General features: G+C 44.9%; 1 protein-coding gene across 2 annotated transcripts; it reads left to right on the forward strand.

Moving 5' to 3' along the window:
- Positions 1 to 16946: 16946 nt before the first annotated feature.
- On the forward strand, positions 16947 to 34828 carry LOC125512520 (protein BONZAI 1-like). Of its 2 annotated transcripts, none has more exons than XM_048677617.1 (16): positions 16947 to 17301; positions 18030 to 18077; positions 29786 to 29931; positions 30055 to 30103; positions 30629 to 30685; positions 31068 to 31250; positions 31397 to 31519; positions 32211 to 32272; positions 32421 to 32526; positions 32601 to 32715; positions 32821 to 32897; positions 32991 to 33128; positions 33368 to 33532; positions 33608 to 33721; positions 33906 to 34002; positions 34179 to 34828. In XM_048677617.1, the coding sequence occupies exons 1-16, from the start codon at positions 17164 to 17166 to the stop codon at positions 34271 to 34273; spliced, it is 1713 nt and encodes a 570-aa protein (XP_048533574.1). In that variant the 5' UTR covers positions 16947 to 17163; the 3' UTR covers positions 34274 to 34828. The 2 variants fall into 2 exon arrangements, with proteins under 2 accessions (XP_048533574.1, XP_048533573.1); XM_048677616.1 differs by having other exon boundaries at positions 16948 to 17301; positions 31397 to 31531.
- The last annotated feature ends 37261 nt before the right edge of the window (positions 34829 to 72089 follow it).

Consider the following 72089-nt stretch of genomic DNA (forward strand, 5'->3'; position numbering starts at 1 on the left):
AAGATAGAGAACAACTAAGAACAGCAAATAAAAATTACTTAGTGATAAAGCAAACAAGCACACACGAGAATATTCACCCCACGCTATTGCTCCCCGGCAACGGCGCCAGAAAAAGGTCTTGATAACCCACAAGTATAGGGGATCGCAACAGTTTTCGATAAGTAAGAGTGTCGAACCCAACGAGGAGCTAAAGGTCGAAAAAATATTCCCTCAAGTTCTATCGACCACCGATACAACTCTACGCACGCTTGACATTCGCTTTACCTAGAACAAGTATGAAATTAGAAGTACTTTGTAGGTGTTTTCGGAAAGGCTTGCAAGAAAGTAAAGAGCGTGAAAAAAACTATGGGCTGTTTAGATAAAGAAACAATAAAGTAAATATAGCGAGTGTGTAAAAGTGGTGGTAGGAGTTGCGAAATTGCCCCTTAAGCAATTGACTACTTTACTAGACCGATAGCAAGTATCATGTGGGAGAGGCCACAACTAGCATGTCATCCCTGACTTGGAATTCTATGCACTTATGATTGGAACTATTAGCAAGCATCCACAACTACTAATGTTCATTAAGGTAAAACCCAACCATAGCATTAAGATATATTGGTCGCCCTTCAATCCCGTATGCATCAATTTCTATGCTAGGTTGAAGCTTCTGTCACTCTTGCCCTCCAATACATAGTCCTATCAACATACAACTAACCCTATGGTGTGATCCACGCGCGCGCTCATATGATGGGCACCAAAGGACAGCAACATAACCACAAGCAAATTAAATCAATCATAGCAATTCATCAACCACCGATAGGACAACGAAGATCTACTCAGACATCATAGGATGGCAACACATCATTGGATAATAATATGAAGCATAAAGCACCATGTTCAAGTAGAGGGTACAGCGGGTTGCGGGAGAGTGGACCGCTGTAGATAGAGGGGGGAAGGTGTAACGCCCCGAGACCGATGTGCCAGGTGTCGTCCAGTTATTCGCTGTCGTTGCCTTGTCATGGCTTGCGTGTTGCATTTCATCATGCCATCATGTGCATTGCATCATCATGTTTTCAAAACTTGCATCCGTCCGGGTCTCCCCGTCCCTTCCGTTGTCCGTTTTGAGTCCAACCACACTTGCACGCGCCCACGGCACGTCCGAAATATTATTTTATAAGTGGCCAAAAAATGTTCTCGGAATGGGTTGAAAGTTGGCGTGCGGTGTTGTTATGTTGTTAGTAGGTCGCCCGCCAAGTTTCATCGCGTTCGGAGTTCGTTTGATAGCCTAACCGTTAAACTATAGCGGCATTATAGCCGGTATTTACGTCGGACGTTTTCGGTCTCCGGAAACAGATGTCGGGCCCTCTCTCTCTCTTCTCCCCCTCGCAGTCTCGCCACAGCCCACCTAGTCCATCCTCCTTCCCCTCTTCGCTTCTGGAGTTGTCCGATGCGACCGCACGGTCCGAAACCCTCTCTGCACAGTGCATCGAACCCCTCACGTGAGCGTCCGAAAGTTGTCCCGGACCCGACCCGAGGTGTCGCCATCGTTGTGTCCGGATCATCCCCAAACATCTACAAAACGTCACCGTTTTCCCATTTGGACTTCCTAGCTATTTTATTCGCGATCGTCCGATTGCGATCGGAGGGTCCTTTTAGCCCCTTACCAAAATCCTTGCTATACAAACAGCCTAACCCTAGTTTCTAGGGGAGATGTCCCATCCATCCTTCCCATCCGCCGCCACCCGACCCACTCCCCTCTTTCCATATATATATATAGCCCAACCTCATGCCTATTTTGGACTAAACCTAGCACTAGCCCTCCATTCCCGTGCAGCCGCCGCCGCCCCTTGTTTTCCGCGCCTGGCCAGCCCACAGCCGCCACCTCGCACCACCAAATCCCCAATCAGAAAATCCCCTTGTTCCCCACCTACCACAGCCAGATGCCCGATCCAAAAATCCAGCCAGATCGATCCATCCGCGTCTCCTCTCCTCCTCCTGTGCCTCGATCCAGGGTGGATCGAGAGCAGCGCCGCCCGGCCCCGACCACCGTGCCGCCAGCTCGCCGTCAGCAGCTCCAAGCTCCTCCAGGCCGGCCCCTTCACGCCCTGCCTTCTCTTCTTTATCCCCCTGCTTCTCTCCCTCTCTAATCTCTCTCTCTCTCTCTTTTGCTCCCAGGGAACCGAACGAAGCTCCGTCGTGGAACGCCCTCTTCATCGCCGGAGGTCCTCGAGCTGACCGGAGCCGTGGGCGAGCTCCTCCACCGTTTCCCCCTGCCTTTTTCCCTCGCGTCGCTGTTGATTTCCCCCGTCCTGTCGTCGTTTTGTTGCACAGGAGAGCAGCCATGGCCGTGGGCAACGAGCTCCTCCGCTCGCGTCGGTGACGTCGTCAGCCCGTGGGCCCCACCTCCTGCCGCGTCCGCCGTCTGCCTCCTTCCCCGCGCCGAGACCCGCTGCCGTCGCCCTCTGCTTCCCCTGCATCGAGCATGGCTCGATCCGGTCAGGCGCATTGACCGCGCCCACAGCGCGTCGCTTCCGCGTGGCCTCGGGAGCGCCAAGTCCCGCAGCAGCCCGCAAGGCCCAGCCAGCCTGCCCCAGCGCCCTCTCCACGGTTCTGGGCTTGGCCCATGGTGAGAGACCCCCAAGCCGCACCTAGTGCTCCTGTCGGGCCAGCCAGATTCGGCCCATATCATGTTTTTTTCCAGCGTCTACGAATTTATCTATTATCCAGTGAATTACAGAATTGCAGAAAACCCCCCAAGCAACATGCATCACAAACGGTGCATCACATGTAAAAACTTAATATATGAAACTTGCTCAGAATTTTGTCTTGTTTAATAATATGTCCTTTCATCCATGTTCAAAATGTTTAAAATGTTGTTTGCATATATTTGCCCCTATGTCTTGTTAAAATGATTTATTTCATAACTAAATAACCGTAACTCGGAATTTAATAAACTTTATATGTAAATGGGGTAGAATTTTGCCTAGTTTAACATGGTGGTTTCACTTTGCACGCTTAACAACTCAAAAAATATGTTTAGGGCAGAACAGTACCAAATCTATAATATGCTCATGAGGAGTTTCCGGAATTGTTGTTCGTTGCTTCCGGCCTCATTTAACCTTGACTAGATAGGTAGTTTTCATTTGCTTCACCTCTTGCCATGCTAACAACATTTAATCTTGTTGGGTACATAAACGAGATCGAACTAAATAAGTCACGTGGTGTCTCGTCAATATGCAACGGAGTTGCATATTGTGCTCCACTTAATTTGTAGGGTTGCTTGTGCACTTTGCCATGCCATGTATCATTAAACCGGACATGCATCATACTTGGTTGCGCACCGTGCCATGTTCATGTCGTGGTTGTTTACTATGTTGTGTGCTTCTTTTCCGTTGATTGCTTCTTCGGGTTGGTTCCGGTAACGTCGTGTTGTGAGGATTCGCTCGACTACGTCCATTTGTCTTCTTCATGGACTTGTTCTTCTTCCTTGCGGGATTTCAGGCAAGATGATCATACCCTCGAAATCACTACTATCTTTGCTATGCTAGTTTTGCTCGCTCTTTTGCTATGCCAATGCTACGATGCCTACCATTTGCTTGTCAGCCTCCCAAATTGCCATGTTAAACCTCTAACCCACCCTGTCCTAGCAAACCGTTGATTGGCTATGTTACCGCTTTGCTCAGCCCCTCTTATAGCGTTGTTAGTTGCAGGTGAAGATTGAAGTTTGTTCCTTGTTGGAACATGGAGATGTTGTTCCTTGTTGGAACATGTTTACTTGTTGGGATATCACAATATATCTTATTTAATTAATGCATCTATATACTTGGTAAAGGGTGGAAGGCTCGGCCTTATGCCTGGTGTTTTGTTCCACTCTTGCCGCCCTAGTTTCCGTCATATCGGTGTTATGTTCCCGGATTTTGCGTTCCTTATGCGGTTGGGCTATAATGGGAACCCCTTGACAGTTCACCTTAAGTAAAGCTCCTCCAGCAATGCCCAACATTGGTTTTACCATTTGCACTAACAACCTACCACCTTCCCTTGGGTTCTGCAGACTCAAGGGTCATCTTTATTCTAACCCCCCCGGGCCAGTGCTCCTCTGAGTGTTGGTCCGAACTAGAGTCCTGTGCAGCGCCCCCTTGGGGAAACTCGAGGTTTGGTTTTAGTTGAACGGAGCGCTCATCTGAGTGTGCCCTGAGAAAGAGATATGTGCAGCTCCTATCGGGATTTGTCGGCACATTCGGGCGGTGTTGCTGGTTTAGTTTTACCCTGTCGAAATGTCTTGTTGTACCGGGATACCGAGTCTGATCGGAATGTCTCGGGAGGAGGTCTATTCCTTCGTTGACCGTGAGAGCTTGTGATGGGCTAAGTTGGGACACCCCTGCAGGGATTTGAACTTTCGAAAGCCGTGCCCGCGGTTATGGGCAGATGAGAATTTGTTAATGTCCGGTTGTAGAAAACCTGAACTTGACCTTATTTAAAAATGAATCAACCGCGTGTGTTACCGTGATGGTCTCTTTCCGGCGGAGTCCGGGAAGTGAACACGGTGTTGGAGTTATGCTTGACGTAGGTTGTTCTAGGATCACTTCTTGATCATACTTTTACCGATCGTGCTTTGCCTTCTCTTCTCGCTCTCATTTGCGTATTTTTTAGCCACCATATATGCTAGTCGCTTGCTGCAGCTCCACCTCATACCTTTTACCCTTCCTATAAGCTTAAATAGTCTTGATCGCGAGGGTGCGAGATTGCTAAGTCCCCGTGACTCACAGATACTTCCAAAACCAGTTTGCAGGTGACGACGAGTCCGTGCAGATGACACAACCAAGCTCAGGAGGAGCTCGTTGAAGATCTTGTCCTTTGTCTTGCTTCGTTCTAGTTGATCAGTAGTGGAGCCCGGTTGGGGTCGATCGGGGACCTTTGTCGCATTTGGGGTAGTCTTCTTTTATTTTGGTTCCGTAGTCGAACCTTGATTGTATTTGGATGATGTAATGCTTTATTCATGTAATTGTGTGAAGTGGCGATTGTAAGCCAACTATGTATCTCTTTCCCTTATGTATTACACGGGTTGTGTGAAGATTACCTCACTTGCGACATATGCCTTCAATGCGATTATGTCTCTAAGTCGTGCCTCGACACGTGGGAGCTATAGTCGCATCGAGGGTGTTACAGGAGGTGATGGAGATGTTGGTGAAGATGACGGAGGTGTTGGTGAAGATCGCAGTGATGATGATGGCCACGGCGGCATTCCGGCGCCACCGGAGGAGAGGGGGAGAGGGGCCCCCTTCTTCCTCTTCTTCCTTGACCTCCTCCCTAGATGGGAGAAGGGTTTCCCCTCTGGTCCTTGGCCTCCATGGCATGGGAGGGGCGAGAGCCCCTCCGAGATTGGATCTATCTCTCTGTTTCTCTCTGGTTCTCCGTTCTGTTCTGGCTCTGTTTCACCATTTCGTATATATATGGAGATCCGTAACTCCGATTGGCCTGAAACCTTCGCAGTGATTTTTTCCGAATATTAGCTTTCTTGCGGCAAAAGAAGAGCGTCAACCGCCTTACGATGGGCTCACGAGGGTAGGGGGCGCCCCCTGCCTCGTGACCACCTCGGGCACTAGTTCGCGTTGATTTTCCTTCCGAATTTTCCATATTTTCCAAAAATAAGCTCCATCTATTTTTATTCTGTTTGGACTCCGTTTGATATGGATATTCTGCGAAACCAAAAACATGCAACAGACAGGAACTGGCACTGGGCACTGGATCAATATGTTAGTCCCAAAAATAATATAAAAAGTTGCCAAAAAGTATATGAAAGTTGAATAATATTGGCATGGAACAATCAAAAATTATAGATACGACGGAGACGTATCAGGAGGCACCAAGAACAATGTTCTCGTCACAAAACCATCAAAACGATTCCAAGATACCCGCGTGATCCTAATTTTTTTAGTGAAATTTGAGAAGAGAAGAGTCAAAACTCTACGTCAGGATGCCTCACCAGAGCGACGAAGGGACTGAGGATTAAAAAGAATCCTACTCTCCTATATATATAATCCTAAAAGACTCAAAACATTTTTTTCTAGACTCAACAGCGCTAGAGATTCGATCAAGCAGGGGGCTCCTATGTCGGGGAAGGCTCTGATTACCAACTTGTAACACCCACGATGCGGCTATATCTACCATGTGTTAGAGCACGACTTAGAGGCATAACCGCATTGTAGGCAATGTCGCAAGAGGGGTAATCTTTACACATCCCATGTACTGAATAAGAAAGAGGTACAGAGTTGGCTTACAACCGCCACTTCAAACAATACATAAATATAGCATTACATCAACCAAATACAATCAAGGTCCGACTACGGAAACAAAATAAAGACAACCCCAAATGCATAAGATCCCCGATCGCCCCAACTGGGCTCCACTACTGATCGTTTGGAAAGGAAACGTAGTAACGTCGCGAGTCCTCATCGAACTCCCACTTGAGTTCAGTCGCATCCCCTGGAATGGTATCATCGGCACCTGCATCTGGTTTTGGAAGTAATCTGTGAGTCACGGGGACTCAGCAATCTCACACCCTCGTGATCAAGACTATTTAAGCTTATGGGTAGGGAAAAGGTATGAGGTGGAGCCGCAGCAAGCACTAGCATATATGGTGGCTAACATACGCAAATGAGAGCGAGAAGAGAAGGCCAAAGCACGGTCGAGAATCTATGATCAAGAAGTGATCCTAGAACTACTTACGTTCAAGCATAACACAAGATTGTGTTCTTTTCCCGGACTCCTCCGAAAAGAGACCATCACGGCTACACACGCTGTTGATTCATTTTAATTAAGTTAAGTTTCAAGTTTTCTACAACCGGACATTAACAAATTCCCATCTGCCCATAACCGCGGGTACGGCTTTCGAAAGTTCAAATCCCTACAGGGGTGTCCCAACTTAGCCCATCACAAGCTCTCACGGTCAACGAAGGATATTCCTTCTCCCAGGACGGCCCGATCAGAATCGGAATCCCGGTTACAAGACATCTCGACAATGGTAAAACAAGACCAGCAAAGCCGCCCGATGTGCCGACAAATCCCGATAGGAGTCGCACGTATCTCGTTCTCAGGGCACACCAGATAGGTCAAGCTACGAGTAAAACCAAACCTCAAGTTGCCCCGAGGTGGCCCCGCAGGTTGCCCGTTTCGGACAAACACCCAGAGGAGCACTGGCCCGGGGGGGTTTAAAATAAAGATGACCCTTGAGTCCGCGGAACCCAAGAGAAAAAGGCTAGGTGGCAAATGGTAAAACCAAGGTTGGGCCTTGCTGGAGGAGTTTTATTCAAGGCGAACTGTCAAGGGGTTCCCATTATAACCCAACCGTGTAAGGAACGCAAAATCAAGGAACATAACACCGGTATGACGGAAACTAGGGCGGCAAGAGTGGAACAAAACACCAGGCATAAGGTCGAGCCTTCCACCCTTTACCAAGTATATAGGTGCATTAAAGTAAGCAAGATATAATAATGATATCCCAACAATAAACATGTTCCAACAAGGAACAAACTCCAATCTTCACCTGCAACTAGCAACGCTATAAGAGGGGCTGAGAAAAAGCGGTAACATAGCCAAACAATGGTTCGCTAGGACAAGGTGGGTTAGAGGTTTGACATGGCAATATGGGAGGCATGACAAAGCAAGTGGTAGGTATCGCGGCATAGGCAAAGCAAAAGAGCGAGCAACTAGCAAGCAAAGATAGAAGTGATTTCGAGGGTATGGTCATCTTGCGTGCAAAGTTCTCCGAGTTGACGTAAGCTTGATCCTCGTAAGCGTACTCAACGGGTTCCTCGATCACGTACTCGTCTCCCGGCTCTACCCAAAGCAAGAACACAAGCAAAAGAAACAACAATCAACCACGGTGCAATGCGCAAACAACATGATGCAAAACATGGCATCATATGCGGGATGTGATATGCAATGCATATGCGTGCTCCGGAAGGAAAAGATTGAACCAGGCCTCAACTTGGTAAACCAAGAGTGCCGCTGGAAAGATGAGTTGATTTCGGACGAAAACGATATAAAGATCACCGGAATCGGATGCACGCTTTGCAAATGGCAAGCAAAACAATAATGGCACTATTCTGCGATTAACAGCACGATGCCATCTAGAATGCAACAAGAAACTAAGCTACTGCACTCTAACATAGCAACAAAGCACATGGCAGTGATCCACTCAAGATGCTTGACAAAATATGAACACTGAGCTACGGCTAATTCACACAATAGCAGGTTCAAACAAGCATGGCAAAAGTGCAAAAGATATCAGGTTCACAGACTTGGTGAAAACAACATGTCAGGTTTTAACATCAGGAAGCAATGTTTAGAGCAAGATAACAACATGCTACAGGAACATATCATGGCAAAGCAAGGCATGGCATGAAACTAATCAAAGCATATAACAAAAGTCCCTTACTGACCATAAGCCAAAAAGGATCAGAAGATACAATGGCAACCATGTAAACATAGCAAGTTTCGTTAACAGATTCAGACTTAGCAGAAAACTAGACATGGCAAAAACAGAGTTACGTAGGCATGTTTGCGAGCTCGATGCACTCACCACAAGGCATTGCATGACAAACTAAGCATACACCCAGCAAGAAGACATGTTCAAGAATCTAACCATGGAAAGAACAACCTCATAGCATGCATGGATCAACTACAACAACCTCGGCAAAATTGATTAACACGTAAACAATCTGCCAAGAACATTTTATAGCAAAAGTAGAGCAAGATTGAGTCATGCTATGGTACTCCATAATTGCAAACAAAGACATGGATGGATAGAACATAACAATATCTCAAATCATCCTCACTGAACATGATCAAAAGAGGCATGGATCACTCTGTAGCAACATGAATACATGGCATAAAAATAACTTCAGGGAAATGACTTAGAAGAATTCTAAGTCCCTGAAATCAGCAACATCACGAGAGCTACTTTGCATGCTTGTGCTAGTCACCACATTGATCACAAAAATACATGGCATACACCCCTGTAAAGATGGCATGGCATAGCCCAAGACACATGTAGGGCTCAAGTTCATAGGAGGCACACATTAATCATGGCAAAAATAACAAATGTCCATAATCTGTTAAGAAACAGAAACTAACATTACATAGCACTCTTGCAACAGCATTTAGGGCATCAAGATGGACTCAAACAAGCATGGTGCAATGGAATGAAATGAAGAGCACATCCAGAAGAACAATTCGATATAACATGCATGCAAAATGGAGCAGTATTCTAGGAGATATCATGCGATGAACATGAGCTAAAAATATCTCAGAAAAAGACTTAGAAGAAATCGGGGTCGACCTCTGGATCTAGATCTAGGGTTCCTCTTGGCACGGATCCCGAGGCTCGCCGGAGTGGAACTCGCCAGAGTTGGAGACATCGCCGGAGACTCGGGGGAGGGCGGATCCGAGGCGGTGCGGGCGGAGGAGCAGGCGGCGCGGTGCGGGGCGGCGGCGCACGGCACCGGCGCGGTGGCGGAGTCCGGCGAGGGCGCGCGGCCCGGGGCGACGGCGACTCGAGGCGTGCGGCGGCGGGGCGGCGAGGTCAGCGCCGGCACGGGCGAGTGGCGCAAAGAGGCGGGCGGCGCGGGCAAGCCGGGTGGGCGGCTGCGGCGCGCGGGCCGGGAGGGCCCCGCCTGGGCCCCGGTGGGCCGGTGCGCGGGGGCGGCGAAGTGGGGCCCAGCTCGCCATGTGGCAGCGCGCGGTTGGACGGGGGGAGAGGTGCGGACGTGTCCGTCGGTGGAGGAGAAGTTGTCCGGCGGCGCGAGGGAAAAAAATGCTAGGGTTCATCCGGGATTTGGAGAGGGTTGCACATATTTATAGGTAGAGGGAGCTAGGAGAGTCCAAATGAGGAGCGGTTTTCGGCCACGCGATCGTGACCGAACGACCGAGAGGATGGAGGGGGTTTGGGTGGGTTTTGGGCCATTTTGGAGGGGTGTTGGGCTGCAACACACACGAGGCTTTTACGGTTCCTCGGTTAACCGTTGGAGTATCAAACAAACTCCAAATGGCACGAAACTTGACAGGCGGTCTACCGGTAGTGAACTAAGGCCGCTTGGCAAGTCTCGGTCCAATCCGAGAACATTTAACACTCGCACACGAAAAGAGGCAAAAGGGGACGCCGGAGGACGCAGGAGTGCCGGAATGCAAAACAGACAACGGGGAAAATGCTCGGATGCATGAGACGAACACGTGTGTGCGATGCACATGATGACATGATATGAGATGCAAGACATGGACAAAAGCAACACGAAGACAAAACCCAACCACGAGGGAATAACATAACTTAGTGCCGAAAATGGCAAGAGTTAGAATACAAATATGGCAAGTTACATACGGGGCGTTACAGTTTGGCAGTGGAGCACGCTTCCGCAAATACGCCTACGCACCTCTCTCCTCCATTAACTGACATATGGGCCCTCTTGAGGTAGACCCACATGTCATTTGCATACTATTTACACTCCGAAGGGCGGTATATCCTGGTAGTAGTACTAGTAGAATTGAGATTTAATGCACTTTCTTCCCCATCTTTCACTCTTCTTCCTCCTCTCTTCCCCATTGTCGGCCGCACACCATTTCCCCCGCTCACTGCTCGCCCGCCCGCGCCATCTTCCTTGGTAGCTCGCGCGTACCATATCCCCCCGCTCACTGCTCGGCCACACACGCCATCTTCTTCGCTCGCCCGCCCGAATCCACTTCCCCGCTGGCTCGCAGGCACCGAAAACCCCAATCACTCGGCGCCCTAAAAAACCCTATGGCAGAACCGACTGACACGCAGAGCCGCGATTGGAATTCCCTCCCCGATGTTCTCTTGGAGCAGATTTGTAATCATATGGACCTGCTCAGCACCGTCCGTCTGGCCGCATGCTCGGTGTCTTTGTACCGTTTACTCGTCTGCAACCGGCCGACTCTTTTCAAGACACCCTGCTTGCTGATGCCCGATCCTCGCAGGTGGCCCAGACACCGACTTGACGATCATATGGAGGTTGTCGTGGTGCCCCTCGACATGCTACCACTACCCGTCCACTTGTCCTTCATGCGCGGCTACTACTGGGCGGGCATGAAGGCCAGCTGGATCGTCCTCATCCACCAATCTCGTAGTCCATGGCGTCTCGTGGATATCTACACCCAGCGAGAGATCACCCTTCCATCGTTGGATACCGCCGCCATCAAGCCTCACGGCCCGCCGGACACTCCTGCCTACTACGCACGAGACGCGTCGAGCTTTTGGCTCGACCACTGTTTGCTGAAGGTTATAATCTGCGAAGTGCCCACACCATCAGAAGACTACATGGATTACAAGTTCATCGCCTTGTTCAACATGGGATTAGTCTATCTGGAATCCGGTCACCATACATGGTTATGGCTCATCGTCAATCCTGTTGAGACAACATTTATGTCTGATGCTATAGTGCACGATGGCATTGTTTACACGGTCGACGCACATATTGGCTTCCTATACTGGTGGAATCTATCATCGTGTAATTGTTCTATCTCATCTCATCTTTACCTTATGAATACGACTACCTATTCATTGTTACAAATTTAGAACAGATAGTATGTCTATAACCACATCATTGCTATATGTTCCTCTCATTTCCTAGATTTTTGTGACCACACATGTTATTGTTATAGTTGATATGAGAAAAATTGGCATCTACTGATTGTTAGAATAGATATTATGAGTATAACCTCATGATTGCTATATGTTACTCTCATTTCCAAGATTTTTATAACAACGCATGTTATTGCTTAGAGTTGCTATGAGAACAGTAGTAAGTGCTATGGTAGAATATGAGTAGGCCCTGTCATAGTTGTGTTTCCTCTCATTGTTACATGATGTTTGAACCATGAATATTGCTAGAAATATGAAATCCATTGGCTTATTTTTTTTAACTTGGGGTATGATTATGACCACGACATTGCAATTCTCTATCTATGATATGTGTCACTGTTATAATAATCTTAATTCCACACATACTCTGAACATGATTGTTTATTTTTGCCCTTTTGGTCTCCAATTTGAATTGTTGCAGCAGACGCAAATGCGCTGGCCTTCATGATTCCAGGACCTGGAATCATACCAGCCGATGGGTGGTGGTTTATCGCTCGTTCAGCTAACGGCGGTCATTTGATGCTCATTCACACGTACCAAATTGACCAAACCATTACATCAAATCACATGCAGTACAATGCCTGGGGCATTCGTGACATTGATGGCTATGGCTGCTTTGTGTTCGAGAAAGAACCCAGCTCCGTTGGGTCAAGCGTATTCAACTGGAGGCGGGTTTACAGCCTCGACAACCACTCCATGTTCCTCGGGCTGATTTATCCGATCATCCAACCAATCATCGATCATATAACTGGCGATGATTACCATGCTATGCAACTTCCATTCGCCAAGGGGGACTGTGTTTACACATCATACCATGGGTTTCATGAATCACCATATCCAGAGATTCGTCGACACAGCTTGTTGCCAGATAATCTTCAGTGTGTGAAAGGCATCAAGCTTCCATGCGATGGATGGCTTTTGCAAACCCGACATGCGGCGATGGGGTTCATGCCAACAACAAATATGCATAACTTGATTCGTACTAATATCTAGACTGAGCCATGTATCCTGCTGCTGTAGCACGACCCTCTTTTGTTGGATATTATGTATTGTTGTTAGTTTGAAGCACTCCTCTGGTTTGAAGGATAGATACCTTTCCGGGATCAAGTGCATCCTAACTCACCTGCGTAGGATGTACTGATAATGATGATGGAGATGCTATGCAGAAGCCATATATATGCAGGTGAGTTAGGATGCACTTGATCCAATGGGAATTATATTTTGTATTACTCATGTAGCCTAGAGAGTCTGTCACACAGCCTTGTAACTTCTTACTCCATTTCTAAATTTGTACTAGTCCTCTGTACCGTATATTGCGCTACTCGTACTACTACCTCCCTCCTGGTTTATTGGTCCCCTTCATAATTTGTGTCAAATTTTGACCATAAATTTCACTAACTAAATGTTAATGCATGTCACAAAAAATTATATAGTGAGTAATTCCCCTCTCTGGAGCCAATGGGATATTCATGTGATCTTTGTTCTTCGTCATCACCAACCCTTCTCCATCGCCAATTCCATGATGCTCCCCACCGGGAGTGAGTAATTCCTTCGTAGGCTCGCTGGTCGGTGAGGAGTTGGATGAGATTCATCATGTAATCGAGTTAGTTTTGTTAGGGTTTGATCCCTAGTATCCACTATGTTCTAAGATTGATGTTGCTATGACTTTGTCATGCTTAATGCTTGTCACTTTGGGCCCGGGTGCCATGATTTCAGATCTGAACCATTTATGTTATCACCATTATATCTATGTTCTAGATCCGATCTTGCAAGTTATAGTCACCTACTACGTGTTATGATCCGGCAACCCCGGAGTGACAATAGTCAGGGCCACTCCTGGTGATGACCGTAGTTTGAGGAGTTCATGTATTCACCGTGTTTTAATGCTTTGTTCCGGTTCTCTATTAAAAGGAGGCATTAATATCACTTAGTTTCCAATAGGACCCCACTGCCATGGGAGGGTAGGACAAAAGATGCCATGCAAGTTCTTTCCATAAGCATGTATGACTATTTACGGAATACATACCTACATTATATGACGAACTGGAGCTAGTGCCATATCGTCCTAGGTTATAACTGTCCCATGATGAATATCATCCAACAAGTCACCGATCCAATGCCTACGAATTTATCCTATATTGATCTTGCTAAGTTACTACTGCTATCATTACTGTTACACTTGCTACAAAATTATTGCTATCACCAATACCGTTACCGTTATTGTTGCTACTATTATCAAAACTATCATACTACTTTGCTACTGATCACTTTGCTACAGATAATTAATCTCCAAGTGTGGTTGAATTGACAACTCAACTGCTAATACCTTCAAATATTCTTTGGCTCCCCTTGTGTCGAATCTATAAATTTGGGTTGAATACTCTACCCTCAAAAACTGTTGCGATCCCCTATACTTGTGGGTTATCACCAGTGCGATGAGGGAGGTGCTCGGGCACCACTTGGAGGCGTGCTTCGATGCGCGCCCCCACAAGCAGGGCACACGGCTCGAGGCTCTAGGAGCATGAGAGTTCATCACCAAGGCGATCAAGGAACTTCAGGATGCACAAGCCATGTGCGGCGAGCACCGCCCCGCGTTCCCTACCAGTGTAGCTGTCGCCCCCTATGCAGGTGGCGACCTGCGTGTCTGCATCAACATCCCGGACCTCAACATAGCCGCTTCTCAAGACCTCTTATGGCCGTCACGTGTCGGCCGGAGCGGGGGCTTCCCCTGCAACTACATATGCATGCCCTTCGGCCTGCTCAACGTGGGCGCCACGTACCAGTAGCTCGCATTGGCGTCTCATGAGGCCCGGCGCCTGGCGCTGACGTCTCACGAGGATCCGGCCCCTCACGAGCCTTCCGAGCCTCCGGAGCCATCCGGCTCGTGAGGAACGAACCTCCACGGCATGCTTCATCGACCACCTCGATGCTTCTGCAACATCATTGCCAAGTTACTTTTTGGTTTGTTCACTTTAGGGTGCCCCCGGGCTGCATTATCCTCAGGCTGGTTAGGGTCTTCCCCTGCAGCCGTGCTGTTTTGCTCATGTATCAAAAACCAGTTATGCTTTTATGAGTTGCCATGACTGTTAACCCTGCGCTCTATACCACATCGGCTCCGGAGGTATCACCCACGGGCCCCATGGCACGGTGTCTGTGCTTGGGTCCATCCTTGCAACGTTGGTAAATCTAAGTGATCAAGCTCTGGCTTGCGGGCCGGCCTTGTGCATGTCACCTCATCGGGTCCTTAGTGCCTTGTCTTCTCACGTAACAATCACGAGCACATCAGCAAGCGTGCATCGCCCTTTGTATCTCATAACCTGTCAGTGCGCAGGAACTTTGGGAGACAAGCACTCGAGTGGAGCCTAGGTGACGCATCGCCACCTCAGGAGGGTCGGCCCCAATCAGGCAAAGAGTTGGTCTGCAAAAAGCTAAGTAAAACCATCTCATATGCCACGGTTACTGCCGGGCGAGGTCCCTCCCCCCCGCAACTCTCACAAGGCGAGTTGTTTCTTTTTCTACCAAGTCGCTTGCACGTTAAAAGGGGAGTTCTTGAGCATCGCGCCTCAGGAGCCCCTACTCATCCCTGGCCTTGTCCCAGGCATCGCGACCTGACATACAAGCGGCGACTGAGCCTCGCTCGAGGGCCAGGACCTGATGACGTAGAGCATTTTGGCAAGCAAGGAAAAGAGAGGCGAGCCTCGCGAGGGAACACTGGAAAAGGGGCGCAGTCCGGCTGCGTCAGCATCACTTGAAATGCAAAGAACCCCGATTCTCTCACGCACCCCTCAGCCGGAGCGGTTGCCGTGGCGTCGTGGGGAAGTGGGGCGTCCCATGTCCATTCGTGCGCCACGCGTCGAGCCTGGCCCGCAGGCGGTTGGGCCCCACGTTGCTTTGCCCTCCCTTCTTCGCCTTCGCCTCGAAGGAAGGCCGAGTGCGCCATGGGCCTCGGGGCTACTGTCAGGGCTTTGGGACTGGGGGTACCCAGACCCGGTTGCCTATGGCCCAACGCGTAGATCCATCGACGGCCCGGCGCGACCCAACGTCAAGGCTTCACGAGCAAGACCCTTGCGAGGGCCCTTGCCTCGCGAGGCGAACTACTTCAAGCCCGCCCCCCAAGGAGCGGCCTCCCGAGGGGTGGACATCTCTAGGCTTCACCCACCTCACGAGGCGCGCGGTGACGTGAGCCATGACGAACGGAGCCAGTTGGGCACCAACGGGCGCAGGCAAGGACATTTTCCCTCTTTGGTGCTAGAGGGACAAAGCCAGCATGCGGGTTCCCAAGGAATCCCCAAATAATCCCCAAAGCTTACCTCTTCGGTGCAACAATACGAAGACCACGAGCTCAGCAGAACGGAGGTCATCGCCGAGCCGACCGGCGCGTCTCAACCAGAGGCTTTGCAGACGAAGACCACCTTTAGTCAGGATAGGGTGTACTGCTGTCCCCCTTAAAAAATGGCCATTGTGGTATCCCTTCCCGCCTAGGCCATGAGGGAAGAGGACCAAGGCCAGTATAAGTATAGGCCAGTCTCCACCGTAGAGAGTGGGTGGATCCGGGTCAAGCACTCTTGCTTCCCTTGTACTAGTTCATCTTCATCCTCCTTGCGAGGCAATCCACCACAAAGCAGGAGTAGGGTTTTACACCGGAAGGTGGCCCGAACCTGGGTAAACCTCCGTGTTCCATTCCTCTCCCTTCTCACTCGAGCACGACGGAGCATCGCCGTGGGGTAGTGAGTAGGAAGCTGTAGCTTAGCGGAGTTCTTCGTGCACACCCCAGAGTTCGAATCTTTTTTGGGGTCTACGGGGCCCCGATTCTGACATCTTCCATTTGGAAGGGACACATATAGCGGTACTCAAAGCCACAAATGGCGAAAGCTGGCGCAGATGTGTTGGATACGTATGTGTGTCCATGTCTTTTCAGCGCCGGAGCGAAGAAAAATGGGAGCAGTGTGGTAGTGATTATATCGTGATGGAAGATAATGATCTGCTTAGATCTGGTTGCCGATTTTTGTGTTGCATAAGTCTCCTCGTAAGGTTTGAGGATGATGACACAGAGCTCTGAAGATTTTCGTGTTTTACTGATTGTGTCAGGGTGCTTTGTGTTTTTCTGGTTTATTATGTGTGTTAGGGTGTGCTTGTATGGGTTAAAGACTTTGTATTTGTTTGTGATTTGAATACAAGAATATTTTCTGAAAAAAAAAGATGCATGCATGCTTGTTTCACGGGAGGGAGTTGGGATAGGATTCATTTCCAATCTAGTCGGACGTTAGTCACGTCCAAAAACATTTACTGATGAGCTTTGAATGACTGAAACTGTCCGGACAACGTTTGAGAGGTCAACCAGGCGATCCGCGTTGAAGTTGCCATTAGCCGTCCGTTGTCCAAGTCTCCGCGTCGTCTCCACGACTCCACTTGCTGTAGTTGGTACTGCTGCTACCATCCCATTACCACGCGCCCCTTTCTCTCCTCGCCGAGATCGATACACGGATAGATCTCGCCTCGCCGGCGAAGCGGGAGAGGAGAAGGACGCCATGGGGAACTGCTGCTCTGACGAGATGGGCGCCGGCCGCCACTCCGTCGGCCCCGCCGCCTCCTCCGCCGATGCCGCTTCCACCGTGGCTGATCGCTTCCTCCGCTCCCGCGGCGCCGGCGCGTCCACGCAGATCGAGGTACGGGGTCTAGGCACTGCTAGTCTGCTACATCTCTTGGTTCGACCTCGTTCGGTGGTGCTCTTGCCTGTGTATGGTGTGGGCTGAAGTGGTTTGTGCTTGGCGAGATCGGAATTCCCATTTGGCATAAGCCAGTTAATCCTACTCCACTAGCGCCCTTTTTTGGTGCCGTGTTCGCATTTTTGTTCTTGGGCGGGGGATTTCTGCAAAAAAAAAGATGTTATACCATTTGCGTTATGCAATCTACAAGCCTACACTGAATATTCTAGGGTAAATGCGATGAATATGATTTACGACAGACTTGTACTTGCACTCTGCAATTTTCTGATGTTCTAATCAAAGGCTTCACCAGTTTAAATCTACACTGAATGTTGCTATTGTGTTATGTAGGGTTGTCTATAATATACTGCATGGTGTACCTAAGGCCAGTGATAAACTGATAAGTGGGTCCTACCTTGTTCGTGGGCTCCAGATTGGGATACTTTTAGCCATGGGGCAAAGCAGTAGATACATTTGTTTTAGTCATGTCATGGTATTAGGTATTGAATCCCGAACGTTCTTAAGTGTGTTTTGTGGGGGGTGGAGAAACATGTCTGTTTTTATGTGTTGTTTTGGTTTATTGCTTAATCCATCAATTGTAGCAGTAGAATTTCAATTTCTGAATTGATCGGACCTGTTAACTTTTGCTGTATTATTTAACTTTTGCTCTATGTGACATGTTGAAATAGTTATCTCTCTCTGCATCAAATTTGGGCGATCAAGAATATTTCTTCAAGGTACACTTCTCTTTTGTTGTTCTCGCAATTGTGATTTTGCCCTGTCTGAAATTCTATTGTCATTGGCATCTCAATGTGTTGCTATGACATATCACATGTTGAATATTTGAAATGATTCGCTACTAAATACCGCTTGTATTCCATCTTTGGTTAGTTATGTAGTAGGATATTGTATATCCACAACTGCAAATGTGCGCAAGTGCAACAATAAATTTACACTTGCAATTACATCGTACCATTGAAAGGGATGAAACGGTTTATTTGCCACTGCTAGCCTCAGTTTTCAAGAAAATGTTGAATTTATCCTCAAGGTGAGAAATGCTGACTTGTGGTAATAAAAGGACATGCCCAAGTATGACAATTAGCATCTTAAAAAACAGAGCTAGATGTACTTCATGGGTGAAGTGTAAATCCTCAAAATTTTAGCGGAAGTATGTTGATGTAGGGTGGAACCCTAATGGTCGATCTTTCATGAATTGGAGGGGCATTCCTTGAAGAACACGACGAACACGGGGAAGAATGGGGAGAAATCACAAGAGGAACACTCAAGAACAAGTCCAATCACACATCCACTAGACTAACAAACACATGGATCCACAAGGTACATGAACAATCAAAGGGAAAGATACAAGGTAGAGTTCATCCCAAATCCAAAGGAGATGGGGTCTTGATGATCTAGATAGATCCTTCCCACAAGAGGGTCTTGAATCCCTCGGGATCTTCTCACATGCTCACATGGAGGTCTTGAACTCCATGGGAGTGGTCTCTCTCTCTCTCTCAAGAGGAGAAGGTAAGGAGCAAAGCTCAACTAAGATGAGCTATCATATTGCTAACCCTAGAAAGGAGGTGGAGGAGGTCTATTTATAGTCTAAGTCACAAAGGGGTAAGTGAGGGGGCGAAATGGGATGGGAGCTCGACTAAGATGAGCTATCATATTGCTAACCCTAGAAAGGAGGTGGAGGAGGTCTATTTATAGTCTAAGTCATGAAGGGGTAAGTGAGGGGGTGAAATGGGTACATGGGCCTCGGCCCAAGTCACGCACGCAGGCATGGTCCAGATGATCCGGGAGGTGGTCCGGATGATCCGGGCGTCGGGTTTCGGATGATCCGGCTTTGTCCGGGCTCGTCCTGTTATCTTCGGGCGCGTAGCCGGATCGTCCGGGCCAGGGGCCCGATCATCCGGGCGTCGGCCAGATCGTTTGGGAGGGGATCCGGATGATCCGGGCAAGTGCAGACTTGTCCGTTCTTCGGTCTTCTTCCGTCTTCTCTTCCATGCTTCCCTCGCGGATGGTGTAGTCGTACACATGCGCTCGCACTCCCTCTCATTAATGGTGAAGCTCCGGTAATACCTATGCATACACACGAGAGGAGTGTCAAATAGTATACCATCCTCGAAGGGGTCAAGTGAACACATGTAAAGGAGATGATTCACCTTTATGTATGTAAAGTAGAGGTCGCACGTGTCACTTGCCAAACGGAAACTTGATATGGTGATGTCCATAGGATGCTCCACATCATTCCCTCCCCCTTGGGAAAGATCCAACCTCGGATAGAAAACCAAATCACCATGGGAAAGAGATGGCGTCGCCGTGTAGAAGTGGACGATCACCAAGTGGATGTCATCTTGAAGCTCGAAATAGGCACTCTCCAATGTCGCACCATGTTGGGATTCCTTCAAAAGGAGCAAGGACGACAAACACTTGGAAAAACAAATGTGGTTAGCGTTAGTGCAAAATCAAGCATTCAAGTGGTGATTCACTAAACAAGTGTCGTCATCAAGCATAGCATATGGTGTGACATAGGATTGTGGCATGACATATAAGCACATAATGTGAGCAAAATCAAGGTCATCATGGAAACAAGCATGTAAACGTGAGGTAGTGATGCAAATATGTGTGACAAGAGAATAAGCATCTACCTCAAGTTCATAGCAAACATACATAAAACGCTCAACAAATGGTCTATGGTATGCATATGAATCATTCACAACACCAAAGAAAATGAAGTGTCTAAACACATGGGGCAAGACAATCCGAGCATAATGTGCATATGGTGTAGTGAAGATAGTGTGGCACTCAACGCAATGGAAAGAGCAAGTGTTCATCATGTGTGAGGCAATCAAGTCTAGCATGTGATAATCAATGGGCATGGCATATGTGAAGAAATGACATTGTTGCAACCAAACATATGATGGGAGCAAGTAATCCACAAGTCGGATGCAACACACAAGGCATATATATCATGAGACACGGAAATGTGAAAATGATAAGTCGTAGCAAGATCTCTAACATGTGCGCAATCAAGTGGTCCAAGATGACCAAGAAGTCTCATGGTGCAAGCAACACAAGTAGTATGATCCACAATATCCATGCTCAAGAAGGATGTCACCTTGAAAGCGTGTCCTCGTGCATCCTTCACAATGCCGAAGCACAAGCAAATGCGGCGTAGAAGCGAGTCGTGGTAGAATGTATGAGGTTTGCTCTCAATAGTTCGAATGGTCTAACTCACACGAAGTAGAAGTTGACATGAAGTCCAAGTATCCTACACATGCACAAAACAAAGCAAAGAACATATGCGCATGGTAGATAAACACATCATCCATCATGATGGTTCTTTTCTCTTGCACATAACCATTAGTAGTAAAAGTGCCTGCATAATATGATGCAACAATCTTAATGTTCATGGCACTAGGCATATGGTGCAAAGAGAGAAGACAAGCATGCTTCACAAGAATTATGTCAAAATCTCCAAATATATGGTAGATAGCTATGGGGGCTATCTCATTAGCAAGACTAATAGCATTGTTGCACTCAATACATGGAAAATCATCTAGCATGAAAGAGGCAACATATGGAGATATACGACAAGAAGCAATATGAATCATGTGCAAAGCATGACAATAATGGCTATCAACCGCATGAAATGAGCAAGTATGAATCATGGGTGATGCACTACACAAAGCAAGCATATCAATCATGTCGTGCAAACTAGTGGAGTGAAGATGCAACACACTAGGGCAAATGATGGCAATCATGTCATGTGAGCAAATAGTAGGCATAGGCAATGCACATGACATATCGCAAGCATGAACACAAAGCAATATCAAAGTATCATCATAGGCATGGGGTACAAAGCAAATATGGCAATAACAAGCAATATCTCCACCAAGCTTGCAAATACACATACGAGCACTAGAATCATGAATCATGTGATATGCAAAGCATGGGTAGCCAAAGCATGTCATCCAAATGGAAATGAGCATACATGCAAAGTGAACATGGAAGATGGGCATAGAATATGTAATGGACAATAACCCATAACCATGTGAGGGCCATATAGAAGAAATGCACGAAGTTCTTCTGCAATGGAAACGGTGTGAAAAACAATCCACGGGATCCCAGTTCAACGTTGCTCTCAAGAGCTCGTTTCGTCAACTCATGGGATTGCGAGGTCGACAAATATGTGCGATGACCTACACAAAAGAGACACAAACCAAAGAAAGTGTGTGCGTGGTAAATGTACACATCATCCATCATGATGTGTATGTGCACGTGTGAGTTAGCACAAGATAAGCAGTGCTCAAAGAAATTTGAGGCATGGTATAGGAACATGTCATCCATCATGAAAGAATAGTTGTTATGTATAACACGATGGGGACACAAATAGAGCATGCAAGTATATGGCACAACAATAGCATTTTTATTCATGAAGAGCATATGGTGCACACAATTATTGAGATCATGCAATGGATGGGATGGATCAAAATGTCCTAACATGTATGAGGAAACTATGGGGGTCTCATGAGCAATAGCGGAAGCATAACATGGCAAACAATGCATTTCCGAAGCTAGGTGATCATGTCATGGCATACGATTGAAATGATGCAAAGGGAGCATACCAATATCATTGCAAGAGAAACAAATGTCAATAACCATGGGCTTGTCATCTATGTCATATGTGCAAATTGGGTTTATTTTGATGGCATATGCGTTGATCTCATATGTGTACAATGAGATTGCAAATATGCCATATGGTTGATCTCATGCATAGCATATGACACGTCAAGCGGATTGTCAAACATGATGTGACCGAGAGAATTATCACAAGAAATCCTATGCAACATGGCATCACAACTAATAGACTTCACATGGCAATCATCAAACTCATCATAAATGGGTAAATCATGGCATGGGGAAGTCGAACTAGCATGAAGCATGGCAATAGGTGGATCAACATCATGCAAGCAATCAATGTCAAGAATGTCCACTAGTGGGACAAGAGCATCACCTTCACCTATGTTACCTTTCTCATTCCACTCATGTGGTGTAGGTGAAGTGGTAAAGACCAAATCGTGGTCATCATCTTCATCTTGATGGAACCATGTGGGGGTGCATCATAGTCCACCATGGCCATCGTCTTGTCCAAAGGAAGGACGAAGTCCTTGAGGATCGAGGCGTCATTGTATATGGGACCTAGCATCAAATGAGAAGACACAATAGAGGTAGTGGTTAAGTTGTTATAAGTGCAAATGGCCTCACAAGACCTATCAACTATCTCACTCTCTCTATGTGGTGGCTCACTCACTCCCTCAAAATAGCACACTCAAAGTCACATATGGTGGAGTCACTCATCTCACTCAAGTGGCGGTGGTTGTGGCTCTCCTCACATGGGAATTGTGGCATCTCATCATATATGGGGCTAGTGGTGAAGTCACTCTCACTCTCAATATGGTGGCACAAGTCTCTCAACTCATCATCATAGGCCGCCATAGTTGAAGGGAAAATCCCGTGCTCAACCATCTTGTCACTGCCGCCGTGGATGAAGGCTGAAGATGGAAGCATCATCCTTGCTCGCCACTATGTCGCTGGCTTCCAAAGCATGTTCCATGAGAGGCTTCGTAGTCGTAGTCGTAGTCATCGCCGCACCGTCTTCAAAAAGAGTTGTGGTAGACTCGGCATCGTCAATATGCCACAAAGAGGGATGGTGGTGAAGTCGAACTTGGGAGCGTCATCTTGGAGCTCGTCGGGGTTGGACATCTTGGTGGTACTATCCTCATGCTCGTTGTCGTGGAGCTTGGTCGCCGTGATGTGTGCTTCGGGTGGAGAAGCCTTGGCCTTCATGAGTTCTTGTTGCGCCTTGAGAGCACCAATATAGACATCGTCGAGAGACTCGTAGTTCTCGAGGAAGATAGTCTTGGAGATGTCGTTGTTCAAACCCATCATGAAGCGAAACTTCATCCAATTGGGGTCGTGCACGCCGGCTCGTCGCAAGGCTTTCTTCATCTCCTTGAAGTACTCGTCGATGGACTTGGATCCTTGGATGGTGTTCTCCAATTGGCGAAGAAGATGTTCCGTGTAGGTGGAAGGCAAAAACTCTCGCCACATAGCCTTCTTCGTCTTGGACCAACTCATTTCGAAGCTCTTTGAAGGTGTGTGAAACCACCATGTCGACCATAGTCGTGGAAGTTATTTGCGGTGCACTTCACTTGATCTTCGAAGGGTACTTGATGTAGCTTGAGGTAGGCGTCCATCTTGCGCTCCCACTTGAGATACTCCTTGGGGTCTTGAGTCCCATAGAAAGGAATCTCATGGTCAGTGTCGAGGTCGCCGTAGTAGCTCGTGGAAGTCGTGGACTTGAGCTCGGGGAGCTTCTCTTGAGCGTAATTTTGAGGTGATTGTCGGCAAAGATGCCGCGTATCCAAAGGCGAAGATGCCTTGAAGTCGCTTGGCAAAGATGCCAATGTAGATGGTGAAGTCGTTGAGCGATGGTTGGTATTGAGCTCTTGACCTTCATGTTCTTGTCGACGATGGTGTCGATGCCGATGTGACCTTGCCGGAGATGGTAGCTCGGAAGCATGTTCACTTGAGCGTCTTCTCGAAGATGATGAAGACCTCTTGCCGGTGTTGATGAGGGCTTTGAGCTCCTCCATTAGAGCATCCATCTTGGCGTCGATGAAGTTTTTCATGGCATCAAGCTCGTCGTTGTTGTTGTAGACCGAAGTAGATGTGCTTTGCCTATCCATCACAAGACTCGAGCAAAAGTGAGTAGGAAATGAGATAAACAATACCAATATACCTTCTCCCAAAGTTGAGGATGTATCCCGTATCACTCAAAGTGAAATGACAGAATAGCGGAATTAGTACTGGACTTGTTCACTTGCACCTACAAACTAAAGCTTATCGAGTGGCTTGGTTAGGACAAGTGGCACAAAATTCAAGCAAGTGTAAGTCAATTAAATCGATAATATTGAGAAAGATTCACAAAATCGCAATGTAAAGCAAATAGATCAATAGCTATGGTGGCACAAAGGAACACACACACGGATAGATAAGCGGGATCTGCGCAACCAAGGAATGAGCACAAAATGTGTTGCCACGCAAAAAGCTCTGTTGCACGGATACTAGAGTGACAATAGCTCGATTGCTCAAATGGGCTAGATACGCTTGTGCACCAACCTATGTGAGAAACTGTGCCGTCTTCAATCCCAAGTATGCTATCTATGGATGCTCCAAGATGATATACTATGCAAAATGGCTCAATGCTATTTCTATTGCTTACAACCTCTTTTGTATCTCCTCTTTTGCTTAAAAACTTTTTCTCTTTTTTTCTTCTTTTTTTGTATGCTTTTTCCACTATGCTTGATGCTTGAGTCAATATATGAGACAAGTATGCAAGATATGCACGAGAGAGACTTAATGGCACAATGATGATAGCAAGATGATTGCACGCTAAAACTAGCTATGTGGCGTAAGCATATCACTACGGTGCACAATGAGCGTGGCCCAACAATTCTCAACTCGCTAGTCTCGGTGGGAAAGATACACAATAGGCTCGGGGCTATCAATGCAATGGCAAGGAAATGTACGATGATGTCGTCGGAGTTACTGTCGGTGGTTTCTCGTTTGTAAGTAAGGATGGATGATGATGAAGTGGACATTGTCGATGTCGAGTCCGTGGAGAAAATGAGTGGCGATGTCGAACCGTTCCTAATTAGCCGAAACACCTTAGTAAACAGGAAAACCACAACTCAAAATCTCAAATGTCAAATGGTGGTAGCGGAAGGCGGTGCTGGTGTCAAAGTTGGCAATGCGGAAGTTGAGGTGGTCGTTAATGAAGAAGTAACCGTCCCTAAGTAGCCTAAACACCTTAGGAGACTCAAATCACAGCTCAAACAACCACAAATGCAATGGGGATCAAAATGGGTTATGTTGCAGAAGGCTATGGTGGTATTGCAGATGTTATGGTGGAGGGCCTAGGCAAAGATGCCAAAATGTCAAAATTTTAATGGAGTCAAATGATGATGGTAGTATTTTTGTGGGATGGGGGATGTCAATAGCTATGAAACGAGCTGAAGGACATCGAGTCGGACTCCGGATGAATTAGTTATGACCGAAACAAGATTTCAGCCGTGTCAGTTTCAGGGTGTCCCGGACATCCGGGAGTAGGTCCGGATGATCCGGGTTCGTCAACTCGGGTACTGATTTTTGGGTGCGTGGGTTAGTCGGACGCCTGGAAGAGGGTCCAACTGATCCGGGTTATGTCTGGATGATCTGGGAGCACATCCGGATGATCCGGGCAGGGCAAACTGCTCGGGATTTCCTCTCGGGGACGCGATTTGGGCGGAATTTTTTGATTTTGGAGGGTTAAAATTGATGTGAAAAGAATTTTTTTTGGAGGGATTTCGTGGTGGGGAGGTGGGGAAAGCCAGGATCCACTTGCTAAACAACAAAATCGTGGATCAAACACAACAAAATCTCACAAGAACCAACAAAATGCAAAAAAATTGGTGAGGCTATTTTTTGGTGGGGATTTTCGAAATTGGGCAAGAAAACGAAGGAGAGGACTCCAAATTCGTGATCAACGTGGCCCATGATACCAAGATGATGTTGGGTGGAACCCTAATGACCGATCTTTCACGAATTGGAGGATTCCTCGAAGAACACGACGAACACGGGGAAGAATGGGAGGAAATCACAAAAGGAACACTCACAAACAAATCCAATCACACATCCACTAGACTAACAAACACATGGATCCACAAGGTACATGGACAATCAAAGGGAAAGATACAAGGTAGACTTCATCCCAAATCCAAAGGAGATGGGGTCTTGGTCTTGGTGATCTAGATAGATCCTTCCCACAAAGAGGTCTTGAATCCCTCGGGATCTTCTCACATGCTCACATGGAGGTCTTGAACTCCATGGGAGTGGTCTCTCTCTCAAGAATAGAAGGTAAGGAGCAAAGCTCAACTAAGATGAGTTATCATATTGCTAACCCTAGAAAGAAGGTGGAGGAGGTCTATTTATAGTCTAAGACACGAAGGGGTAAGTGAGGGGGCGAAATGGGTACACGGGCCTTGGCCCAAGTCACGCACGCATGCATGGTCCGGATGATCCAGGAGGTAGTCCGGATGATCCAGGCGTCAAGGGTCCGGATGATCCGGATGGGGGTCCGGATGATCTGGCTTCGTCCGGGCTGGTGTTGTTGTCTTCGGGCGTGTAGTTAGATCGTCCGGGCCAGGGGCTGATGATCCGGGCAGGTGCAGCCTTGTCCTTTCTTCGGTCTTCTTCCGTCTTCTCTTCCATGCTTCCCTCACGGGTGGTGTAGTCGTACACATGTGCTTGCACTCCCTCTCGTTAATGGTGAAGCTCCGGTAATACCTATGCATGCACACGAGAGGAGTGTCAAGTAGTATACCATCCTCGAAGGGGTCAAGTGAACACGTGTTAAGGTGATGATTCACCTTTATGTATGTGAAGCAGAGGTCGCACGTGTCACTTGCCAAACGGACTCTTGACATGGTGATGTCCGTAGGATGCTCTGCATCATATGTCCATCTGTGTCCTGTACAAAAGTAGGAAATAATGGAGGGTTCAACACAACAACAGTGTCTACGCATTTCTTTCATGCATCACATAGATGGACATACTTTTCGCGCAAAATTTGCAGCTTCACACATGACACATTATTGCACTATGCATACCTTGGGAATTTTCATTTTTTTTTGAAATTTTGAGAGCAGTATGGTCAGTAAGGGTTTATTTGATTTGTAGGATTTTTGGAGGATTTTCATAGGGATTTCTTCCTACGGGATTTCTTCTTATGTATGCCATTTGTTTCATAGGAATGTGGGTACTAGATTTCTTAGGATTGTGTCCATATTGGGCCAGTTCCTAAGGATTCTTAGTATTAGGTGCGACCTTATGGAAAATTCCTAAGAATTGGAGTGAAGAGGGCAGCTTAATCTTTTACCTTTTCTAGTCCTTTGATTTGGGATCCTGCAAACAGAATGAGCTGTAAGCCTGGACCATGGTCAAACTTGTTTGCGCAGGTCGAGTGTTCAACAGTAACTATTTCACCTGTTTACAGTGTTAACATAGAAATCGCACTGATTATAGTGGCAACTTTACAAGTAAAACCTGGTGATCTAACTACAAATGTATGTAAAACTTAAGGTACAGATTTAGTCAAGCTCGTTCACTTGCCACCAGAATAAAAAAAACTATCCCCCATGTTTTCAGTGTTACCAGAGCAATTACATCACTTCCAAGATCCAATGGTAATTTATACTACCAGCAAACACTAGTGGTATATGTACAATTCCCCTAATAAAATAAGGTGAAATTATTAGACCTTTTACAAACCCATGTGATATTTAGATGATGGAATATAGAGAAGAGTGACATGTTACTTATAAGCAGCCTTTAACAAAGCAACACTGCACTGCTCAGAGATATCACTTAATGCTTGCCCGCTCTTCAAAGAAAATACATAGCCCCCCAAATATCAAGTTCTTTAAGTTTCCTTCATATGCTGCTATAGTTATGTGTCTATACAGATCCCTTTAGGAGGAGCATTGGGCAAAGTTCGCATGTATATTGAAGAATGCTATTGTCATGTGGGGCATCCCGTATAGGTGTAGGGGGAAGCCAGCGAGCCAGGTTAGGGCTGGCAGCTGATCTAATCAGGGATTCGATCCTAGTTAATTAAAGGAAGTAATAATCACTTTTGGAGGGTCCTAGTTGTGTACTTATAGGAATCAGCGGTCACTATTAGGAAAGCATAAAAGAAATTTTACCGTTACCAAACCTCGCTGTTCCCGTGAGGCCGCAATACCTCCAGGTTACCGAATAGTCCTGCACAACTAGGGCTCTTGCAATTTGATATCAGCCTCCATGTCTGGTCCAGGGGAAAAGGCTGACCCTACCGGATGCCGCTGCACCCTGGGTACAAGACCTTGCAACCATCCATGAGCAGCTTCGAGACATGTCGACTCAGATGGCAACTTGTATATCTCTAGGTCAACCTGATTTCCAGCTTCTAGAGATACAGATTTCATGTACAACATGCCTGCAATTTCCAGCATAGACTCCTTGGATGTTTGATTCTCTTGATGCAAAACAAGGAAACTGCGACCACCATTAAAGGAATTCCTTGATTTTTCTGTTTCGTTTAAGTCCACACAAAAATCTTTCCAGTGGAGAACCTCTGTCCGAGATCCTCTCCTAAGAATATTTGGAATGTCCCTTATTATGTCACTGGCTTTCAGTTGGCAATAGGATTCTTTCCGCTTCCACATTTGAGGCTAGGCTATCACTTAACCACCATCTTTGCCAATTTTAACGCAAAATCAACACTTTAGGGGCAGGGCTGTAACACACCACACACGAGGTATTTCCAGCCAGCTGCCTCAGTCCTACCACTGAAGAGGATTTTGCTGATGATGTTACGCGTGGTTGTGCACCTGGTTGCTCTGTTGTCTCTCCTCTATCTGCATCTGAAGCTGTTGCATCTGGTTGTCTCGTAGTAACTGTCACCACTGCTTCTTCGTGCGCCTCTGATGCTTTCTGTCGAACCACTGTTGCTGCGTCAACTTCCGGCTGCACGAACGATGTTGCTACCATGCTCACTATGCTTTCTGCTGAAGCCATTGCTATCCATCTCTTTTCTGTATCAGTCTCAAGTATGCGAATCTTGAATTCGTCAAAAGTAGATCAGATGGGCCTTGAACTGTTCCATGAAAGAGTTGGCACTAGGGGTCTGTTTGGATTTGAGCCAACACCTGCCCAGCCGAATAATTGGCGTTGACTTCCAGCTGTCCGTCTGTTTGGATGGGAGCCAATTTTCTGGCTTGCCCAGGCTATGTCGGTGGCTGCAGCTCAATTTCGCCCCAATTTGTCGGCGAGAAGCTGGCGGCGAAAACGTCTGCCAATAAATTGGCGTGCCAACGATTTGGCGTAGCTAGCAGAGGCCGAATCCAAACAGCCCCTAGAAGCCATGGTGGTCGGCTGTGATACCAAATGTTGTGAACCTTGATTCACAAAGGGATAACTACTGGGCTGAAGATACCCAGCTGGCATGGCTGCGAGGGATTGGGTAGACATAGGTTTAGAGGACAGAATAACTTGGGAGAATAGATTGATTGTTCTTGCTTGCCTCCAATGTGAATGCATATGTCATCCTTATATATGCTGAGGCCCTTGACCTCTTCTAATACAACTAGACTTAGAAATTTCCTTATACAATTGGACTCTTTCTTAATCCTATACTTTACTAGTGGACTCTTAGGATACTTCTCTCTCATGGACTCCTCCCATGCTGCTACTCTTGCCTTGATACCGTGAACCCATGTCCAGAACAAATCTATTCTATCATATTATCTCATCCAACTTTGTGTTACACTTCTCAATCTCCCTCTCTCTTTTGCAGAGCAATCCCATAGTTGTCGTGTATTCGAGCAATGACGGAGCACTTGAAGAAATTGGGCGCACTGAAGTTATTGTAAATTCATCGAGCCCGTCATGGAATGCAAAGATCATTTTGCAATACCAGTTTGAAGTTCTTCAGCCATTGGTGTAAGATTCTACTGTTCACTAAATCACTTCAATTCTCTCTTGTTTCTTTCTTAGACTACAAGTGTTAAGAATGGATTTTACATCTTGTCGATCCTCGGTTATAACAGATATATTTCCTCACAGGTTTCATATTTATGATATTGATCCGCAGTTTCATGAAGTCGGTGAAAAGGTAATTATGTTTTGTCATTGTTTTCATTTTTCTTCTCAAAATACTCGTACCGATGATTTTCTGCTAGAGAAAGCCTTCGATGTGAAAGTCCACATTTCATGACAACTTTACTTTTTTGCACTGTCCCAAATTGGATTATGTAGCAGTAGGTTTAGTTAATTTTTATTTATAATGGTGTAAATTATACAAAAAATATTTGATTGTTCCGTGGTTTTTAGTCTGTTGGTTACTGAAGTTCTCTAGAAACCACAGAGTATCTTAAAATTGTGATTCTGCATAGATTTCCCAAAGTAGAAGAAAGATATCTGTAATTCTGATACTGTCAGTTCATTTTATTTGTTTCTTCACTGTATTCCTTCTTTTCTACCATTTCTTTTTGCTGATATGAACAACCCTAATCTACATTCCATTGCACACACTAGTTTTGGCAAGGATACTGGCAAATATGATATCTTGGAAAGTCTTCTCTCATTCCTCCTTTCATCTGTCATTACAATTCTAATGTTAGCCTGCCCTGAAATGCAGATGCTTAAACTGGAGGAGCAACAGTTTCTTGGAGAAGCCATCTGTAATTTATCCGATGTATGTTTACTATGGTTAAATCATTGCTGCTTTTCATGGCTATTGTTTCTTTCCTTGACTAAATACTTAAGTGCACAAAACATGCTTGTGTTGAGGAAAGAGTAACTATTTTGGACCTTCTGCAATGAATACGTCAAACTGTGCTGTAAAACTTAAAATAAGTGGTGAAGGGAGGAAAGGACAAAGTAAGAAATCCTGCTTGTATTAACCTGGTGGCCAAGTTTATTTTATCATCTGGATTTTCAGCTCTAGAACTGGTTGGTAGTTCCAGTTCCACGACATATTATCCTAGGTTCATCATAAACATACTGTTTTGTGGTTGCAAAGTAGTGTGGCCAGCACTTGCATATTTTGTTTCTTGAGATCAAAGTTGATTTTGTAGGTTATCACCAAACAGAATAGATTGTTCACCCTAAAGCTTGGTGTTTCTGAGCACAACTTACCAAATCCTAGTAAATTTGGTGAGTTAACTGTTCAGGCCGAAGAAAGTGCTGGTTCAAAAGCATTAATGGAAATGGTATTCCACTGTTCAGATCTTGAAATCAAGGATCTTCTTTCAAAAAGTGTAAGCTCATGTTTTCATCTTTTGCTGGGTACTTGTTTTACTGTTGTTGCACTTGCAATTTGGTGAATGGCTATCTATGCTTCGCCTGTGGATTGTTGGTTGCAGAAGAAAATAGTTTTTCACTTTTCTAATCATGCTTATTACAGGATCCTTTCTTGCTAATATCCAGAATGTCAGAGAACGGAACACCTGTTCCAATTTGCAAGACAGAAGTAAGGAAGAATGATCTCAATCCTAAGTGGAAGCCAGTGATTATGAATCTCCAACAGGTCGGAAGTAAGGCATGAGATCTTTCCACTTCCATTTTCTTTTGTACTTTCTGTTTAGGGTGCAATCAGAGCTTATATATACGAACTTTCGTGCCCCTCGAGTCAGCATTATGTACATGTTTATTTGAAGTTTTGAACCACTAGCTGGTGCTGTTAGTTCTCTGCAAGCGCATGGGCGGTGACAAGGACCGGCTTGACAAGTTCAGGAAACTCAGAAAATTCAGAAGATTCAAAACTCCCTTAGATTAGCTACAGGAGTTCCTGCCGGCATGCGAACAGTGGCGGCTTAGGGGGAAACCCTAGCAAAATAACATGCCCTTACCACCCTAAATCTAGGCTTATGTAGTCAGAAGGTCGCATGTGAAAAGTAAAGCAACAAAAGGTAAAAGAAGACGGTAGAAGGGCGCAGAGCTTGACAACGACGAGTAACCCAAAACTGTAATTTAAATGGAGTCGTCCAATGTGGAATCGATGGCTGAGCTTCACTGGAGCATGCATGAAGCGGTAAGTTAGGTAGCCAGCCTTAGATCTTCACCAGCCGGCCCCCTTTGAAAGGTAGCGCTTCGACAGGCGTCACAGGCGGCTGCTCTAAAATGAATAAAGAAAAAATCCACTTTCTTTGTTGCCTAATGGCTTTTGTATGTGTCTAATCCCTCTGTATTTCTTTTCTCGTGGCTGTATTATGTTTCAGGAGAATCTCCTCATGATAGAATGCTTCAACTTCAGTAGCAATGGCAAACATGACCTAGTTGGGTAATTGTCCCCTTTTGTGACTCAACATGCTACCTGCACTTGCTTTTGTTGTTTATTAGTTGTTAGCATGTAATGGTGCCTTATAGCCTATGCCATCAATTCTCAAATTCATGTTTTTTTCTGATTAGATACCTTTGTAATTTGACAGCAAGATAGTAAAATCAGTCGCCGAATTGGAAAACATGTACCATAGTGGGAATGGTGAAAATTTCTTTGTTCCTGCCAGCAATGCACATGATTGTCATAGTAAGGAGGTAATATTTTTCTTCTTCTGTAGAACCTCTGCAACTGTTATACTGTATTAACCGAATTTTATTCTGACATGCAGGTATTGAAGAGCCAGGTATATGTGGAGAAATATCTTGAGAATAGTAGACATACTTTTATCGATTATATTTCTGCTGGGTGTCAATTGAATTTGATGGTAGCCATCGACTACACAGGTATGCACGGATGTGCTACTGCAAGCTGGCCTTGCTCAATTCTCATTCACTAGTTTGTAACAACACGCTTCCTATTTTTTTACTGTCAATGTTTATGCTTTATAGCTTCAAATGGAAACCCTCGGCTTCCAGATTCCTTGCATTATATTGACCCCTCCGGACGGCCAAATGCATATCAAAGAGTGGGCAACTGATTTATCATTCTAGTTTTGTATTCTGATGAACCTTTGAGCACAAATTGATATTAGGTTCTTCCATTGCTGTTTTTGTGGCAGGGAATACTGGAGATTGGAGATATACTACAGTACTATGACCCAGCTAAGCGTATCCCCTCTTGGGGCTATGGGGCAAGACCTATTGACGGTCCTGTTTCACACTGTTTCAACTTAAATGGCAGCACTTATCAGCCTGAGGTATTTTACTTTTTTTCCAACATTTGAATGGAGTATCGTCTTCAGATGAACAATTTGTGTGCTTTCTCTGGAAAGCTAATTGAGAATCTGCTTTTTCACCCATCTTAGTTAAGTTTAGTAAACTTGTTTGTATTTGAAAATGAATGAACCCTTGTGCCGCATTCTCCTCTCTTTTTTGGGTGGCTTCTTAAGGTTTAAGCTTCCATTTATTCATAGCCTACCCATATAATCTTCCTCAGGTTGAGGGAATACAGGGAATTATGTCAGCTTATATCAGTGCGCTACGCAATGTGTCATTGGCTGGTCCTACACTCTTTGGTCCTCTACTTAGCACCGCTACAGCAATAGCAAGCCAATCCCTTACAAACAACCAACAGAAATACTTTATTCTGTTAATAGTGACGGTATGTAATACCTCTAGGCCCATCTTTAAAAACTGCACCATGTTTTTCGTTCTTACCCGTTAATCTTTTGTCCAGGATGGTGTAGTGACTGATTTTCAGGAGACTATTGATGCAATTATAAAGGCATCCGATTTTCCTTTGTCCATCATTGTTGTTGGAGTTGGTGGGGCTGACTTCAAGGAAATGGAGGTAATGGGACTGGACAAGTTTTCACAGTTTTATTTGTGTAAATTCATTTGTATATTTCCTTTTAGACATAAAAGTGGAATGCTAAAGTAACAGTTCTGTACCAATTAGAAGGGTCTACTACTGACATAACCCTAATCACTGAAAAGTAGATAAAATCAGACGACAATATTCTTTCACTGTGCAGTTTCTGGATCCAAATAAAGGGGGAAGATTGGAAAGCTCAACGGGGAGAGTTGCATCAAGGGATGTGATACAGTTCGCCCCAATGAAAGATGTGCATGGTATGTGTTTTAGTAAAGCTGTGTTCGATGTAATTTTGGCATTAGAGGACAAATCATTCTGTTTTCATGTATCTTGCCATCTGTATAATATTTGTTCGCTGTCTCCTGCATATGATTTTGTTTTCCTGACCTTCACTTAGAAAGTAAAGGAATGTGATAATCCATTGTATTTCCAGGTACTGGGATATCCATAGTTCAGTCACTTCTTGCTGAAATACCTGGGCAGTTCATGACTTACATGAGAACAAGAGAAATTCAAGCAATTAGTTAATACAAGATTACATCTGGCGTCAACTCTTTAGAAGATATCCTTCTAATGTTCTTTGTTACTACTATAATTTAGCGATTCAGCCACATCATTGTGCAAATTTTAAGCCTTGGCTGTGAAAAGAAGCAACAAGATGGATTTTGAAGATGTTGAAGACAAAAGAGATCGATCTCATGTGATTATAGCCTGGATCAAATATCAATGGCATATTCTCCATGCTGGTTGCTGCTTATCTGGAGATCCTAGCCTGGATCAAATATCATTTTTCATACTCTCCATGCTATTCTGTTGCTTGTCAAGTCTACCATGCTCATGCGGGTTCAGGGTGGTTTGTGTCGAGGCAAGAACTGCAAGGTACTTCAGCTTGAAGATTGTTGTTTCAGAAGACCCATCTAAAATTCTGATTTGTGTATGATCTGCATACAGGCTCAAACAAGATGTTCAATGTTTAGTTCCCGTTTTTGTTCTGGTTATGAGTTGAGATTGTACAAGCTCCGTTTGGTCCTGTTTGTATTGTAATATACTGATGTGTTAATATAGTTTGTGCCGTTTATTACCCTTGTGGACTTCAGCATTTCCTCATGTGTGTTCTAGTACTTGGCTGGAGTGTTGCTTGACAATAAATGAGGTCACTAGGATATCAAGCTATGATACTATGCACCGTGGAGGTTTTAAGCATTGGTAATAGAGGCGGTTGTTTCGATGTGGTAGCTATCGTTTTTGGTAAAAGTTGGCTTTGACGATCCGACAACGAACATGTGAAGATGTCGTGCCTTAGTAATCGCTAAACCAACTCCGAGAAATTATTGACCATGCCGCAGCATGATCAACGAGACCACAAGAGTCTATTTCTTGCACGCAAACGAAAAACAAGAAACTGATATTGCAATTTGAATATTGCAAATTTAAGAGGAAAGCTTTACTAATCGAGTGGGGTTCTGTGACGTCTTGGTTTGGTCGTTGAATACAAATGAAGGACATGAGTTGCAGCTATGACGAATTTAATCTAAACAAAACCCAAGTCTGAAATGACGCCCTATATAGGAAGACAGAGGGGAATTTCATCCACCCTTAGCAAGATGGGACTAAATTCTATCATAAGTTGTTTTCCCCTATTAATATGGACTCTAAAAACATGCTACTAAGTGTATTTCGAAATTACATGGGCCTGGCTCAAAAATAAAGTGACGCAACACCTATATTAAACTATGGACGTAATTTATGAAAGGTCATCTTGTATATTTCGTCCACGTACTTGTATGTCATCATTGTGGCTCAAAAGTGCGGAAAACTCCACCAGAAACTTCGTTCTTGTTCCCCTTGCGCGCACCATTATCTCCATGTTTGATCATGCTCCAATGTTCATCCTTCTTTTCCATGTTGACCCTTCATTTGCAAGTAAAACAAACGTTCAATTTAGGCCACATCATATTCTCATGAATATTAGAATCGTTACCAAGAAACAAAAGTACCTAGTAATTTAATTGGCATGCACGAGCTCTAGTAATTGGTCCAGTATATGTAGCAGCAGGGATTGCAGGTGTAATTGTATTAGTGATGTCCTCATCATCTTCTCCTTGAATTGAAGTCGTTCTCGACGGAAGCTCATATTCCTCACCCACATAAGACTTCAAATCTGTAGTGTTAAAAGTGGGACTAACCCTAAAATTTGCAGACAGCTCAAGTTTATACGCATTATCATTTATTTTCTCTAACGCCTTAAAAGGATCATCAGCACGTGGCATTAGTTTAGATTTGCGCAAATCAAGAAACCTATTTTTGCATAAATATAACAAAGCAAGATCTCCTCGTTCAAACACAATATGTCTTCTACCCTTATCACCAGTAAGTTTGGATTTAGCATTCATGCGCTCAATGTTTTCCTTAGTTAACTCATGATTTTTTAAGATCAATTAAATACGTTGTTTATCATCAAAATTAACCTTCTCTGAAGATGGAAGAGGCAAGAAATCAATGTATGCGCGAGATAGGAAACCATACACAATTTTAAAAAGGCACATTAATGCAGTGAACGATTATAAGCAAATACAATATGAGGCAAGCATTCTTCCCACATTTTCACGTTATTCTTCAAAACAACCATAAGCATAATAGACAATGTTCTATTGACTACTTCAGTTTGACCATCAGTTTGGGGATGACATGTAGTACTAAAGAGCAGTTTAGTCCCCAACTTAGCCCATAAACATCTCCAGAGGTGGCTAAGAAATTTATTATCACGATCTGAAATAATTGCATTAGGCACACCATGTAAGCGAATAATTTCATGAAAGAACAAATCAACAACATTAGCAGCAACATCACTTTTATGACATGGTATAAAGTATGCCATTTTCGAAAATCTATCCACGACAACAAATATGTTATCCCTCCCCTTCTTTGTTCGAGGTAAACCTAAAACAAAATCCATAGATATGTCCTTCCATGGAATACTATGTACGAGCAAAGGCATATATAAACCATGAGGATTGAGTCGTGACTTAGCTTTTTGACATGTAGTGCAACGAGCAACAAAACACCCAACATCCTATCTCATCTTTGGCAAAAAAAAGTGTGTCAAATACGTCCTCCGTCTTCTTCACGGCAAAGTGTCCCATTAATCCTCCTTCATGCGCCTCCTACAACAACAGATGAACATAGCTAGTTAGAATGCATAGCTTGTTAGCACGTAACACAAATCCATCACTAATGACCAACTTGTTCCATGTTCTTCCTTCTTTATAGTTCTGCATCACATCTTTAAATTCAGCACCATGCACATATTGGTCTTTAATGGTCTCCAAACCAAATATTTTAAAGTCAAGTTGTGAAAGCATAGTATAGCGACGAGACAAAGCATCAACAATAACATTTTCTTTATCCCTTTTGTGTTTAATGACATAAGGGAAAGTCTCAATGAATTAAACCCATTTAGCATGTCTACGGTTCAGTTTTGCTTGACTTTTAGTGTGTTTCAAAGATTCATGATCAGAATGTTTAACAAATTTTTTGGGCCATAAATAATGTTGCCATGTTTCCAAAGTCCGAACAAGAGCATATAATTCCTTATCATAAGTAGAATAATTTAGACTAGGCCCATCAATTTTTCAGAAAAATATGCAACATGTTAACCATCTTGTAATAACACACCTCGTAATCCAATTCCACGAGCATCACATTCAAGCTCAAAAGTCTTACTAAAATCTGGAAGTTGGAGTAAAGGAGCATGTGTTAACTTATTTTTCAATACCATGAAGGTTTCTTCCTCTGTCGTACCCCAAACAAAAGGCACACCCTTCTTTGTAAGCTCATTGAGAGGTGCAACAATGGTGCTGAAATCTCTCATAAAACGCCTATAGAAACCAGCTAGGCCAAGAAAACTCCTCACTTGTGTGACCGTTTTGGGCCGCGGCCAACTCTCAATCGCTTCATTCTTGGCTTTATCAATTTCAATTCCCCGTGGAGTAACAACATAGCCAGAAAAAGATACTCGGACGGTGCAAAAGGTGCACTTCCCAAGGTTACCAAACAAACGTGCATCACGTAAAGCAATAAAAATAGCACACAAATTTTTCAAATATTCCTCCAAAGATCTGCTATAAATATATCATCAAAATAGACTACCACAAATCGTCCAATGAAAGCACGTAAAACTTCGTTCATTAATCTCATGAATGTGCTAGGTGCATTAATTAACCCAAAAGGCATGACTAACCACTCATATAAGGCAAACTTAGTTTAAATGCTGTTTTCCATCCATCTTCCAATTTCATACGAATTTGATGGTATCCACTACGCAAATCAACTTTGGAGAATATGGTAGAGCCACTTAATTCATCAAGCATATTGAAAGTGCGTTAAGTCGACTAGAGGGGGGGTGGATAGGCGATTTTTATGAATTCTTCACTGAGGAATTTCAGGGTGAGGAAATTCCTAAGCGAAGAACTACTTGCAGCGGAATAAGTACTCAGATGCAGACATGACATAACATAATCATGGACATCATGATGAAATGAAAACAAACACAGAGTACAGAAAGCGTAAGCACATGATAAAACAGGGTGAAGACAAACAGACTGAAGAAATTGAACTGAGTAAATTGAGAAAGTCTTCAGTCAAAGCCTTCAAACAGATATGAACAAGCACACAACACAGTAATGAGGAAATGAAAGGGTTGAGGAAATAGAACGAGTAGACTTGGTGAAGACAATGATTTGGTAGACCAGTTCCAACTGCTGTGACAGTCGTACGTTTCGTTGGAGCGGCTAGGTATTTAAACATGAGGACACACAGTCCCGGGCACACACTCCTCACCGTATTCTCCTTGAACTAAGGTCACACAGACCTCGTCCAATCACTCATGGTAAGTCTTCAGGTGACTTCCAAACCTTCACAGACTCGGTCACCCGGTGATCCATAATTTCCTCTTGGATGCTCTAGACCATGACACCTAACCGTATGAAGGATGCACATTCCTCAAAGGTAACAAGCATCGGTTCCACATAGGAACAATCTCTTCAGTGATGCTCAATCACTTTAGGTTTGTAGGTGTTTGGTTTGGGGTTTTGGGTTTTTCCTCACTTGATGATTTTCGCTCAAATTTCTCGGAGGATGGGATGCTCTCAATGACAAGTGTCAGTTTCTATCGGAGCATCCAACCAGCTAGTGGTTGTAGTGGGCGGCTATTTATAGACTAGGGAGCATCCCGACATAATAAGACATAAATGCCCTCCAATGATATGACCATTAGGTGGGTAGATATTTAGGACAGCTGGTGTGTAGCACAACAACGGTCGAAAATTTGGCTATCAAATTCCTCAGGGCTATCATGTTCCTCACCTGTAGGCAATCCACACTGGCGAATTCCTAACTCCTCAATCAAAACAAATTCCTCAGAAACTAGAAGAACTTTGTCTCTGTCACTGAAGAAATTGATTGAACTGTATGAGATTTCCAATGGCTTCACTCGAAGGGATTGGTAGGTGTAGTGTAACACCCACAATGCGGCTATATCTCCCACGTGTCGGGGCATGACTTAGAGGCATAGCCGCATGGTAGGTTTGTCGCAAGAGGGGTAATCTTCACAGAATCCCATGTACTGAATAAGAAAGGGATAAAGAGTTGGCTTACAATCGCCACTTCAGACAAAACAAGTTAAACATACATCATCCATAGTACAATCAAGGTCCGACTACGGAACCAAAATAAAACAAGACAACCCCAAATGCTAGAATTCCGATCATCCCAACTAGGCTCCACCACTGATCAACCGGAAACGACACAAAACAATGACCAAGATCTTCATCGAGCTCCCACTTGAGCTCGATTGCGTCACTTACACTGGTATCATCGGCACCTGCAACTGTTTGGAAGTATCTGCGAGCCTCGAGGACTCAGCAATATCACACCCACGAGATCAAGACTATTTAAGCTTATGGGTAGGAAAAGGTAGTGAGTGTAACATCCCAAATTTTCAATTTGGAATGTTATACATTAGATCATCATGCATATCATATTTTATTTGCTTTTGGGTTTTGATCCTAGAAAATTCTAAGCAACTCAAGGACCCACGGAGAGAGTTGGGGATTTCGTTATTTTCATATTTGAGTTTTCTCAAATTTTGGAAATAGGATCATTTGATTTTATTTATTTTATCATGGATTATTTCTATTACAAAAATATGAGAGAGGGAATAAAATGACTTTCCCAAAATATAGAAATATTGAGGATTTAATAGTAAAATCAAATATGATTTATTTCGGAGTTTTTCGATGTTTTTATTTCAATTTAGGAAAAATACGCGTTTTTAAAAATTGCATTTAGGGCCCAAATAAATGTTCACTTTGTCGGGCTTGATTTTAGAAGCCCGGGAAAATTTATTTCGGGATTTTTGGAGTCCGTTTAGTATTTCTTTTTATTTTTCTTCCGAGCGTAATTATTTAAAAAAAACGAAACCAACCTTGGGCCGTGCCCGAGCGGGACTCCGCCCGGGGGACGCCCTTAAATAGCGCCCCACCCGAGCCCCCAGCCCATAACCGCCGCCGCCAGCCCACCCGCCCGCCGGAGCCGCCGCCGCGACGTGCGTCGCCCGAGGTTCGTCGTCGCCTCGAAATCCATTCCGTTTTTTTAAAAAACTGATTGGTTTTCGTCGGTTTTATTTTCGGTTTTTTTCGGATTAGGTTAATTAACAAATTAATCCGTTCATCTTTTTTCTTTTTCGTCGGATTTTCTGCGGTTATTTTCTGATCGCGATTTCTGATCCGATTTTCGTTTTAGTATAACTTTTCCCTCGTTTATCAGAATCAGGCGATTCAAGCGCCTGGAGTTTCGTCTCGAAACCCTCTTTCCGAATAATCAACTTAAACAAGTTTTTGCTACTGTAAAATTTGACTTAGATCCAGATTACTAGAACAAAGTTGTTTTCTTTCGCCGTTTGACTTTCTTTGCTTCTTTCGATTTGATTCTTTTTGCCAACCGGAGTTCTTAAGTTGAACCTTCTAGTTAGATCTCTTATTTGAGTTTTACCTGTGCATTAGATGAGTACTTACTGTATGCTTGTTTGTTTGTCTGCGATAGAGTACCCGGAGTGCGCCGCCTGTTACTTCGAATCGTTAGGTTTCTCGGATCATCAACAAGGCAAGTAACAATTTGATCATACCTTTTCTACTATCCAGTTTTATTGCATTAGATCAATCCTCACACATTGCATGATTAGGATCTAATTAAATTGTGGGATGGGAAGTAGATGAGGTAGAACCTATTGCCTGTTTATTGTCAAACCTTTGGGAGTTACTTCTACGTTTGCTTATTATGCCATGCTATGCTAGTAGATGTGGATTGGGTGAGTGATATCCATGACAGATGTGAGATTGATAATTAATGGTTTATCTAAGGTGGCAACTTAAACACACATCTGGGTGGATTGAGGCACCTGGGTATTCCAGGACTTGCCTGTTTTCTTTTGGACCGCCACCCAGGCTCAAAGGGATCATGAGACTATTCATACTAGAAACTTCCGTGTGCAGCCACAAGCTATCATGGGCTCTAGCATAGTTGACTAAGTTGTGCGAACTCTTACAGTAGTAGACTAGCAGATGTAGGGGATGTAGGTGGTACGGTCTACCCGATCGTAAGGTGCTAGCGCTTCTGAAAGACTATGTCTCGGTCATCCGTCTTCTCAAACACCATGTAGTGCGAGAAACCAAACGGAGGCGATCGAGTCTTGTGGGGAAAAGTGCGCAAACCTGTGCAAAGTGTAATAAACTAATCATGGTTAGTCGTGTCCCCGGTTATGGACATCTTAAGTATCTAGTACTTGGATTATCATGTGAATCTCATCATGTTACTTTAATTAATATTGTTGGGTTTTAATGATGTTACTTAATTGGGATTGAGAATGCTGTCAACCATTCTCAATGTTTAACAACCACCATGATAGTTAAATAAAATTATTCCTTTGAAGTAGGGAAAAATTGGCTTTACGCAAAAACTGTAACCATAGAGCTTTCCACCAGCCAAATATGCATATAGTATAGCTGTTGCATTCCATTACTCTCTATGTGTTACCTTGCCAGCATATTCCATGTGCTGACCCGTTTTCGGGCTGCAACGTTAATGTTGCAGACTTTTCAGACGACGATTAAGGAGTTTTTAGGTCGTGGTTCTATACTCAGTGATGCCGTTGGAGTTGATGGACTCACTTATCTTCCAAGCCTTCCGCTGTTATCGTTATTAGATGGCCTTAAGCCATATTTATTGTAATAAGTTCTCTTTTGAGACACTCGATGTAATAAGTGTGTGATTGTTACTCTGCTATAAATCCTTCGAGTACTGTGTGGTGTCAGCATTACTGATCCAGGGATGACACCGGAGCACAGAGATCAGACTGTTTGAGGTCTGGTTGCTACAGAGATGGTATCAGAGCACACGCTGACTGTAGGACATGACCACTAAGCTAAAGACCTAGATCACTACTCACTCTCTTCTCTTCTGACCTCTCATCTTTTCTACTCTTTAGGATGGCGGATGCAAGGAACAAGTTCACACAACCGGATGAAGATACACCCTTTGGACGCCACTTGAAGGAAATCACTAGATACCTGAACATAGGAGTACCAAGCTTCACGGGAACCTACAACGCCACTTTATCTGAAGAAGAGCGCTGGATGATTCAAGTTCAAGTTCTAGGAAGGACGTTCATGCCAGTCACTGAGCCCATAGAGTTTTCTTTTGATGCACTAACTTGGAGTCTAGGAAAGAGTATGGCAGCTCACATCGCCATGGGACGCATTGGATAAGTCTACCGCAAGGATCTTAAGGATACTATATATCAGATTTGTGGGCGCCGAGATGAACACTGGGAGATGATCAGCACCAGGAAGGATAGATCAATCGCAGCTTTTATCCAAGAGTTAAACCAGCACATTAGACGACAGGAGAATCAGATGTGCGCCGACATGATAGATCTGAAGAAGGCTAAGACTAGAATCAAGGAACTGGAGAAAGAACTCAAGGCTACACGTGAAGATTATGAAGAGGAAATTGAAGTACTAGTGGATAAGAATGCCGACCTAACAATGAAGTTAGCGATATTTATGGGAGGCCCGACACCAGTAGATGAAGACGAAGAACTCAAGGAGATTAGCCCGGAAGACTACATCATCATCGATGGAACCGACTCGGAAGGAGATAGTAGCGATGATGATTATGTTGATGAAGCAGGAGCAGATATTATGGAGTCAACAACCGTAGAATATTTCTAGTAGACCACCTCATCAGTAGTAGTAGTCCACCATGTAAATATAGTAGTCCGAGCACTTTGCGATAGTTAGATCGATTGTATGCCTTTGTTTGTTTGAATGAAGTGAATTGTTTGCTTTTGCCTCATGTGCATATGGGTAGTGTTTTCTCTTTAGACCCCCTCTATTCTTATATCTCATCTTTTCTGAAACCTCAGATGCCTCCGAGACGTGACCCCGGATTTGCCTTTCTGCCGGAGCTCACCCAGTTGATCCAGCAGCAGAACACATTGATGCAGTTGCTAGTCCAGAATCAGAATCAGGGGAACAACAACAACAACCCACCACCACCACCACCACCACCTGTTGACCACTTAGCCCGTTTTCTTAGGCTGAATCCGCCGGTGTTTTCCAGTAGCACCGAGCCGATAGTAGCAGATGATTGGCTCCACAAGACAGCTAGGGAGTTGACCACAGCAGGATGCACAGATGCGGAGAAGGTGAAGTTTGCCGCACATCAGTTAGAAGGACCCGCAGCATCATGGTGGGAGAATTTTACAGCCACCTTCCCAGTCGACACTGTCACATGGGACCAGTTTCAGTAGGCTTTTCGTACTGCACACGTTTCAGCAGGAGCTATGGCCATGAAGAAGCGTGAGTTTCGTAACTTACGCCAAGGAGGACGGACAGTTGGCCAGTATGTGGAGGAGTTTAGTAAGCTAGCACGTTATGCCCCAGATGACGTTGCTACGGATGCAGCTAAGCAGGAGAAGTTTCTGGAAGGACTGAATGATGAGTTGAGCATGCAGTTGATGGTAGCAACCTTCAACAACTATCAGGAGTTGGTAGATCGTGCTCTTATGATTGAAGGCAAGCATCAGCAAATTGAGAACAGCAAGAGGAAGTATGGACAAGGAAAGTATAATTCAGGAGCTCAGCAGAAGCCACGTTTTACCCCTAGACCGGGAGGACATTTTCAGCATACCCATGGAGTAGGTAGCTCGCACAATCACAATGGCACCAAGAATGGTAATGGCAATGGAGGAAGCAATGGCCAGAACCGCACCAACCCCTCAACCCCAGCCAAGAAGGACTTGAGCCAAGTCACTTGCTATAAGTGTTCGAAGCCAGGGCATTATGCCAATGAATGTCCTGAAGGCCAAAACGGCAATGGAAGTTCTGGGAAGAAGCCGAACCCTTTCAACAGGGGACATGTGAACCACGTTAGCGTGGAGGAGGTTGAAGCTCAGCCCGATGCAGTAATAGGTAAGTTTTTGGTTAAGTCATTTACTGCACTCGTTCTTTTTGATACCGGTGCATCGCATTCATACATCTCAAGGGGATTTGTGGATAAGTATAACCTACCAACCCAAGCCCTTAGGTCACCCATGCTAGTAACCTCGCCTGGAGCAGAGTATGTGGCTAGTCTATGGTGTGATCGGTTACCATTAAGGATTGGTAACTATGTTTTTCCCTCAGACCTAATAGTATTGGAATCTCAAGGATTGGATGTGATATTAGGCATGGATTGGTTATCAAAGTATGAAGGGAATATTGAATGTGCTAGTAAGTCAATTTTGCTCACCACACCAGAAGGGAGAAGGATCAAGTATGTATCCTGACATGTGCCGAAGAGGACTCAAGTAAATTGCTTAACAGGAGTTGTGCAGGAGGAAGTACCAGTGGTCAGGGATTTCCCTGATGTATTTCCAGAAGAGTTGCCAGGCATGCCACCGGATAGAGATATTGAGTTCTTGATTGAGCTATTGCCAGGCACAGGGCCAATATCAAAGAGACCATATAGGATGCCAGCAAAGGATTTGGTGGAAATTAAGAATCAGATTAAAGAATTACTGGATAAGGGATATATTCGCCCAAGTTCTTCACCTTGGGGATCACCAGTACTACTAGTGGAGAAGAAGGATGGATCGTTAAGGATGGTTGTTGATTATCGAGGATTGAATGAAGTAACGATCAAGAACAAGTACCCACTACCAATGATCAACGATCTGTTTGATCGATTGCAAGGAGCTAAGGTATTTTCCAAGATCGATCTGCGATCAGGATACCACCAGTTGAAGATTCGAGAACAGGATATTCCGAAGACAGCTTTTACCACTAGGTATGGGCTGTATGAGTATACCGTTATGTCATTTGGTCTGACTAACGCGCCTGCCTATTTTATGAACATGATGAACAAAGTGTTTATGGAGTTTTTGGATAAGTTCGTCGTAGTGTTCATTGATGATATCCTGGTTTATTCGAAGAATGAAAAGGAGCATAAGGAGCATTTGCGTTTGGTACTTGGAAAGCTCAGAGAACACCAATTATATGCCAAGTTCAGCAAATGTGAGTTTTGGTTGAAGGAAGTAGGATTCCTCGGACACGTTATATCAGGAGAAGGTATAGCAGTAGATCCCGCTAAAGTTGAAACCGTGACCAAGTGGGAAGCCCCAACAACAGTTGGAGAGATCCGGAGTTTTCTTGGACTTGCAGGATACTACCGGAGGTTTATTGAGAATTTCTCATAGATTGCGAAGCCTATGACGGAGTTGTTGAAGAAAGATACCAAGTTCATATGGACAGAGGAATGTGAGGCTAGTTTCCAGGAGTTGAAGAAACGCTTGGTTACCTCACCAGTGTTGATTTTGCCAGACCAGACCAAATATTATGAGGTGTATTGCGATGCTTCACGTCGAGGACTTGGAGCAGTGCTTATGCAGGAAGGAGAGTTGTTTCATATGCCTCAAGACAACTGAAGCCCCATGAGTTGAATTACGCTACGCATGATTTGGAGTTAGCAGCCGTAGTGCATGCTTTGAAAACATGGAGACATTTTCTCATTGGAAATCATTGTGAGGTGTACACGGATCATAAGAGTTTGAAGTACATTTTCACACAGAAGGAGTTAAATCTCAGACAAAGGAGATGGTTGGAGCTTATCAAGGATTATGATATGAAATTGCATTATCACCCCGGAAAGGCTAATGTAGTAGCTGACGCATTAAGCCGTAAGAGCCATGTCAATACGTTAATGACGGGAGAAATACCAAGGGAGTTAGCAGAAAATCTTCGTGAACTATGTTTGGAAATAGTTCCGAGAGGCTATGTAGCAGTGTTAGAGATTCAGTCAACTTTGATGGATAGAATCAGAGAAGCTCAGAAAGCTGACAAAGAGATTGCCGCTATAAAGGAGAAACTGAGCAAAGGAAAAGCTAAAGGATTTCGTGAGGATGAGCACGACACCCTATGGTTTGAAGACCGTGTTTATGTGCCCAATGACCCGAAGATCAGGAAGTTGATACTGCAAGAGGCACACGACTCGCCATATTCAATTCACCTAGGAAATACCAAGATGTACCTGGATTTGAAGGATATTTTCTGGTGGACCGGAATGAAGAAGGATATAGCGGGGTATGTAGCCGTTTGTGATGTATGCCAGAGAGTAAAGGCAGAGCATCAGAAGCCAGCAGGATTGTTACAACCATTGCCGATACCCGAATGGAAGTGGGATAAGTTAGGCATGGATTTTATCACGGGATTGCCCAGGACTCGTTCAGGCTATGACTCGATTTGGGTTGTAGTTGATCGATTGACGAAAGTAGCTCATTTCATCCCAGTAAAGATCACTTATACCAGTGCTAAGTTGGCAAAAATATACATGACCAAAATAGTATGTCTGCATGGAGTTCCGAGAAGTATCGTATCAGATAGAGGAACCTAGTTTACCTCAAAGTTCTGGAAGCAGTTGCACGAAACTTTGGGAACCAGGCTAGAATTCAGTACAACTTTTCATCCACAAACAGATGGGCAGACCGAGAGAGTAAATCAGATTTTGGAGGATATGCTGAGAGCTTGTGCGCTAGATTATGGATCTAGTTGGGACGAAAATTTGCCATATGCAGAGTTCTCTTACAACAACAGTTACCAAACCAGTTTAAAGATGGCCCCTTTCGAAGCCTTATATGGAAGGAGGTGCAGGACACCGTTGTCGTGGGACGAAGTTGGAGACCGCCAGTTGTTTGGTCCTGACTTGATTAAGGAGTCTGAACAGAAGGCGAAATTGATTCGCGATAGGCTCAAGGTAGCCCAGTCTAGACAGAAGAGTTATGAAGATTCTAAACGCAAGGAGACAGTTTACGAAGTTGGAGACAGAGCTTATCTTCGAGTATCTCCACTTCGGGGAACAAAGCGTTTTGGAGTTAAAGGGAAGTTAGCGCCACGATTTGTAGGACCATATCGAATTTTGGAGCGTATGGGAGAAGTGGCCTACAAGTTGGAATTGCCCGAAGGATTGTCAGGAGTTCATGATGTGTTCTACGTTTCTCAGTTAAAGAAGTGTCACACGGAGATAGCTGACATACCATTGAGAGACACAATGCCTATGGAAACTATTCAGTTGGATAACGATTTGACCTACGAGGAGAAACCAGTTAAGATCCTCGAGTTTGCCAGCCGAGTTACCCGCAGCAAAGTTATCAAGTTTTGCAAGGTTCAGTGGAGCCACCACACGGAGGATGAAGCCACCTGGGAGTGAGAGGAAGATTTGCTCAAGGACCACCCTCACCTATTTTCTAGCCAACCCGAATCTCGAGGGCGAGATTCATCTTAAGGGGGGTAGGTTTGTAACATCCCAAATTTTCAATTTGGAATGTTATACATTAGATCACCATGCATATCATATTTTATTTGCTTTTGGGTTTTGATCCTAGAAAATTCTAAGCAACTCAAGGACCCACGGAGAGAGTTGGGGATTTCGTTATTTTCATATTTGAGTTTTCTCAAATTTTGAAAATAGGATCATTTGATTTTATTTATTTTATCATCGATTATTTCTATTACAAAAATATGAGAGAGGGAATAAAATGACTTTCCCAAAACATAGAAATATTGAGGATTTAATAGTAAAATCAAATAAGATTTATTTTGGAGTTTTTCGATGTTTTTATTTGAATTTAGAAAAAATACGCGTTTTCAGAATTGCATTTAGGGCCCAAATAAATGTTCACTTTGTCGGGCTTGATTTTAGAAGCCCGGGAAAATTTATTTCGGGATCTTTGGAGTCCGTTTAGTATTTCTTTTTATTTTTCTTCCGAGCGTAATTATTAAAAAAAACGAAACCGACCTTGGGCCGTGCCCGAGCGGGACTCCGCCTGGGGGACGCCCTTAAATAGCGCCGCACCCGAGCCCCCAGCCCATAACCGCTGCCGCCAGCCCACCCGCCCGCCGAAGCCGCTGCCGCCGCCACGACGCGCGTCGCCCGAGGTTCGCCGCCGCCTCGAAATCTGTGCCGTTTTTTAAAAAAACCGATTGGTTTTCGTCGGTTTTATTTTCGGTTTTTTCGGATTAGGTTAATTAACGAATTAATCCGTTCGTCTTTTTTTCTTTTTCGTCGGATTTTCCGCGGTTACTTTCTGATCGCGATTTCTGATCCGATTTTCGTTTTAGTATAACTTTTCGCTCGTTTATCAGAATCAGGCGATTCAAGCGCCTGGAGTTTCGTCTCGAAACCCTCTTTCCGAATAATCAACTTAAACAAGTTTTTGCTACTGTAAAATTTGACTTAGATCCAGATTACTAGAATGAAGTTGTTTTCTTTCGCCGTTTGACTTTCTTTGCTTCTTTCGATTTGATTCTTTTTGCCAACCGGAGTTCTTAAGTTGAACCTTCTGGTTAGATCTCTTATTTGAGTTTTACCCGTACATTAGATGAGTACTTATTGTATGCTTGTTTGTTTGTCTGCGATAGAGTACCCAGAGTGCGCCGCCTGTTACTTCGAATTGTTAGATTTCTCGGATCATCAGCAAGGCAAGTAACAATTTGATCATACCTTTTCTACTACCCAGTTTTATTGCATTAGATCAATCCTCACACATTGCATGATTAGGATCTAATTAAATTGTGGGATGGGAAGTAGATGAGGTAGAACCTATTGCCTGTTTATTGTCAAACCTTTGGGAGTTACTTCTACATTTGCTTATTATGCCATGCTATGCTAGTAGACGTGGATTGGGTGAGTGATATCCATGAAAGATGTGAGATTGATAATTAAAGGTTTATCTAAGGTGGCAAATTAAACACACATCTGGGTGGATTGAGGCACCTGGGTATTCCAGGACTTGCCTGTTTTCTTTTGGACCGCCAGCCAGGCTCAAAGGGATCATGAGACTATCCATACTAGAAACTTCCGTGTGCATCCACAAGCTATTATGGGCTCTAGCATAGTTGACTAAGTTGTGCGAACTCTTACCGTGGTAGACTAGCAGATGTAGGGGATGTAGGTGGTACGGTCTACCCGATCGTAAGGTGCTAGCGCTTCTGAAAGACTATGTCTCGGTCATCCGTCTTCTCAAACACCATGTAGTGCGAGAAACCAAACGGAGGCGATCGAGTCTTGTGGGGAAAAGTGCGCAAACCTCTGCAGAGTGTAATAAACTAATCATGGTTAGCCGTGTCCCCGGTTATGGACATCTTGAGTATCTAGTACTTGGATTATCATGTGAATCTCATCATGTTACTTTAATTAATATTGTTGGGTTTTAATGATGTTACTTAATTGGGATTGAGAATGCTTTCAACCATTCTCAATGTTTAACAACCACCATGATAGTTAAATAAAATTATTCCTTTGAAGTAGGGAAAAATTGGCTTTACACAAAAACTGTAACCATAGAGCTTTCCACCAGCCAAATATGCATATAGTATAGCTGTTGCATTCCATTACTCTCTATGTGTTACCTTGCCAGCATATTCCATGTGCTGACCCATTTTCGGGCTGCAACGTTAATGTTGCAGACTTTTCAGACGACGATTAAGGAGTTTTTAGGTCATGGTTCTATACTCAGTGATGCCGTTGGAGTTGATGGACTCACTTATCTTCCAAGCCTTCCGCTGTTATCGTTATTAGATGGCCTTAAGCCATATTTATTGTAATAAGTTCTCTTTTGAGACACTCGATGTAATAAGTGTGTGATTGCTACTCTGTTATAAATCCTCCGAGTACTGTGTGGTGTCAGCATTACTGATCCAGGGATGACACCGGAGCATAGAGGTCAGACTGTTTGAGGTCTGGTCGCTACAGAGATGGTATCAGAGCACATGCTGACTGTAGGACACGACCACTAAGCTAAAGACCTAGATCACTACTCACTCTCTTCTCTTCTGAACTCTCATCTTTTCTACTCTTTAGGATGGCGGATGCAAGGAACAAGTTCATACAACCGGATTTATTCAAAGCGAACCGTCAAGGGGTTCCCATAACACCCAACCGCGTAAGGAACGCAAAATTAAGGAACATAACACCGGTATGACGGAAACTAGGGCGGTAAGAGTGGAACAAAACACCAGGCATAAGGCCAACCTTCCACCCTTTACCAAGTATATAGATTCCTTAATTAAAATAAGAGATATTGTGATATCCCAACATATCCATGTTCCAACATGGAACAAACTTCATCTTCACCTGCAACTAGCAACGCTATAAGAGGGGCTGAGCAAAAGCGGTAACATAGCCAAACAACGGTTTGCTAGGAAAAGTGGGTTAGAGGCTTGTCATGACAATATGGGAGGCATGATATAGCAAGTGGTAGGTAGCGCGACATAGCGATAGAACGAACAACTAGCAAGCAAAGATAGAAGTGATTTCGAGGGTATGGTCATCTTGCCTGAGATCCCGCAAGGAAGAAGAACGAGTCCATGAAGAAGACAAACAAACGTAGTCGAACGGATCCTCACAACTCCGGAACGAAACCAAAGCTAATGAGAAGCAACCCGGAAAGAAACAAGCAACATAGTAAACAACCATCACATAAACATGGCATGATGCACAACCAAGTATGATGCCTGTCCGGTTTAAAGAGGCATGGCATGGCAAAGTGCAGAAAAAAACTACAACTTAAGTGGAGCTCAATATGCAACGAGTTTCATATTGACGAAACACCACATGACTTATTTAGTTCTCTCCCGTTTATGTACTCAACAATATTAAATGTTATTAAACATGGCAAGAGGTGAAGCATAAGTGAACTACACATTTTAGGCAAGTTTAAATGAGGCCAGAAACAACAAACAACAAGTCCGGAAAAACCTCATATGCATTTAGCAATTTTAATGCAAACAACAATTTTAACCATTTTAAATGTTGTTATCATGATGCGGATGATATATGCAAGTTTTATGCAATTTTAAGAAAATGTTGACAAGCATATTATGAAGCATTTTGCCACCATGGCTGAACCAAAGGGGTGCCACGGCAATTACAACGGAAAAAGGTGCCACGGCGGTGAAACGAAAATGATGCCACGGCAACATTCCGATGATCCGCTTGCTCGCGGGGATACCAGTGCAAAAGGAAGTGGGTGTGAGTGTGTCATGCAAGATGATGGGGTGCTCCCAGATACCGGGTTCCCACATGTCTATGGCAAGGCAACGAGGGACTCGCAAAGAACAACTCGGACACGGTGCAACCACGATCATCTCATACATCACATGCATTCGTTCACGGGCGTCGTCTCAGTGGTATACCTTCGAAGCACGCGTTTCGGGCGGAACGAGTTTCGTAGTGGAAGTAGGCGTTCACGGGACGTCGTGGATGTAGTGGTACACGTTGTCTTGTCCAATCACCGGCGACTGTAGTTGTTCAGGGTCTTGGCGGGTCATCGTGTAGCCGTACATGTTCGACGTGGTACACGGTTCGAAGTCGTGCATGTCCCGTAGATGTTCAGGGTCACCGCGAGGAACTTGTCGAATCCGGGGTCTCAGTCGTCGGTAGTGGTACACGCGTTCTTGGTACTTGGCGCCATCACCGTGTAGTCGTACCTGAGGTCCTGCCCGGGGTCCTAAGGGCATCGGTCACTGTGGTCCTTGTCGGTCCACGGTAGCAGATGTGTGCGACTGGGTGGTTTTGTTAATGCGTAGGGGCAGCGTGCGTTCGTTCTCCGCCTGAACGAGGACGACGTGGAGGCAGGAGGGCAACGGCAGCGCCGCGAACTCCGGTGATGCAGAACGACAGGGAGGCACAAGGACGGCTGAGGTGGATGGATCGGCCTCGGGACGTCGGATCCTGGCTGGTGGCGAAGCGCCATTGCGGCAGACGAACTCCTCTGTAGGCAAACAGAGAGGAATGGAGTCGAGTGAGAGAAAGAAGCAGAGGAGCAAAAGGCGGGGCAAGGCACGGCGACCTGCTGAGCTCCGGTGGCTCGTCTGGTTGCCGACGAGGTGGCCGGTCGTGGGGGAGACCCGAGGAAGAGGAGGCCGGGTCTGGCAGGCAGGGGCCCGGAGACGAGGTCGGCGATGCGAGGACGGGCAGGCCGGTGATGAGAGGTGAGCGACACCGGGCTCCTGCTGGGCGTGGAGGACGACAACTGCGGGCGCAGGTGCTCGAGGAGCTCCTCTCCTCGGGCGCTCGGGTGACGGGGATTGGCGAGGAGGCACTCGACGAGGAAGCAGGCGATGCAGCGGGGCGACGAGGCTGGACGGTGCCGGCGCAGAAGAGGAAGGAGGGTGGCTTCACTGATAGGGGAGGCGTGCCATGGGGATCGAGCACGAGCGCTCCTCCTAGCGCTAGCTGTGTGCGTGTGTGTGAGTGGCGGCAGAGGGGGGACGATGTGAGGGATCGACCGGAGATGAGGATCGGGCAGATGCTCGCTAGGGTTAGAAAGGGTTGGGCCTCAAGGGGTTTGGTGGGCCGGCCTGGCCTAGTGGCATGCGGCTGCTGGGCTTCTTCTCTCCCTCTCTACTCTTTTCGTTAACAGAGAACTGGAAGAAAGGAAAGGAGAGAAGAGAAGGTTAGAGGAAGAATTTGGGCATGCGGAGAAAAGATCATGGATGCAAGATAGTTTAGAAACGAGAGGGATTTATAATGCAAGTTTGTTGCGGTGGCTTCCAAATAAATGGAATATTTTATTATAGCTCCCTAATATTGGGAGGATATGTTATAAAGAGAAATCACCATTGTGAATATCCCTCGATTTAAATGGACCGAAGATCCATATGATTTTATTTAGATGAGTTTTTAAAATTAAATGACATGATGCAATGCAAATGATGCAACAAAGAAAACAAAACACACGACGAAACTCAGAGTAGCTAGAAGTCTTCTGGAGCGTCGGTCTCGGGGCGTCACAACACTCCACCACTACAAGAGGATCTCGTCCCGAGATCTAGGATGGCACCGGAGGGAAACGAAAGAGGAATAAGTAAAAGAAAGTTGCTTCTTTGACAAACGAGTGAAACCATGAACCTTGAGAGGTTGAACAAATTGAAAGAAAGAATACGACAAAGATGAACGAAGTTGAAAACACTTCATTAGAAAAGAGGAACAAGGAACATACGAGAACCCTATAGGTTGAAAGACATAAGAAAAGGGGTACAATAGACAAGAAGTACAAGCAAGCACTTCGGTAGAAACGAGATGTACAAGGAATGATAAGAATCAATTACGATAGCACTCCGGTTGGAAATGGAAGGCAACAATATGAACTTGGCAAAATGAAAGCAGTTGGATGAGACTCCGGTTAGAAGAGGAATGATAGACACAACACTCCGGTTAAAACAAGATAGAGAAGGGAAAAGAATATATAATTTGGACAACACTCTGACTGTAAATGGTAGGAATTGAACATGGATTTGACAAGATGAGAGGATACTTGATGAAATCAACAACACACTGCCTCCGGAGCTATTGAAAGAATGGCACAAGAGGTAAGAAATATTTCAGACAGCACTCCGGTTGAGAAGGGAGGCAAAACTTGATAAGATGAAAAGAACTTGAAAGGAGAACACCACACTCCGGTTAAATGGATAAGCAAGGAAAGGAACATGATCTTGACAAAACAAGATGATGGGTCGAATAGAGCAACATCACAATGCCTCCGGAAGAAAGAATAGAAGATAGCTCATTGGAATAAAAGAATGTAGAAGAAAATGCCAACTTCTGCCACAAATAAGCTTGGAGAGCACCCTTCCAAGAAGGTTATAACGGAATTGTTGGAAAACCAACAACAAAACGAATAAGCTTATAGTGGGCTTATGAAAAGCATCTCAAAATTGAGGTGAAATTCTGCCACTAACAGAAACAATAGATTGGATTGATAACAACAAGGAGACGAGAAAATTATTTCACCGGAAGGATACATGAAGAACTTGGGTCGTTTATAACCACCATAAATTGCAACAGTCCTTAGGGAACGCTTTAGGTGAAATATAACCCAAGATAACTCCAACGAAGAGATTGATGGATTGAGAAGAGCTCATGCTCGAAGAAATTGATGTGTTTAGCTATCTCATTCCCAACAACTTTTGAATCATGAAACATGAAGGAAATTGTCAAAAATGACATAACACCACCTCAAAAGATAAGGTAGAAAGAATTGCTCTTTGGAATGCAATAAGAAGAATACTTGAGCTCCTCCGAGGAAAATCTTGAAGAAAACTTCGAGAATGAATTAAATCTTTGAAGAACCACCATGTTTAGCCTTCGTGAGAACACCGGTAACAAAATAATGATCAAACAAAAGAAAAGAGAAGTTGAAAACACAAGGTGAAGCCATGCAATGATTTAGATGGAGAATCTTGAACCGAGAATTTTTATGAACCTTCAGAATAGGAATTAATCAGTTGGATGAAAGAAGAATAAGAATTACATTATGCGTATCCTTCACCAATTTAGATTGATGACAAGCAACAGATTTGACATACTACTTATTCTCGTAGACCAGATTAAGATAGATATGGCGCAAACTTGGGAAGGTCTTCAACGAACCACCGGTAGGATTGGAAAGAACGAATGAATCTGTATGATAACGAAGGAAGAGAAATCTTGAATGAACCATCGTAAGAATTGAAAATGAAAGTAGCAAAGGCACCATTCACCGGGAAGAATTGGAAAACGAAAGAAGATACTTGAGGGGATTTAGATACATGAGAACGAAGAGATCATGAACTGATTAGAGAATACTTGAATGATGCACCAGTAAGATTGGAGAACGAGAGCTGAAAGCTGGGAATGAATAAACCTGAATTGATGCCTTCGGAGAATCAAACTGAAAAGACTCCTGAATTGCTCTGGATGGGTGAAAAGAATTCTCACAATCAAATACAAATATGAGAGGATATCCTGAAGCTAATCTTTGAGAGAACGGATAGGATTGAAGATAAACTCTTCTTTGGTCTTCAAATACAGAGAATGACGATGAGAAAGACCACCATGAATTGTTGAGATACTCCGGGATGAAAATTAGAAAGGTTGAACCAACGATGAAAAGAATTTGAAAGATCTTGGAGAAAGACATTTGACTGATGACAATTCATTCTTACGTCAAACTTTGAAATGGATTTGAGAATAACTCCGAAAAAAAAGTTAGGTAAGATCCTGGAAAAAGAACTGTTGGTTATGGCCCACTCAAGAGAACCACCGTTGAACGATTTAAAAGGAAGATTGCGCCAGTCGAATTAAATAGCTTGAGAGAGATAACAACCTCGAAATAGGTTGAACGGATCTTAAATGAAAAGACAAGCCTTCTGAGATATCTTCAACACTCCAGAACAAATGAATAGAGAGAAGTGAATGATTAAGAAGTGCACCGGCATGAGAAAGCATTTGAACCGAGGAAAGGATAAGATCAACACCTACAACTTGAATTGAATCTACCGGAAAGTAACATTGAAAGAAAAGAATGAAGAGACTTCACGTCCATAAAAGGATACTTGATTAAGAAATCTGAGTCCTTGAAGAAAAGGGATGGGAGGGAGGGAAAAACAAAGGCAACTTGGGACGGATGAAATAAACACCGATGAGAAAACTTAGAGTTGATCTTGCGGATGTTGAAAATGATTGGATCCACTTGAAGAGAGACACACCGGTTCAGAAGAAATTGAGATGGCAAACTCAAAGATCAAGAAGGATTTGTATTCACATAGGAATATGAGAACACCGCTTAGGAAAGGTATGGATTCAACACTTGACCTCGAAGCAACTCGAATACCACAAACCAAAACAAAACAAAGGATTGGCTTGCAAAATAAGCCGGAAACAAACATACGATAGATCCCATATTGGATCATGTGTCTGTTGGAAGGATATCCTACGTGATACTTGAATTCCCACTTATAAACTCCTGAAACTTTCTGGTTATGCAATCAGGTGTTGGGGATACATGGGAAGCATAATATCTCACCCAAACTAACAATTCCTACATCCAGCTGTATCCATCCTTCAACACACAACCAAGAAACCTTCAGAAATCATGTACCTCAACCTTCGAAAAACATTCGTTATACGAGTTATGGCAATACTCCCGAACTCACGCCCCAGTACTGGGTGGCGTCGAGGTTATCTCACCAACAACTACATAAAAGAGATTTTCGATGTCAGCGAAACTCAGGTATTCCAGAACTGCAACGATAAAATTGTGACGACAACACCTTGGAGCTCAACTCCCCGAGACACTGCCGCAACCCCTAAATGTCAGGAGGCACCAAGAACAATGCTCTCGTCACAAGACTATCGGAACGATTCCAAGATACCCGCGTGATCCTAATTTTTTTTCGTGAAATTTGATGAGAGGGAAGTCAAAACTTCTACGTCAGGAGGCCTCACCAGAGCGATGAAGGGACTAAGGAGTAAAAAGAATCCTACTATCCAATATATATATAATCCTAAGACTCAAAACATTTTCTTCTAGACTCAACATCGTCAGCGATTTGATCAAGCAGGGGGCTCCTAAGTCGGGGATGGCTCTAATACCAACTTGTAACACCCACAATGCGGCTATATCTCCCACGTGTCGGGGCACGACTTAGAGGCATAGCCACATGGTAGGTTTGTCGCAAGAGGGGTAATCTTCACACAATCCCATGTGCCGAATAAGAAAGGGATAAAGAGTTGTCTTACAATCGCCATTTCACACAAATACAAGTTAAACATACATCATCCAGAGTACAATCAAGGTCCGACTAGGGAACCAAAATAAAAGAAGACAACCCCAAATGCTAGATTCCCGATCGTCCCAACTGGGCTCCACCACTGATCAACCGGAAACGACACAAAACAACGACCAAGATCTTCATTGAGCTCCCACTTGAGCTCGGTTGTATCACCTGCACTGGTATCATCGGCACCTGCAACTGTTTGGAAGTATCTGCGAGCCACGAGGACTCAACAATCTCACACCCGCGAGATCAAGACTATTTAAGCTTATGGGTAGGAAAAGGTAGTGAGGTGGAGCTACAACAAGCACTAAGCATATATGGTGGCTAACATACGGAAATGAGAGCGAGAAGAGAAGCAACACAACGGTCGTGAAGCTAGAAGTGATCAAGAAGTGATCCTGAAACTACTTACATTCAAACATAACACAAGAACCGTGTTCTCTTCCCGAACTCCATCGAAAAGAGACCATCATGGCTACACACGCGGTTGATGCATTTTAATTAAGTCGAGTGTCAAGTTCTCTACAACCGGACATTAACAAATTCCCATCTGCCACATAACCGCGGGCATGGCTTTCGAAAGTTCAAACCCTGCAGGGGTGTCCCAACTTAGCCCATCACAAGCTCTCACGGTCAACGAAGGATATTACTTCTCCCGGAAAGACCCGATCAGTCTCGGAATCCCGGTTACAAGACATTTCGACAATGGTAAAACAAGACCAGCAAAGCCACCCGATGTGCCGACAATCCCGATAGGACTCACACGTATCTCGTTCTTAGGGCAACGCCAGATGAGACAAGCTACGAGTAAAACCAGACCTCGAGTTTCCTCGAGGTGGCCCCGCGGGCGGCTCGGTTCGGACCAACATTTAGAAAAGCACTGGCCCGGGGGGGGGGGGTTAAATAAAGATGACCCTCGGCTCGCGAAAACCCAAGGGAAGGTTATAGGTTGTTAGGCAAATATAAAAACAAGGTTGGGCCTTGCTGGAGGAGTTTTATTCAAAGCAAACTGTCAAGGGGTTCCCATAACACCCAAACGCGTAAGGAACGCAAAATCAAGGAACACAACACCGGTATGACGGAAACTAGGGCGACAAGAGTGGAACAAAACACCAGGCATAAGTGTAACGCCCTCGATGCGGCTATATCTCTCATGTGTCGAAGCACGACTTAGAGGCATAACCGCATTGAAAGCAATGTCGCAAGTGAGGTAATCTTCACACAACCCATGTAATACATAAGGGAAAGAGATACATAGTTGGCTTACAATCGCCACTTCACACAATACATGAATAAAGCATTACATCATCCAGTTACAATCAAGGTCCGACTACGGAACCAAAATAAAAGAAGACTACCCCAAATGCTACACAGATCCCCGATCGTCCCAACTGGGCTCCACTACTGATCAACTGAAAACGGAACAACATAACGAACACGAACTTCATTGAGCTCCTTCTTCAGCTCGGTTGCGTCATCTGCACGGTATCATCGGCACCTGCAAACTGGTTTTGGAAGTATCTGTGAGTCACGGGGACTCAGCAATCTCACACCCTCGCGATCAAGACTATTTAAGCTTATAGGAAAGGCAAAGGTATGATGGTGGAGCTGCAGCAAGCGACTAGCATATTTGGTGGCTAACATACGCAAAAGAGAGTGAGAAGAGAAGGCAAAGGCATGGTCGAACAACTATGATCAAGAAGTGATCCTAGAATAACCTACGTCAAGCATTACTCCAACACCGTGTTCACTTCCCGGACTCCGCCGGAAAGAGACCATCACGGTTACACACGCGGTTGGTGCATTTTAAATAAGTTCAACTTCAGGTTTTCTACAACCGGACATTAACAAATTCCCATCTGCCCATAACCGCGGGCACGGCTTTCGAAAGTTCAAATCCCTGCAGGGGTGTCCCAACTTAGCCCATCACAAGCTCTCACGGTCAACAAAGGATATTCCTTCTCCCAAGACAATCCAATCAGACTCGGCATCCCGGTTACAAGACATCCTCGACAATGGTAAAACAAGTCCAGCAACACCGCCTGAATGTGCCGAATAATCCCGATAGGAGCTGCACATATCTCGTTCTCAGGGCACAATCAGATGAGCGCTCCGTACAACTAAAACCAAAGCTCGAGTTTTCCCCGAGGGGGCGCTACAAAGGGCTCTAGTTTGGACCAACACTTAGAGGAGCACTGGCCCGGGGAGGGGGGGGAGGGTTAAAATAAAGATGACCCTTGAGTCTGCAGAACTCAAGGGAAAAAGGGGCTAGGTGGCGAATGGTAAAACCAATGTTGGGCATTGTTGGAGGAGTTTTATTCAAGGCGAACTGTCAAGGGGTTCCCATTATAACCCAACCATGTAAGGAACGCAAAATCCGGGAACATAACACCGATATGACGGAAACTAGGGCGGCAAGAGTGGAACAAAACACCAGGCATAAGGCCGAGTTTCCACCCTTTACCAAGTATATAGATGCATTAATTAAAATAAGAGATATTGTGATATCCCAACAAAATAACCATGTTCCAACAAGGAACAAACTCCAATCTTCACCTGCAACTAGCAACGCTATACGAGGGGCTGAGCGAAGCGGTAACATAGCCAAACAACGGTTTGCTAGGCCAAGGTGGGTTAGAGGCTTGACATGGCAATATGAGAGGCATGATATAGCAAGTGGTAGGTATCGCAGCATAGGCATAGCAATAGAGCAAGCAACTAGCAAGCAAAGATAGAAGTGATTTCGAGGGTATGGTCATCTTGCCTGAAATCCCGCAAGGAAGAAGAACGAGTCCATGAAGAAGACAAACAGACGTAGCCAACGGATCCTCACAAATGCAACATTACCGGATTACCGAGAAGAAGTACACCGGAAAGAAAGCAAACAACATAGTAAACAACCACCACATAACCATGGCTTGATGCACAATCAAGTATGATGCATGTCCGGTTTAAATATGCATGACATGGCAAAGTGCAACAACCAAAACTACAAATTAAGTGGAGCTCAATATGCAACGAGTTGCATATTGACGGAACACCACATCAATTATTTAGTTCTCTCCCGGTTAGGTACTCAACAATATTAAATGTTGGTTAACATGGCAAGAGGTGAGGCATAACAAAACTACACCATCTAAACAATTTAAATGGGGCCGGATATAAAAAATAATGAATCCGGTAAATCCCCATATGCCTTAGTAATTTATTGCAACAACAATTTAAACATTTTAATTGTTGTTATCATGATGCGGATGACATGAACAAGTTTATGCAATTTTTATTAAAAGTTGACAAGAGCATTATGAAGCATTTGTCACCGTGGTGGAAAGGAAAGGGGTGCCACGGCAACGATAACGAAAATGGTGCCACGGCAGCATTCCGGTTCCTGTAACTCAATTGAGATACCGATGCAAAGGAGAAGTGTGCTGATGCGTGCAAAAGAATGGTGGGGCGCTCCCGGATTCCGGGTGTCCCACGAGTTGGCGACAAGGAAACGAGTGACAATTTGGACACGGTGCAAACATGAGCATCTCAAACATCGCAAACATTCGTTCACGGACGTCGTCTCGGGATTATACCTTCGAAGTGTGCAAACGGGACGCTTCTCGTTCGGTGCCAAGTAGAGGAAGTAGACGTTCTCGGGACGTTCGTAGTGGAAGTAGTGGTACTATCGGTCATCGGTGATCAACGGGACGGTAGTGGAAGTAGAGGTACACGGCGTCTTATAGAAAATCACGGCGGCGGTAGATTGTACCCATGTTGTCATCAAACTTGATGGAACCAATGTCCTCGAGGGTAGTCGTGGGAAGTAGTCGTACTCGCAAACTTGTCGGATCCACGATGACGGTAGTTGTTCACGGCGCTTGTGACTCGCGGTTCTTCGGGCAAGGGTAGTCGTACACGTTCAGAGGGGAAACTTGGCATATCCATGTACTTGGTGTTCCGGTGCGGTACTTGGGGAATCCAATCACGTAGGGGTACACTTGTTGACGCGGAACTTGCCGAAATCCATCTGGAGGTAGCCGTCCATGGTCGTGCTCATGTTGACGTGCAACACGATGGTCTTGATGGATTGTAGTTGAACCTGGCGGTTCGTATGGTCACCGTAGATGAACTTGGCGATAGTGATTCTTATGCTCACGAAATGGCAAAGATACACCGCAACGAAGCTGGTGCCCGGGGACGTCGCGGTGGGTTGGAGCAGAGGCCGGAGATGGCAGAACGGCACCAAGTAGAGAGGGCCGACGGGAGGAGGCAGGCGAGGTGGATGTCCTTTGCAGCGGAAAGGAATCAGTAGGCTGGACCGTGCAGCAGTGGGCGAGGTACTGTGGGACGGCATGGAGGTCGAGGATGACGAGCTCGAGGCGGCGCTGGAGCATGGTGGTGCGGCGGCTGGACGAAGAATGGAGGCACGATGGAGGTCGCCGGCGCGGAGAAGTCGCAGGCAAGGTGCTGGCATAGCAGAGAGACGACATGGTGCTTGGGGCTCTGGGTCGCGGGGAAAGAGCAGATCCAGTGGTGCGGCGCTGGAGACAACAGGATGCGGTGAGGCTGCGCTAGCACTTGGCGAAGGCGGCGGGCCAAGAGGGATGGCGGAGGTGGTTGCCGATGGGAGCTGGCGCTCCGGCTGCCTTGCGGCTGCGCGAGGACGATGGGGCAGCAGGGCGTGAGGCGAACTTGGCGGCATGGCCGGCACCAGGAGACGGACGAACAGGAAGGAGAGGAAGATGGAGATGGGATCGAGAGGACGAGAGGTGGCGGCGCTGGTGGAGGAGACGAGGAGTAGGGATCGATCGAGTTAGGGATTAGGTCGGGGCCTTGGTGGGCATGGCTGGTGGGCTGCAGGAGGCCCAAGTGGCATGGTTGGTCTCTCTCTCTCTCTCTCCCTAAATCTTCTCCTTTGTTAATTTTTTTGTTTATATAAATAAACAATCAACAAAGGGAAAAATCCAGGGTTTTTTGGTTAGGTATAAGAGATATATAAATATATATCTGTATCCTTGGATTTATGTAGGGTTTGAATAAATTGCTCTGGCATTTTTAGAAGATAGAAAAATAATTAGAGTTTGAATTATTCTCAAACTTCAATAATTTTTGAACCTGACCAAAACAACTTTGAAAGGGATGAAATCTGACAGAGAGGGTGGGTGCATGGTGTTAGAATATTGAGGCAAAGATGAACATTAAAAGAGAAGGGAACGTGACACTTGTCAAAAGAAGGAAGTAGAGGGAAGGAGAAGGTGATGAAGCAAGATTCATGCATGGAACATGCAACAACTTAATATGTACGAAAAACACACAATGCACATGATGGCATGATGAAATGCAACATGATGCAATGATGAATGCGAAGAGACGAAACAAAACACACAACGAAACCTGGAAACCCTGGAAGGCATCTGAAGCTCCGGTCTTGAGGCGTTACAACACTCCACCACTATGAGAGGATCTCGTCCCGAGATCTAGGATGGCATCGGAGGGAAACGAAAGAGGAGAGAAGAGGTAAAACTAAGTTGCTTCTTTGACAAACGAGTGAAACCAAAGAACCTTGAAAAGTTAAACCATTTCGAGAAAATGATACAACGGAGATGATCGAAGTTGAAAACACTCCGTCAGAAAAGAGGAACAAATTCGGGCAGCACTCCGGTTGAAAAGAGATGCAAGGCTTGATAAGGTGAAAAGAACTTGAGCAAAAGGGCACAACACTCCGGTTAAATGGATAATCACGAAAAGAACACGATCCTGACAAAACAAGAAGATGGGTTGAAGAGAGCAACATCACAATGCCTCCGGAAGAAAGAAATAGAAGATAGATAATTGAAAAAAATGGAGAAGAAAATGTCAGCTTCTGCCACAAAAGAGCTTGAAAAGGCATCCTTAGGAGAACGGTCGAACGGAGTTGTTGGAAAACCAACAACGGAAAGAGTAAGCTTGTTGTGGGCTTATAGAAAACATCCCAAAATTATGAGGTGAAATCCTGCCACAAATGAAAACAATTGCTTGCTTGAGAGCGACGGAGAGATGAAAACATCTTTCATCACAAGAATAGGAGGAAACTTGGATCATCGATAAACACCATAAATAGCAATATTCCTTAGGGAAGGTTTTAGGTGAAATATAACCCAAGATAGCTCCAATGAAGAGATTGGTGGATTTAAGATATCTCATTCTTGACAACATGTGAATCATGAAACATGAACTCAAATTCTGAAGAATGACATAGTACCACCTCAAATGATACAGTAAAAAGAATTGCACTCCGGATTGCAAGATGAAGAATGCTTGAGCTCCTTAGAAAAGAATCTCGATGAAAACTTCGAGAAGGAATTAAATCCTTTATGAACCATCATGTAGAACCTCCATGAAAAACTCCGGTAATAAAAGAATGATCAAACGAAAGGAAAGAGAAGTTGAAAACACAAGGTGAATCCTTGTAATGATTTAGATGGATCTCCGTGGTGATATAATTGCGAGAGCTTAGGACTGCGAGAAAGAAAGATGAACAAAAGAAATCAATAATTTGATGAGCCTCCGGGATAGGGAATTAAGCACGTGGATGAAACAAGAATAAGAATTATATTATGCTTATCCTTCGTCAATTTAAATTGATGACGAGCAAACGGATTTGGCATACTACTTATTCTCGTTGAAAAGGATTAAGAGAGATGTCGATAACTTGATAAGGTCTTCAACGAAACACCGGTAGGATCGAAACAACGAATGGATTGATATGATAACCAAGGGAGAGAACCTTAAGCGAACCACCGGTAGGATTGGAAAGAACGAATAAATTAATAAGATAAAAAGGAAGAGAAATCTTGAACGAACCACCGTAAGAATTGAAAATGAACGAAGTAGGGGTGAATCACCGGTAAGAATTAGTAAAAGAACGAAGATATATGAGAAAGTTTAGGTACAAGTGAAACAAAGAGATCATGATCTGATAAAAGAATACTTGAATGAAGCACCGGTAAGATTTGGAGGAAAAGAGCTGAAAGCTAGAATGAATAAACCTGAATTGACGGAATCCGGATAATCAAACTGAAAAGACTCCTGAATTGCTCCGGAAGGATGAAAAGAATTCTCACAATCGAAAATAATTATGAGAGGATGGCAAAAGGCTAGAACTAAGAATCTTCTTGAGAACAGATATGATTGAAGAGAAACTCTTCCTCGATCTTCAACTGTTGAGAATGATGGGGAGAACCACCACTGAGAATTTTTTTGAGGCACTCCGGAATAAAGAAGAATATAAAGGCTGAATCAACAATGAAAAGAATTTCAAAGCGATATTGGAGAAGGCAATTGACTAATGAAAATCATACTTATGTCAAACTTTGAGATGAATTTGAAAAGCTCCGGGAGAATTAGAAGAGTCAGGTAAGATCCTGGGAAAAGACCTGTGGGTTAGGGCCCACTCAAAAAAAACACCATTGAAATGATTTAGAAGAGAGATTGCACCGGTTGAATTAAATGGCTAGAATGAGATAACAACCTCGAAATATCTTCAGCACTCCGGAACAATTGAATAGCGAGAAGTGGAATGATAATAGGGAGCACCGGCATAGAAAACATTTGAAATGAGTTAAAGGATATGATCAACACCAAAAACTTGAATTCGATCCACTGGAGAAGAAAAAGAATGAATAATGGTGAACTAGAAGCTCCGTTAGGATCATCATGAGAATCACCGGGTAAGAATATTGACGGAAAAGAATGGAGGGACTTCACATCAATAAGATGGATACTCGATAAAGAAATCCGAGTCCTAGAAGAAACAAGGGTGGGAGGGTGGTAAAACAAAGACAACTTTGGATGGATGAACGAACACCGTTGAGAAAGCTGAGATTGGATCTTGCAGATGTAGAAATGTTCGGATCCACTTGAAGAGAAACTCACCGGTTGAAAAAGGATTGATATGACAATCTTGATTATCATGAAGGATTTGTATTCACATAGGAATATGAGAACACCGCTTAGGAAAGGTATGGAATCAACATTTGACTTCGAAGCAACTCGAATACCACAACTCAAACAAAACAAAGATTGGCTTGCAGAATAAGCCGGAACAAACATATGATAGAGATTTCGTCCGAAGTTTTCGTGGTGGGGCCCACACGGGCTCGAGTGTACATCACCATCATGTACAAGGCAGTGCACATGACATACGAAGCGTCCCCGAGTCAGCATAGCCAAGGACTCTTTAAGACACAACGAGACCACTGTAAAACCAACCATGGATAGGCGGACCACTAGACGTCGAACCCCAATTTCATATCATACATCTGTCGGAAAGATATCCTAGGAGCTACTTGAATTCCCACTTATAAACTCCTGAAACTTTCTGGTTATGCAATCAGGTGTTAGGGATACAGGGGAAGCATAATATCTCACCCAAAACTAACAAATCCTACATCCAGCTGTATCCATCCTTCAACACATAACCAAGAAACCTTCGGAAATCGTTTACCTCAACCATCGAAAAGCATCCGTTATACGAGTTATGGCAATACTCCCGAACTCCCGCCCTAGTACTGGGTGGCGTCGAGGTTATCTCACCAACAACTGCATAAAAGAGATTTTCGATGTCAGCGAAACTCAGGTATTCCAGAATTGCAACGATAAAATTGTGACGAAAACACCTCGGAGCTCAACTCCCCGGGACACTGCCACAACCCCTAAATGTCAGGAGGCACCAAGAACAATGTTCTCGTCATAAAACCATCGAAACGATTCCAAGATACCCGCGTGATCCTAATTTTTTTAGTGGAATTTGAGAAGAGAAGAGTCAAAACTCTACGTCAGGATGCCTCACTAGAGCGACGAAGGGACTGAGGAGTAAAAAGAATCCTACTCTCCGATATATATAAATCCTAAAAGACTCAAAACATTTTTCTAGACTCAACAACGCCAGCGATTCGATCAAGTAGGGGGCTCCTAAGTCGGGGAAGGCTCTGATACCAACTTGTAACGCCCTCGATGCGGCTATATCTCGCACGTGTCGAAGCACGACTTAGAGGCATAACCGCATTGAAAGCAATGTCGCAAGTGAGGTAATCTTCACACAACCCATGTAATACATAAGGGAAAGAGATACATAGTTGGCTTACAATCGCCACTTCACACAATACATGAATAAAGCATTACATCATCCAGTTACAATCAAGGTCCAACTACGGAACCAAAATAAAAGAAGACTACCCCAAATGCTACACAGATCCCCGATCGTCCCAACTGGGCTCCACTACTGATCAACTGAAAACGGAACAACATAACGAACACGAACTTCATCGAGCTCCTCCTTCAGCTCGGTTGCGTCATCTGCACGGTATCATCGGCACCTGCAAACTGGTTTTGGAAGTATCTGTGAGTCACGGGGACTCAGCAATCTCACACCCTCGCGATCAAGACTATTTAAGCTTATAGGAAAGGCAAAGGTATGATGGTGGAGCTGCAGCAAGCGACTAGCATATTTGGTGGCTAACATACGCAAAAGAGAGTGAGAAGAGAAGGCAAAGGCACGGTCGAACAACTATGATCAAGAAGTGATCCTAGAATAACCTACGTCAAGCATTACTCCAACACCGTGTTCACTTCCCGGACTCCGCCGGAAAGAGACCATCACGGTTACACACGCGATTGGTGCATTTTAATTAAATTCAACTTCAGGTTTTCTACAACCGGACATTAACAAATTCCCATCTGCCCATAACCATGGGCACGACTTTCAAAAGTTCAAATCCCTGCAGGGATGTCCGAACTTAGCCCATCACAAGCTCTCACGGTCAACGAAGGATATTCCTTCTCCCAAGACAATCCGATCAGACTCGACATCCCGGTTACAAGACATCCTCGACAATGGTAAAACAAGTCCAGCAACACCGCCCGAATGTGCCGACAAATCCCGATAGGAGCTGCACATATCTCGTTCTCAGGGCACACTCAGATGAGCGCTCCGTACAACTAAAACCAAACCTCGAGTTTCCCCGAGGGGGTGCTTCAAAGGGCTCTAGTTTGGACCAACACTCAGAGGAGCACTAGCCCCCCCCCCCCCCCGGGGGGGGGGGGTTTCAGCTCGGTTGCGTCATCTGCACGGTATCATCGGCACCTGCAAACTGGTTTTGGAAGTATCTGTGAGTCACGGGGACTCAGCAATCTCACACCCTCGCGATCAAGACTATTTAAGCTTATAGGAAAGGCAAAGGTATGATGGTGGAGCTGCAGCAAGCGACTAGCATATTTGGTGGCTAACATACGCAAAAGAGAGTGAGAAGAGAAGGCAAAGGCACGGTCGAACAACTATGATCAAGAAGTGATCCTAGAATAACCTACGTCAAGCATTACTCCAACACCGTGTTCACTTCCCGGACTCCGCCGGAAAGAGACCATCACGGTTACACACGCGATTGGTGCATTTTAATTAAATTCAACTTCAGGTTTTCTACAACCGGACATTAACAAATTCCCATCTGCCCATAACCATGGGCACGACTTTCAAAAGTTCAAATCCCTGCAGGGATGTCCGAACTTAGCCCATCACAAGCTCTCACGGTCAACGAAGGATATTCCTTCTCCCAAGACAATCCGATCAGACTCGACATCCCGGTTACAAGACATCCTCGACAATGGTAAAACAAGTCCAGCAACACCGCCCGAATGTGCCGACAAATCCCGATAGGAGCTGCACATATCTCGTTCTCAGGGCACACTCAGATGAGCGCTCCGTACAACTAAAACCAAACCTCGAGTTTCCCCGAGGGGGTGCTTCAAAGGGCTCTAGTTTGGACCAACACTCAGAGGAGCACTAGCCCCCCCCCCCCCCCCGGGGGGGGGGGTTAAAATAAAGATGACCCTTGAGTCTAAATAACTCAAGGGAAAAAGGGGCTAGGTGGCGAATGGTAAAACCAATGTTGGGCATTGCTGGAGGAGTTTTATTCAAGGCGAACTGTCAAGGGGTTCCCATTATAACCCAACCGTGTAAGGAACGCAAAATCCGGGAACATAACACCAATATGACGGAAACTAGGGTGGCAAGAGTGGAACAAAACACCAGGCATAAGGCCGAGCCTTCCACCCTTTACCAAGTATATAGATGCATTAATTAAAATAAGAGATATTGTGATATCCCAAAAAAATAACCATGTTCCAACAAGGAACAAACTCCAATCTTCACCTGCAACTAGCAACGCTATAAGAGGGGCTGAGCAAAGCGGTAACATAGCCAAACAACGGTTTGCTAGGCCAAGGTGGATTAGAGGCTTGGCATGGCAATATGGGAGGCATGATATAGCAAGTGGTAGGTATCGCAGCATATGCATAGCAATAGAGCGAGCAACTAACAAGCGAAGATAGAAGTGATTCCGAGGGTATGGTCATCTTGCCTGAGATCACGCAAGGAAGAAGAACGAGTCCATGAAGAAGACAAACAGACGTAGCCAACGGATCCTCACAAACGCAGCGTTACCGGATTACCGATAAGAAGTACACCGGAAAGAAAGCAAACAACATAGTAAACAACCACCACATAACCATGGCATGATGCACAATCAAGTATGATGCATGTCTGGTTTAAATATGCATGACATGGCAAAGTGCAACAACCAAAACTACAAATTAAGTGGAGCTCAATATGCAACGGGTTGCATATTGACAGAACACCACATCAATTATTTAGTTCTCTCCTGGTTAGGTACTCAACAATATTAAATGTTGGTTAACATGGCAAGAGGTGAGGCATAACAAAACTACACCATCTAAACAATTTAAATGGGGTCGGATATAACAAATAACGAATCTGATAAATCCCCATATGCCTTAGTAATTTATTACAACAACAATTTAAACATTTTAATTGTTGTTATCATGATGCGGATGACATGAACAAGTTTATGCAATTTTTATTAAAAGTTGACAAGAGCATTATGAAGCATTTGTCACCGTGGTGGAAAGGAAAGGGGTGCCACGGCAACGATAACGAAAACGGTGCCACAACAGCGTTCCGGTTCTTGTAACTCGATTGAGATACCGATGCAAAGGAGAAGTGTGCGGATGCGTGCAAAAGATGGTGGGGCGCTCCCGGATTCCGGGTGTCCCACGAGTTGGCGACAAGGAAACGAGTGACAATTTGGACATGGTGCAAACACGAGCATCTCAAACATTGCAAGCATTCGTTCACGGACGTCGTCTCGGGGTTATACCTTCGAAGTGTGCAAACGGGACGGTTCTCGTTCGGTGCCAAGTAGAGGAAGTAGACGTTCTCGGGACGTTCGTAGTGGAAGTAGTGGTACTATCGGTCATCCGTGATCAACGGGACGGTAGTGGAAGTTGAGGTACACGGCGTCTTGTCGAAAATCACAGCGGCGGTAGATTGTACCCATGTTGTCGTCGAACTTGATGGAACCAATGTCCTCGAGGGTAGTCGTGGGAAGTAGTCGTACTTGCGAACTTGTCGGATCCACGGCGACGGTAGTTGTTCACGGCGCTTGTGACTCGCGGTTCTTCGGGCAAGGGTAGTCATACACGTTCAGAGGAGAAACTTGGCATATCCATGTACTTGGTGTTCCGGTGCGGTACTTGGGGAATCCAATCACGTAGGGGTACACTTGTTGACGCGGAACTTGCCGAAATCCATCTGGAGGTAGCCGTCCGTGGTCGTGCTCATGTTGACGTGCAACACGATGGTCTTGACAGATTGTAGTTGAACCTGGCGGTCCGTATGGTCACCATAGATGAAGTTGGCGACAGTGATTCTTATGCTCACAAAACGGCAAAGAGACACCGCAGCGAAGCTGGTGCTCAGGGACGTCGCGGTGGGTCGAAGCAGAGGCCGGAGATGGCAGAACGACACCAAGCAGAGAGGGCCGACGGGAGGAGGCAGGCGAGGTGGATGTCCATTGTAGCGGAAAGGAATCAGTAGGCTGGACCGTGCAGCAGCGGGCGAGGTACTCTAGGACGGCATGGAGGTCGAGGATGACGAGCTCGAGGCGGCGCTGGAGCATGGCGGTGTGGCGGCTGGACGAAGAAGGGAGGCGCGATGGAGGTCGCCGGCGCGGAGAAGTCACAGGCAAGGTGCGGGCGTAGCAGAGGAGACGACGTGGCGCTTGGGGCTCTGGGTCATGGGGAAAGAGCAGCTCCGGTGGTGCGGCGCTGGAGACGGCAGGATGCGGTGAGGCTGTGCTAGCACTTGGCGAAGGCGGCGGGTCAAGAGGGATGGCGGAGGTGGTTGCCGATGGGAGCTGGCACTCCGGCTGCCTTGCGGCTGCGCGAGGACGATGGGGCAGCAGGGCATGAGGCGAACTTGGCGGCATGGCCGGCACCAGGAGACGGACGAACAGGAAGGAGAGGAAGATGGAGATGGGATCAAGAGGACGAGAGGTGGTGGCGCTGGTGGAGGAGATGAGGAGTAGGGATCGATCGAGTTAGGGATTAGGTCGGGGCCTTGGTGGGCATGGCTGGTGGGCTGCAGGAGGCCCAAGTGGCATGGTTGGGCTCTCTCTCTCTCTGTCCCTAAATCTTCTCCTTTGTTAATTTTTTTGTTTATATAAATAAACAATCAACAAAGGGGAAGAATCCAGGGGTTTTTGGTTAGGTATAAGAGATATATAAATATAGCTGGAACCCTGGATTTATGTAGGGTTTGAATAAATTGCTCTGGCATTTTTAGAAGGTAGAAAAATAATTAGAGTTTGAATTATTCTCAAACTTCAATAATTTTTGAACCTGACCAAAACAACTTCGAAAGGGATGAAATCTGACAGAGAGGGTGGGTGCATGGTGTTAGAATATTGAGGCAAAGATGAACATTAAAAGAGAAGGGAACGTGACACTTGTCAAAAGAAGGAAGTAGAGGGAAGGAGAAGGTGATGAACAAGATTCATGCATGGAACATGCAACAACTTAATATGTACGAAAAACACATAATGCACATGATGACATGATGAAATGCAACATGATGCAATGATGAATGCAAAGATACGAAACAAAACACACAACGAAACCCGGAAACCCTAGAAGGCATATGAAGCTCCGGTCTTGGGGCGTTACAATAAGGCCGAACCTTCCACCCTTTACCAAGTATATAGGTGCATTAATTAAAATAAGAGATATTGTGATATCCCAACATATCCATGTTCCAACATGGAACAAACTTCATCTTCACCTACAACTACCAACGCTATAAGAGGGGCTGAGCAAAAGCGGTAACATAGCCAAACAACGGTTTGCTAGGAAAAGTGGGTTAGAGGCTTGTCATGACAATATGGGAGGCATGATATAGCAAGTGGTAGGTAGCGCAACATAGCGATAGAACGAACAACTAGCAAGTAAAGATAGAAGTGATTTCGAGGGTATGGTCATCTTGCTTGAGATCCCGCAAGGAAGATGAACGAGTCCATGAAGAAGACAAACAGACGTAGTCGAACGGATCCTCACAACTTCGGAGCGAAACCAAAGCTAACGAGAAGCAACCCGGAAAGAAACAAGCAACATAGTAAACAACCATCACATAAACATGGCATGATGCACAACCAAGTATGATGCCTGTCCGGTTTAAAGAGGCATGGCATGGCAAAGTGCAGAAACAAAACTACAACTTAAGTGGAGCTCAATATGCAACGAGTTGCATATTGACGAAACACAACATGACTTATTTAGTTCTCTCCCGTTTATGTACTCAACAATATTAAATGTTATTAAACATGGCAAGAGGTGAAGCATAAGTGAACTACACATTTTAGGCAAGTTTAAATGAGGCCAGAAACAACAAACAACAAGTCCGGAAAAACCTCATATGCATTTAGCAATTTTAATGCAAATAACAATTTTAACCATTTTAAATGTTGTTATCATGATGCGGGTGATATATGCAAGTTTTATGAAATTTTAAGAAAATGTTTGACAAGCATATTATGAAGCATTTTGCCACCCTGGCTGAACCAAAGGGGTGCCACGACAACTATGACGGAAAAAGGTGCCACGACGATGAAACGGAAATGATGCCACGGCAACATTCCGATGATCCGGTAGCTCACGGGGATACCGGTGCAAAAGGAAGTGGGTGTGAGTGTGTCATGCAAGATGATGGGGTTCTCCCGGATACCGGGTTCCCACATATCGACGGCAAGGCAACGAGGGACTCACAAATAACAACT

Source organism: Triticum urartu, chromosome 6 (genome assembly GCF_003073215.2).
Source record: "Triticum urartu cultivar G1812 chromosome 6, Tu2.1, whole genome shotgun sequence".
Taxonomy (NCBI): Eukaryota; Viridiplantae; Streptophyta; class Magnoliopsida; order Poales; family Poaceae; genus Triticum; species Triticum urartu.

Coding starts and splice junctions, on each gene's coding strand:
- LOC125512520 (XM_048677616.1), top strand. CDS start 17,164: ATGGGGAACTGCTGCTCTGACGAGATGGGCGCCGGCCGCCACTCCGTC. Junction 32,898..32,990: donor GGCCAAATGCATATCAAAGA/GTGGGCAACTGA, acceptor TTTTTGTGGCAG/GGAATACTGGAGATTGGAGA. Junction 34,003..34,178: donor CCCAATGAAAGATGTGCATG/GTATGTGTTTTA, acceptor TTGTATTTCCAG/GTACTGGGATATCCATAGTT.